This window comes from Haliotis cracherodii, unplaced genomic scaffold (genome assembly GCF_022045235.1).
Source record: "Haliotis cracherodii isolate W230 unplaced genomic scaffold, xgHalCrac1.p SCAF_2, whole genome shotgun sequence".
Classification (NCBI taxonomy): domain Eukaryota; kingdom Metazoa; phylum Mollusca; class Gastropoda; order Lepetellida; family Haliotidae; genus Haliotis; species Haliotis cracherodii.
In genome coordinates this window covers 50,432,770-50,504,858 of record NW_027266275.1, presented here as the reverse complement: position 1 = coordinate 50,504,858, position 72,089 = coordinate 50,432,770, and the positions used below count along the sequence as shown (strand labels likewise).

The window sequence follows — 72,089 nt, the reverse complement described above, 5'->3', positions numbered from 1 at the left end:
TGGTGTCACAGCAGCTCGGTACATTGATCACGTCGCCGCAACCACGAGTTTCAGCATGATAACACCCGTGTCCACACTGCAAGAGCAACAAGTGACTTCCTCCAGCAGAATGGCATCAGAACCATGCAGTGACCTGCCCTCAGTCCCGATTTAAATCCCACTGAGCACCCGTGGGACGAGATTCAAAGACGGCTGAATAACGTGTGACCAAGGCATTAACTGCAAATGAACTGCGTCAGGCGTTCCTCAGGTTGTGGGCTCAAGTTCCTATAGCCTTCATCAACCGCCACATCCATTCCATGCATCGACGTTGCACGGCAGTCATCAATGCACATGCGGACACACGAGATACTGACTTACGGTGCCATTTTCTCAGAGACTAGTGTTGTATTTCACTTTAAGAACATTTGACACTTTTATTTTTAACCTTGGTGATCAGTTTTGCCAAGTTTCATATATATGTCTCAAAATATGTTTACAGTGTTTGGACAAATAAGGTTTCTCATATATCTATCCATGGTGACGTTTCTTTTGCGGTTTATTGTAGTTTCTCGTCATCCACGCACAACTTTGATTCACCGTCACGTTGTTTCTCACACAGTCTCCCGTAATCCGCCTATAGGTTCTATTCATCCACATATGGTTTCTATGTTTCCGCACATAGTTTCTCGTTATCCATATATAGTTTCTTTTCACCACTACATAATTTCTCGTCATTACATATACTTTCCATTCATCCAAACATAGTTTCCATTTATACACACAGTTTCTATTCACAAGCAAATGAACACACACGCGCGAGGACGTGCACAAGCAAACATTTACACATGTCAATTTACAACCTATTCCTCGTTATCCTAATGACGTATTATCTGAATATTCTCTCCTGTCCCATCTTATGAAAATGATATGACATTTAGATTTGTAATTCATTCTTTCAAATTGTACAAAAATGTCACTTCCAATTAAAGCATAAGTTGTTTTAGTAAATGGGAATCCTTTGATCTTGGTCCAACACCTGTTACATCTGTTAATGTCATCTATATGTGATTCGGTGTTGGGTTATCTGACAATGACATTAGTTACAGTAGGCCATTAAATCAGAATTTAGCTTTTGTCCCTTAATTAATTCAAAGATATTATATCCGTAACATATGAATAAACTTGTTCCTCCTGTACTGCCTCCATGAAATGCCACAGTGATGTCCATACAACGTCTTTTCAAAAATAAATTCTGAAAACGAGATAAGGAAAGTAAATAATTGTCTGAAGTAGATTATTGTTCATATCAGGCAGTATGTTTGGTGCTCACTTCTTTGCTAGCAATGATGCTAATGATGCATTCGTTTTCATTCTATAAGATTTTAGCTGCGCCAATACACCTCTCCGTGCGGAATACGCCTCTTCAGAGGTCACCATCCCACTCTCACTTCCTGAGACAAACATATACACAACATGGTGACCGATAGAGTGAATTGTCAAATGTACCTACCGATTTCCCACCGCTATATGTGAAAGATGTAACATTAGCTATCAAAACCAAGCAGATGGGTTTTTAGTATTTTAGTGAGGAGTATTTTCATTCTATGTCCATGTTTTGTGGTGAGGATGACACCATCTTGCATAAAATTCTCTTTGGAAAAGCCAGTACAGTAGCGCACAAGTTTTTTTTTATCTTCCTTTATTACATCAATTGTAAAGTAGCTGTTTTGAACTTTTGAAAGTCCTCACACCTTTCCTAACATTCTTTCAGCTCCAAGTTGCATATTGCCAGAGCTCTCTTCAGGATTTCATTCTCAGCAATATAGGCAATAAGGTCCATTGGGTCAACCCCCGAAACCATAACAAATTAATATTGTTCATTACCATCAATACGTTTACAGATATTCCTGCTAACTTCATGTGTCAAAATTATTATATAATGTATTATATGCATTCTTTGTCATAAATTAAACCAGAGCCAGACAAGTCAGTGGGAACAAAATGTGGCGATCTGGTGTTTTCGCAGCCTGTCACAGTAACAATTTAGAGAAAAGAACCATGTGAATGAGATGACCCAGCAGCAATGTGTACAGACAGAGGAGACAGGAGATCAGGCTTACAGTGATATATGGGTCCAGGTGAGAAAAACATTTGGATCCATATTGAAAAGGAAAACAATCACTGACAAATTCCCGAAGAAGATCATCGTTCAACAGCCCTTGACATCAGTTCCAAACAACTTTGGTAAAAACAACGAGAAACGCGCCATCGACCGGTACAGCAGAAAGACTGGTATTGATGTTCATGATTATGATGATGTTGTTAACATAATAATATCCATTTCTTTGTGCTACAGCGATGGTGGGGTATGTGGGGATGGGACTTGTAGAGGTCAAGTGTTCTTATGCAGCAAGAGATATGACCATAAATAATAATGCCTGCACTCTTTTACCTAAATTCTGTTTGCAGAACTCAATTTCCATTCGAAAAAAAACCGCTGTCATGATCATTACTATCTTATTCAAGCCCAGCTGATGGTATCTGATGCTACACGTAGTGACGGTTGTTTTCACCAGACACGCGCTATTTATGAAAATAATTTTTCCAAAGGATGAATTTATACAAAATTTGTTTGATGACTTGAGTGTGTTTTACTTTCAGCATGTGAAACCAGAGCTCAAATGAACATGAACATGAACATGGTGCAAATTTGAAACTTGAAGCTTTAACTTGTGTGATTAATTTGCACCGGCCTTATGGGAAAGACCAAATATGTACATTTTAATTATTCAAAGAATGTATTGTTTTCTCTGACGCTGCATTCAAATCAACCATTAAAGAGTCATGAGTTCAATGTTTGTCTTTTATATAATAATATTTAGAAACATGTCGTTCATGCAGAATCCTGGCACAACAACTTATAGATTACTCAACAATATGCTTTCAAGTACAAAACACGTAATTATAGGTTCTTGTTATTGATGTTGTTACAAAGGATCAAGTGAAGTGATCAACAACGGATGTAAGTACTAATCTTCAAAAGTGAACATGGTATTTAATAAAATCCCTGTCAAACAGTGACGTTACCAGGTGTTCACGTAACTGGTTAGCATATACTGGCCCAACAATTGTTATATACACATAAAGTAAGTATACATACCTATGTGTTCCAGAATATGAAACCTTTCGTTTCATAGGGGGTTTCCTTATAGATGTAGAAGGCTTGCAAAAACGATCTGCACTTCACTTGGAAGATTTTGTATATTTTACTATATTCTGTACTATGTCCCCCATTCAGTCTTAGACCGCCTCCGTGGTCTATTGGTAGAGCGTCCGCCCGGAAAGAGGAAGGTCCGGGGTTTGATCCCCGAACACGTCATACCATAAGACGTTAAAAGATGGTACTTTTTCAGATGTTACCCTGTCTGGCGCTCGGCATTAAGGGGCTAAAACAAGGACTGGTCGGCTCGGATTCAGTATACTGTGTCTGAAGGGGGTATTCATGTTAAAAACTGCGGCATGGTATCTCAGTGAGTTAGCACTATAAATCGGCATCAGTCCGGACTAGTACAAGCAGCCACACAAACACACACGTACATGCACGTCGCTATATAAGTGTAATAATCTTGGACGCGAAGTTAAACCCCATTTCACTTCACCTGATTCAGTCTTGCTTGACAACGGTATAAAGATCTATACCGAAACGTCGCTTTTTACAATATCAAAGAAGTTGTTATCCATAAAATTGTGTCTACATTTTCACTTGGAAGAGTCTGGTTGATAAAATACTGTGCAAGATTGCAGATTTATGAAAAGTTACAAATTACCTAAGACTTTGGATTGATTCTTTAAATTCTACAAAAGTAACTACGATAATGGAGACATGAATTATGCACCTGAAGGTGAAAGAAATAATTAAGTATTTATATCAAAGTTGAGGCTTGAAGTTATATGAGCTGTAGCTAACACATTCACCACTTGCATGAAAAAATGTTTCTTTTTATTTCAGAGATGACGGTGCATGCATTCATATGGAGGTGTTACTATTTAGCATGGTCGGCGAGACATGCCCCGACAGGAATGCTGTCACCTGGGATGTTCCTCGGAAGGAATCTGTGACACATAAACTTGATGACATTAATATGTCTAAGAAAATAACCCACTTCAACACCGTCACTTTCCCAAGTTTTCGGTAAAGAATGTCGATCTATGTGAATTTGATAATATTGTAAATGAAAATGTTCCAAAATCAATTCGTCTCATTTTGATAAAGATTCAGCCTCAAATTTCAGTGAGCATGTTTCACTCAGATATTGATAAGAATATTTGTGATGTCAGCTGCTTTATTATGAGGAACACGACGTTTCGGAGCTGTATACTTACTCCTTCATCAGGTTTAAGTTTCAAAAAGGACGAATACCAGCATTTCGTTTGATCGCTGGTGTATTAAGATATACTGGTAATAGATCAGATAATAGTAGTGTCCTCCTTCCAAAGAGAAGTGGCCACTAGCATGTGAGCTTTAGAGAGACATATGGGAGGATCAACATACAGGCTTTGAAGTTAATATACCGGGTTTGATTGTACATCTTGGTGCTAATCCAACTGGTGTGCTAAAGGATTGCACATATACGCATATGAACGGTAGATTTCATGATACGTGTTCCTGACATTACCATAATTACAGAAACCATGATGGGGAAATTTATTGATAAACTACTCCCAAGTGGTATTAACAGAACCAGTTTCAGATGATGATGTATTTTGAAGATAAGGCCAACACATTGCTTGTGTTTGAGGTTGTGAAACTGGTGTAATATAAGATACTGTATGTGTTTTTGGGCCAAAGTTAATATGATTATGATTATAATTCCTGTATTTTGCAATTTCGTATCCTGCCATATCTTATGACCGAAATATACTAAAAAAGTGGAGGATCATAAAATATAAATGTTAATACCTAGTTATAGAACACAGATATGTGCTGACGACTAGCATCCTATGCAAGAACGTTTATATCTGTGAAACTTAACACCAAAGCACATTACATAAGTTTGCACGTTTCCCACTCCGTAGCGCCACACACATACGTAGGGTGTCATTCCTGATTTTGACACCTTCAAGGAAGATCGATTAATCTGTGTAGACCATTATTTCTGACAATCATCTTATTGATTCTGGGTATCATACAGTTGTACTTTACATCCTTCAATTAATTGTTTGTTTATAAACTAGCGATGCGGCGTCTGTAACACGTGGAGAGTTTACGGGTAATTGGCATGCTATTGGCATGCAGAAGTCAGCGTGCATTGTTCAATGTTTCACAATCTGTGATTAGCAGACTCTGGAACAGGTACCAACAAACCCAAAATGTTGACGATCGACCCCGTTGTCGGAGGTCAACGACAAGAGTTCAGGGTCGATTGATTTGGAACCAGGCTCTATGAAATCGGACTCATGCATCAGCCTACTGGAGTAGGAGTTACGGGTCAGAAGATTAGAAATCGTCTATATGCAGCTCACCTTCATACTCGAGGGTCACGTGCTGTGTCGCCCCTACAAATCGCCATATTGCCAACAGACGTCAATGGTGTGTATACAACGTCAAAACTGAGGTAATCGTCGGTGATCATCTGTCTGGCGACGTTGAAATGAACGTCAAGCCAATGTCAACCTGAGACCTCATGACAAATTTTGTGGGGGATCGGTTATAGTATCGTGTGACATCATCATGAATGAGGGAGCCCCACTCTATAATGTGTAAGAAAGACTCACTGGACTAGCGTCCACAGTACTAAGGGGACAACATACTCACACCCTTTGTTGTCCCTCTTTTGAAAGTCGTGTGGGTCAACATCTTTCAGGACGACAACGCCTGTGCTCACCGTGCACGAATCATCAATGCTCACCTCCAGCAGCACAACACCCATAGAATGCCACGGCCAACAATGAGCCCAGACCTTTCCCCCAATGAACACGTCTGGGACATGATAGGGAGACGTGTACGTCAGCATCATAGGCCGCCGACCACGTTGGCTGAACTTGGCCAGACGCTGCAAGAGGAGTTGGACAGCCTCCCTCAAATCGCCATTGGGAGACTTATATGCAAGATGACTTTTCTATTGAATTATTGTTTGACAAATCGGGGTGGCGTTAAGCACTACTGATCCTAAGTCGTCAACTTTGACATTTCCAATCTTACCCCAATCGGTCATAAGATCTACTGTCATACTTCACTACCGGTTGTAATGTGTTCCCAATGTGTTCATTACTATCATACCACTATTAATAGAAACTAATATTTTTTAAAAGTTATTTCCGATAATATCGCTATAATATAACTTGTTTTAAGAGTGCATCATGCCATGGCTAGTTAAGTACCATTGTTGCGTATCAACAATTTGAGCAACTTTTCACACATATAGTAGATATAACAAAAACAAACAAATATAAACTAATATTTACAGTTATCACATATTTGTACATACAGAATGAGTATGACATCAGAATGAAGGCGATATTGATTATTAGTACATAATGTATTAAGGCCATTTGAATTTTTTCTACTCATTCTTGCTATTCTGGGATGTGCATGTATACTACATTTCTGTATGTCACTGTGGACCGCCTTCGTGGTCTGATGGATAGAGGATCCGCTCGGAGTGCTAAAGGCCGGTGGTTTGAACCAAAGCCGCTTCATACCAAAAACGTTCAAATATGGTACATGATACTCTGCCTGGCGCTCGGCATTGAGGGGATCAAACAAGGACTGGTCGGCTCGGAATAAGTACACTGAGTCTCAGTTGTGCATGGTATCTCAGAGACCAAGCACTATAAAACCGTGTACTATTTCTTTTTCTACATGATATGCATTAATTCCTCAAACACTGTCTACCTTAAACCATATTACTGTTGATAATTTATTGTTTGTGATGAATCACTGAGTCTCTTAAATAGTTAAAATACTCAGCAGTTTTGCTCAGCAGTCTAAAGAATTTCAGTCTCTGAATAGCTCTTCCAACATGACTGTATTTTTCCTGTTCCAATATTTCTTTTAGAGACAATTACTCACTTATATTTACCCTTAGAACACCTACGAGTGATTGTGGGTATGGTGTTTGTAGCTTTCTCTTAAAAATTACGAATAGTAAATCCCTTCATACCCTTCTTCAAACAAATCTACAAATCGTGAATGTTCGCAGATGGCGCATGGTGCAGCCAAACAGTTGGCAGACATTATAGGCTTAAATGTAATCCAAGATGATACTAGGAAACACTACAAATTTCAGCTATACAAATCTGCAAATGTTTTTGTCGAGCAAGAGTGAGAATAGATTCATGATACACAGTGATACCTTTCGTGAGGGTCCTGGCTTTGTCCCTTTACTTCCATGAGATGTATTACCACTTTTGCCACTCCAGTAATTAAGATGAGATGAGGTGGAAGGTGGTTTAACTTGGTCCAAGATTGTTGCACTTATATAGCGACTTGCATGTACGTGTGTGTGTGTGTGTGTGTGTGTGTGTGTGTTTATAGTGCTAACCCACTGAGATACCATGCCGCAGTTTAACATGAATATCCCACTCAGACACAGTAAACTGACCAGTCCTTGTTTCATGCCGAGTGCCAGACAGGGTAAAAACAAGTACCATATTTTAACGTTTTTTGGAAAGATGCGGCCGGGGATCGAACCCCGTACCTTCAATCCTCCAGGCGGACGCTCTGCCATGAGATCACGGAGGTGGTCCAGTAATTACGAACTGAGCAATGTGAAAGTACCGAACTTTAAATTTTCATAAATTAAGTATTCTTTGTCATTCTTTTTCATCAAGTTTATGTTTCATTTAGTCATTGTCATACCCAGTATGGCTTAGATCTGTATTAGATATGTCTGTATGTGTAGGAGCACCAACTGTGATACATCCATTGATAATACCTGGTCTTGAATGGTGATGGTCTACTGTGGACTGGGCATGGATCTGTAGTGACAATAGAAAGTCGAAGAAATCAACTTCATGCACGGATATATGTTGGCAATGTAGTGACCCCGACTTGTCCATCTACATGTAGTCATTATTTGGCATAGGTTTTGTAATATTTTCATTTAGCCGGACCAATTTAAATTTCAATATAGAAATATCTAAAAGCTGAGGGGATAATTTTTGTAAGACACACTTTAGTTATAAATGTCCACACACCTTGCAGATGAACAATGGTGATGCCAGCCATATCAGCAATGAAAGGGATTATTTACAACACTCTGCGCCATTGTGGTGAAGAAAGAAGTGCATGGACTTTTTCGGTGTTGTCAGAGTTGACTGCCGCAATGGTATCCTCCCATCAGTCATACAGTCTATTTGTCATACAACTTATAACAACATAGGATATGCATGACTGGACCACTAATCCCCCGCCTTCTACCTATCAATATGGACTGTTCCACACAGATCATTAACTGTGTTTATGTTTAAGTTTGAATTATAGGGAACACCAGGATAATAATTATGAATGATCTTGTGCTGATTCATTTGTAGATTGTAAGAAAACAAATTGTAAAGCAGAAAAGTAATTAATAAATAGTATGGTTTATTCAACATAATATTATAAATATGAACATGTTTAACAAGAATTAATAACATAATTCAACATTGAAAGCATCATAATGGCGGATAATGGCTAGCCAAGCTTCAATAGGTGACCTGCAGCATCAAGGAACTGGATTGAAATTTTCCTTCCTTGGGTCAGTTGATCTTTCAGTCTCTGGAGTCTATTGTCAACCTCATGGTAATCCCGCTTTCTACTTGGTTCAGGTGCATCGAGGTTGATCTGCGCCAATTTAACCTTGTCAGCTTTGTCAATCATTCGGAAGACTTCTATCAGACAGTAGATGTTGGGGTGTTGGTGAGGAAGACTTCTATTCAGCTTGTTGTGGAAGCCTTCCAGGTTGTTGTTGGTCCTCGGGCAAGTGGTGTCGTTGTGATTCCATAGGAGAATCGGAAATCGAGCATCATAATCTACCCAAGTCAATACCATGTAGTCGTTGAAGGTCTCAACTTCAAAATCTGTCTTCAGGCGAGTGCGGGCAAGTTCTCTGTTCAGGGTGTCTGCAACATGGGTCTTCAAAAGGCTGAACAGTTTTCTGTACGTTGTACGTTGACAAAACGAACTAGGTTTGAAGTCTCTGGGTGGTCTGACACATTCCTCCTAAAATCACCAACAGTAGTGCACTTACCGGAGCAAGATTTAATTACACAACGCCAGTGTTGTGCTGTCTGTCTTGTTGCATTCTTGTTGAACAAGTATCCTTCAAAGAGAACCTGCAGGGTCCCATGGGCTGACGTAACGTATTCGGGGTATCATGAATTCGGATCTGAATCTTTGGTTTCAAACTTTCTGGGAGAGTAGATATTACATCATGATATACACTGTCTAACATATCTGAAACAGAAAAAAAAAAGAATTTCAGTCACTGAAATCGATTTTCAACGCTAACATTGACTGGGAAATAAACAAAAGCTCTTACTTCGTTGAGAAAGTCCAGAAACTTGCCGAACTTACCATTGAGGTACAACCAGCGTGCCGTTTGGCCTGTACTTGCACTTATTACCCATACTACTAAATCCGTACGTCACACGTGTGTCGTACAAGGTTGACCTTGTTTTATTCGTTATTGGATAACCGTGACCTCTGTCACACCGGGACTACCTTTTTTCATTCATAAAAAATCGCTTGACGTCATTCATTTTGCAACTACAATGAAGAACTGAAGAAATTAATGAGAACGAGAGATATTTACAAACACTTAATTAAACCATACCAAATAACCACACGCATCAAATTTGGTTTGTATTATATATAATTTATGCATAGAGCTTCTACAGACATTATATAATCGAGCTATATCCATTTACAATGGATCAATTATAGAGCGAGGGTCCCCATGAGCGTGACGCACGCGACCACTGTCGCAACTTTCAATTGATTTAACGTAAAAGGATAAGCGTGGTGAAACAAAGTCTGTTTAAAGTATCTGGACAGATATCTAGACTTACTTGGGATGTTTCGGTTGTGCCATCAGTGTCCCCATTCGAAGTGTATTTTGTGGCGCTCTTTCGGGAGGTGTTGTTCATGAATGAACGTACACGGCTGCACGACAAGATCACTAAGAGTAAACAGTTCTGATACAAAACATTCGAAAACTACGTGGACTTCAGATTTTGTGCCCCCAAACATCCCAAATGTGAACAATAACATTCCCTATCTCTAGCGTAAAACGCTGTGAGTAGATCACGGTTGTCTCTTCTTATTCCGGAGGTGACCTTGACCTTCGGGCGTTCGAAGCTGTCACTGACATGCAAGCAGACTTGAGTTTGTTGATTTTCACGTCTTCAGTATAAGGTGGTACAGTTAACATGCATGTGTTTGTCGAACACTCTGATATAGCTCTTCCAAAATGGTACGAACATGATATAAATTCAGCTGATAGATCTAGGAAACCGAACCATTTTGCTTGCCCAGACGGGACACCGGCAGTGCGAGTGACCGACTGTTACTCCGATATTCAAAGCGCGGCGCTAATGTGACTTTTCAAATTTTCTTGTATGTGTCCTTCGTACTTACAACATGGCGCTTGAATTACCATCAGCTGAAACATTTCTTCCAAAAGGATCTTGGGCGTCGGTGCTGTTGTATTTGCAAACACAACTCCATGCGCATGTTTTTTAATGCGGATGCATAGAAATGTCAACAATGCCCATATTTGGGCATATATCAATATTTATGCGCATCCAGATTTTGCAACCGGTTTCAGTTTGGTCTGTCAACTAACGAAAGTTGTTATGTATTTACACTTAAATATATATTTAACCTGGGAAATAAACAAAATACCACACTCATTCTAGTTAGATTTTTACGAAACTCGTGAACTTTCTGTGGTATCTGATCGAGCGAAAGCGAGGTCAGATACCATAGAAAGTCCACTCGTGTCGTGAAAATCGAACGAGAATGAGTGTAGTATTCTCTATATATACACCAGATACACTGGTGGTACTAACAAGTTCACCTCATTACTCCAATCTGTCTACATTCTCAGACTGAGAGTTCCGGTACATAGAATCGAAACAATTGATTTTTTATGGAAGTAAGAAGCAAAACGATCTATTGAATGTTGTCCCCATTTGACATCAAGTTCATGACAAACATACTCTGCAACCGCCGAGTCATCTCTATCAGTAAACCTGCTCAGAACATCTGCTTGATCATTTAGTTCTCGGGGAATCCAGTCTACTTCGAAACGTATGCAGCATCTCAAATACAACTTCCACATATTTAATGCAAGACTTTGTAAGTGTGGCTTCATGCTACCCTTTCAATAGTAGCACATTAACTGGTATTATCCGTAAACCACGTGAACCAAGAAAAGACAGCAGCCTTGCCAGTACCACAGATACAGCCTTCAACTCCCGCCATGTTGAACTTTGATTTCCTTCACCATTGGCATCGCTATAAACAACCTTGGTAGGAGAACGGTATGAACACAAAGATCTTGACTTAAAATGTTGATTACTGTCCCACCAGAATACTAACTGTTCCGTACTTTGAGCTGACAAAACGATCCAGTCATTCCAAGAGTCAGCCACCAGATAATCTATTCTGACTGACCTCGTCAATAGTTGATTAACTGAACCAATAACTGATTTCATAGCAATAATGTTGACAAACAAGTGAAGATACATCACGAACATAAACAGCCTTATTGTTACGGGATAAGACATATGTAATGCAAATAGAAAGCTTCTCTAACCTCCTTTCCGTTACAGCTAAAGTAAAATGTAAAGTGTCCACATGAAATCCTAGCCATTTTATACTTTGTGAATGTGTCCATAGAGATTTTTCAACTTTAGGTACAAATCAAGGACTTTTAGGTCATCTTTGACCTTACCTGATACAACAGCACAACGTGGCATGGAAATTTTTACAATAGTACCAACCTCAAGAAACCACACCGACAACGAATTAATAACACCTGGCCTTTCCTCACATTCCCCCGCAAACATTTTCCGGTCACGATCTGTAATAGCTTCACAAATAAAATCATAATGCTTCAACGCCGGCATGTTTTTTAATTCCATAGGTGTAGGAGAAGAGTAAAAAGAGGTATCTTGTATCCACTTACAATAACATCAAGCACAAACTGAGTAGAACCAATGTCACGCCAAAACTTGTTTTGTATACAAGAGTTTGCGTCGCTTAATATGATGTTCAGCAACAAATTATGCCTGCGATCTATCGTTTGTATCTATCTTGACATATCTTGAAATAAAATGGTAATGTCTGAAAAGATATAGGGTTTGAAGATGCAAAGAAACCTCAATTAATGATGGTTAATATAAAAATGGTATTCGTAGGTAACAGATATTGCACGCTTGCCTGTTTAAAAAAACATCTTGATGTCTAACTTTATCATAGTTAAAAGAGAACAAAATCCAAAGGTCTTATAATTTTTTCATTCAAATGCTTAGGACGTGTGAATAAACATGGTTTCACGCCGTAAATGCAGAATTTTCATTTAATTTGAAATACATCAGAAAATGTATCAATTTGCAGTCGATGGATGAAAAAACCCAAAACCGAATAATGAAAAAAAGAACAAATATATATACCAAATATATATGTCAACTGACCTTTGTATTCATTGACAAAAGTTATACATATTAACCGAAAAGAAACTATAACAAAGGTTACCATTATAGAACCAACACAGTTCTCTGAAGTATTCTCTCCACGCATACGGTTACACTCTGTTCTCTGCATTGGTCATACACTTCGTCAGCTTTCTGTGTACGGACAGGCCGTCTGCCATTGAGTTGTTTTGCAAAGGACACAGGCTCGGTCAACCACGCCTTCACTGCCCCCAACTTCCATTTAGACTTTGTGTTATTATCGTCCAAATTACCTGATTCCTCGACCCATACCCCTTACCAGGGGCCAGGTTATCTGCCAAAACATCGTCCTGAATTTACCCCATGAGTTGATACTTCACATGTGGCTGAGTGTTGAAACAGAGATGCGTGATATGTGGCAGAGGTTAGTGTTTAGTCAAAGCTGACTTCTGCAACGTTCGTGCTTATTGGCGCCTGAAACACATTTATTTCGGTGCGCTGCCACATGGGACATGACGATTACCCCCCACCCCCTCCCTCCCAAAAATGATGTAAATGAATTGATGATGGCATACATGTAGGCGAAAAAAACCACATATGCTGTAGCTCTCCCTCATCATCCCTGGAGTGCACTATCATTGGATGTAAAGAAATATGATTCTGGTCAAAGAGAACATCTGAATTTCATCCTGATATCCGTACTTCCACCAAGGGATTCTTTGTCTTCAGTATGCGTATCTGGGCATATTGCGTCTCAACAAGCTTGCAATGCTGCCTATGTTCCTATAACTCTTCCAGGAATGCCCTTTTAAAAGGGTGTTCTCATTCAGTAACACGTTTTGTTTTCTTGATGGGTCTCCCTGTGCTGGACAGTGACATCTGATGTTAATGCATCCAGTTTTGTGCGTATTTCATAATCAGTCATCGTGGAACCTCCCTGACCAGCCTGAGGTCAACCCTTTTTAGTATTTGATATAAGGTACATGTTTCAGCATTTTGGGTATTGGCCATTATTTGTCCATTTGACAAGTTTCATGTTGTTAGGTATTGATGCAAAGAAAGAGTTTTTTTTATATATGTATTTCCATATATTCCGTCCTGAACTGAGAATACAGATTTTGCATGGTGTCGTTCAATCCATACCTGCCCTTCCCTCTTATCTGGTCGTTTTCCCGGCAAGTTGTAAGCTGTTTAAGAACCCAACCACCAAAATCTTTGCTGAAGTTCACGCAACCATTCTTCTATTCATCAGCAGCTTTCGACGAAATATATACCTTCTTGAAATGTTTGTTACTTTGCTGATCTGCTTGGGGTGGAAGGGCTGAGGATGTTTCCGTTGACAGCTATTGTGGTGTTTCTCAGTGCCCTCATAATATCGGTGTAGAGTGTTACTTTCCTCAATGATTTTGTGGGTGTAACACCAACATCTGGCAACAGTTGGTGAGCCTCCCTGACTGGTGTATATGATAACTGTTCACACCCCTTTGCGCCCGAAGTCTGACGTTTCATTTTACCTTTTTGGCTCCGAGACTGTCTATTTGTGTCTTCTCAATCTTTCTAGTAAGAGAATGGCATATGTTCATGAATCTAGGCAAGGCAACTACCAGCTTTATTTTGTTAGTAGGAGGTAATTTTGGTATTATTGTCATAAAATCTTTTCACTCTACACATGCACGGTACTTTTGTATCACGTCAGTTTTGAGGCTTACTTAGATTTTTATTTGAACCAAATAATGACATGGGGACAGATATATACATGTATATTCTGTGTTCTTCTCGTTACCCACGAATGTGGGTTACATACAATACTATGAAACTCTGTCAGTGAAAAGCCACCCGGTGGACGTCGTGTTTGCAAAATGGTGTTAAAATACAGTCAGAGGCCTTGTTTACATGAATAAGACCCAAAACCCCACGAACATACGAGTTTGTTTGTAACATGGCAGACCACGTGCATCAGACGTATTAATCACATTGATTAATAAATATAAACATTCTCAAAGCAGGAAAAATGTACTTACGAATCCAAGATATGTACTTCAGTATCGACTTTGCAATCGCAAGGGATTCACATTATCAAAGCGTTAATCTGAAAGATCTTTTTTTCCCGCGTGAGCGGACGTCTTATTGTCAGCTATGCGAAAGAAATCGGTTTGTAGACTAAATTTTAAATATGTGTGTGAATAGTTAAATGCTTGTTTTTAAATTTTGTGTGATTCTATTATCTATTGACTTTATTGAAGACTCTGTCCAGGGGGTTAAAGTATCGTAAAATTAGTGTCTCCCTGTGTGACACGTAATCCTATCATAATCGATGTAAGTATCATCAACCAGGGATTTAAGTCAACTCATCTCCGAGTATGTTTTAATATTGGCTGGCATTGTTCACAACCACCAGTAGCTAAAGTGATGACGTAAATTCTGCTGGGGTATCATTCAGTAAGCCCTCATGATCCCCAGGGAGGTGGCCTAGCTGGAGGCCTATAGCCCGTGTTTTAGAACTGTATACATGATATTGTAAAGCTCAAATATGTTTCATAAATTGTTTTTAAGTATGACCTTGCATAAATTACTCAATTGTGAATAATTAACTTGGTCTCGTCGCTATATGGCTGAAACAATGCCGATGCGACGTTAAAGTTTAACTCACTCACTCACTACTCAGCCTCATGCATGAAGAGTTCCGAAAACGACACATGACAAATGTTCCCTCTCCGAAACAGTAGATGGCACAATTAAGCCATCTTCCTGCGAATAGTCCTCTGGTATTTAGGGCATCAAAACTTACCTACGAATACAGGTTAATACGTCGGTATCTCCGAATACATTACATTTTGAAGGCAATGCTGAGGTTTGTGCCTCTCCACTTGTCCATAGGATAGTCTTTCATTAAACTTTTGTATGTGGAAACGACAGCATTTTTAATGGTATTTGAACATCCCTGGAAGCTTTATTCAGCAACAACATTGCATATTGGCAATGTATTTAAGTAATTAACATATGAGAGCTTCCAAAAAACATCAAAGTTATATTTCGTTACTTATTTAACTGTTGCTTACGTGCTTTATTATGTTGATATACGTGACATACTCATATATTGTTGTCAAGCTGAGAAATATTGGCGCAAATTAGGCCTCATCCTAAACACTTGTTGATAAATTTGTGTAATAACTTGAGTTTAAAAAAAATAATTGTGTGATTGCTGATTGTGTGGTAGAACAGTTGAATGCAAGTGACCAAAATCAAACATATACGCTACCCAAATATCTATGTCAGTTTCGGATTGAACCGAAAGAATATTGTCGCTAATACTTATGTAACCAACGTGAGTTTCGTTTTTATGTATCGTTACTATTTCATTTATCGACCACAAATTACCACAAATGCATCGAATGTGTCACATGTACACATGACCTTGTGCTTTGCTATTTATAGCGCAACCCTTAATAAGCTCCGCCCACTGTGATTGGATTGACGCTCAAACACCACCAATTTGATTTTTTATGAGGAAACTACTGAAAAAGGATTGACTTATATCTAGTCATTTAAGTTGATACGAAGTTTGACGGACTTTGGTGATTTTGTTTGCGTACGGTTTTCAAAAAGCTTCTCTCGACACTTGGTTGTGTTTACGTAGCCAGTCATTGTTCGAAACTGAAACACCGCCCCCTTGTGGGCTATTTATAGTCAGGATGGGGCTTTAAGATATCACTGTTTTGTACTCGTATATCCCTATTGCACATTGTTATATAAAATTATGTGATGACGAAATCGTGCTTGGCAGCATTATACAAAAATGCATTTGTTTCAGTCAGGTTTTGTACCCCAGTTATTTCCTTGTATGGTGTACCACAGTGGCCCCGCCACATTCAAGTAAAGGCTGTTGTTTTAACAACGTTTTAGAAACACAATTAAAGAGTTCCCCGTTTAAAGCAAAATGTCGGTTCTTAACAATTAGAAACTGCGACAATCCACCTTGATACGCATGGAATGATTAGTTTCGCGCCAGCCTTCATTTTTCTCACATGAAGTTTGACATTAGGTTACGGATACTTGCTACTGAAATATATTTTCGTTTTCATTTGTGATAATGGTTAGAACTGAGTATTCATGGAATATTACCAAAAGTTACAAGGACATATCTTCCTTTTCACGAAGAATACAACACACTAATTGCTCTTCTGATTAGACAGAAAAAAATGCATTTCTGTTTTGTTATATCACTTTGATTTGAAAAGTACTCGAGCAGCGACATTGCACGGGTGACTAGTTTAATTATCTATATAACCAAAACTATGTCCACATACCTTGTCCAAACATTGACCAATGCCTGATGTCACATTATTCTATACTCAACAACAAAAGTTCCTGTAACACAAATATTTTAGTAATAAATATTTTATTTTATTTTTCAAAAAAGTAAAGTTTGGTTTTCAATATTATAGTACATGAATGGAATCAAGTCACAAAAACGTAACTGCTACAGAAAAGCATGCATTCCATGCAAAAGTTGACTTTAATGCAAGCCCCATGCATTTCACTACCCCAGAATGGGTATGAAAACATGTGCGTTAACGGGATTCCATATGCATTGTTTAGCATCGTGCTGACAACAACCACTCAGAAAAACAACACAATTACGCAATTATTCAACATTACGAAATGCCACGCCTGTCCGAAAATGAGCGTGTGCGAGCCATTGGTATGCTTGAAGCAGGATCGACTCAACGGGATGTTGCAAGACAATTTAACGTCCACAGAAACACCATTTGGTGTTTATGGCAACGTTGGCAACAGACGAATGCAGTCAGAGACCACCCTCGGAGTGGCAGGCCACGCGTAACCAATAATCGACAAGGAAACTCGATTCGAACAAAACACCTATGAAATCGATTCCAGCCAACAACAGTGACTGCAGGAAGCATCCCTGGCCTTCGACGAATATCTTCACAAACCGTACGTCGTCGCCTCAGATGTGCAGGGATTGTCGCCAGAAGACCCGCCAGACGTCCCGTTTTCCACCGTCCAGCACGTTTACAGTGGTGCAGACAGCGTCTTCGCGGGACGGCCATGCAGTGGGGACAAGTTCTATTCACTCACGAGTCCCGTTTTTACCTCAGCCGCCACAGCGATGGACGGATTCGAGTGTACCAACGTCGAGGTGAACATTACGTCAATCATTATGTCATTGAAGAAGATCGGTTCGGGGGCGGCAGCGTTATGGTATGGGGTGGGATTACAGCAAGACAGAGGACCCGTTTGATAGTGGTAGAGGGAAATCTCAATGGACAGCGCTACCTCGACGAGATCATCAGCCCTGTTGTTCTACCGTTTTTGCGTCGTCATGGCCAAGGCATTACCTTTCAACATGACAACGCCCGGCCTCATATTGCTCGACTTGTTCAGAATTCTCTTCAGCAAAACAACGAGAATGTCATCCTCTGGCCGACTTGCTCCCCTGATCTCTCATCAATCGAGCACATGTGGGATGAGATGGATCGGCGCCTTCGACGTCAACCACGAGTTACACAGACACTTCAGGAACTTCGAAACATGTTCCAGCAGATATGGACAGATATCCAGCAGGACTTTGTGCCACGCCTGGTTTATTACATGAGACGAAGATGTGTTGCTTGCATCGCAACCAGAGTTGGACACACACGCTACCGATTAGTAAAGTGACATTTTGGCATGTTCATGTTTTTTTTATGAAATCACACATTTCCTGAAGTCAGTATGGCAAATTAAACCATTTGAATACTTACAGGTGTCTTTTATCTGTTGCAAACCGTAATTGTTTCAGATTTGGTAAAAATCATAATTTAACTTAAATCTAATGACTAAGGTCATAGATTCTGATTTACACAAAAGAATACATTAAGATATCATCTGGTTTCGTTTGCTATGTACATGTTTTAAATCAGTTGCATGATTTGCCCATTGCCCGCGTTGCGTGGCGATAATCATAAAATAAGAACCTCTGCACACTTAATCTTTTTCTCATTCACACAGGTAATACACTATTGTTACATTCACCATATATTCACCGTACCGTACAGTTAATCCTTAATGGTAATTGTTTTTATATTTTTTACTTCGTTATTACTATCCCATCCACAGTGTAAAAGTGTCAATTGAAAGCATGATATGCGTGACATAAATGCATTGTCACGTACCGGACAAGTGTAACACATGTCAACGTAAGTTCCAGAACTATTTCATTCGACAACTTTCATAACATGTCCTTCTGGTTATTTGTATAGTGGGACGGTGCATGTTAACAACTGACTAGTTTTCTTGATATAAAATACAAACCAAAGAATACAAGCAGTCTAGATTATCAACCTGACGTAAAGGGTAATTTTTTATAGTCTCGACCCGAACATTTTTTATTTGACGCAGCATAAATAAATGCAACAGAGACTATGATGAAACTCTTCTATGCAATTAAACCAACTTGAAGTTATTGACAAGTCATATTAAGCAGCATGACATGTTCGTTAGCCAAGCGAATCGGTCAATATTAACTTGGTCAAAGGTCATTTGATAATGACTAAAACTGGTCCCGAACTGTTTTTCCGATGAAAACCAGTGGTTTCGAAAGGTATCTGCACTGTATATATAAGGTTGGCTGTACAATGATAAGAGGAGACGATGCCGATTCGAGGCTTTCTAATACCTTTCTTGCGAGATACCTATCTAAAAACACGGACGACCTGCCACAGCCTCTGATACTGTTTTCGGCTTCAAAGACTAAACACGTGCCTCCCTCAATACATTCAACAATGAGAAATTATGAACATTCGTGAGTGCACTGACATTTATTCTTAGGCCTATTATTTATTGCTGCCACCAAAAATTGGACCCATTGTATTGCCTCTTGTGACTGTGATCTTAAAAATACTTAAACATATGTCTTTCAATATAATGTGTTTATTGTTCATTTATCTTATGTGGTTATGTAATGATTTCACTCGTAAGATGCGACTAACGGCATTCAGTGGTCTGGCTTCCTGACTTGGTTGATGCAATTCATCGTATCTTAATTGCGTACATCGATGCTCATGATATCAATCATTGAATTATCTGGCCCAGACTCGTTTATTTACAGACCGCCGTCATATAGCTGGAAGATTGCGGCCTTGAACAGCAAACAAACAAACAAAAACAACTAATTTCACATTCAGTTTTGTTCGAGCCTATTTCTGGATTAACCTTGGATCCAACTTGGGAATCACCCCGTAACATGAAAAATTAACTCATAAAATCTGTCATAATTCAAATCACGCTTTAATGTAGATATGTTTCCCCACTAACTTACACTTTTATCCGGAATTCTATTTTAATCAATACATAGGTTTGTTCATTGCTTATACCAATCAGTGCTTACTTAACTCCTGGCTTCCACTTGTCCATCGTTAATCTCCAATCAGGGCTTATTAACTGTTGCTTTTCCATGATGAGTTCAACCTTTTTTTATCTTTTTACTTCCATTTTTTTACATGTACATCTGTATACTTTCTGCATCCTAGCATTCATTCACCCGATGAAGGAGTAAGCATATACGCCCGAACGTTGTGTTCCTCACAATAAAGAAGATGAATTCCAAAACTGTGATGGGTCTTTACATCTCCTAATATTATAGACCTACATTTCCAACCACGTGAGTACAGCAGCTGAAATCTTTAGATTACATGAAATGACGACCTCGAGTCAGTACATGAAGAATTTTGACCATGGTCCTTTCTCCTTAGATCCCGACATGAGCCAATAGAAGTAATTGTTGCCCATGTCACAATTAAGAATCAACTATTGTATTTAACTTACTCTTGTGCGAAGCTTTCGCACTAGTATGTATGAGTCGAGAATGGAGATAATTTTTGAGGGCGATACCGTTCCGTGTCCAACTGAAAATGAATACGATGCCCATTTTTATCACATAACTCACACCAGGAATGCGACGTAGTACCTTTTTTTGGAGACTACCTGTTACTGCAGTATTTTAAGTGGACATTCACTAGCATACACCTACAAACCTGTACATTCTAATATGTTTACTACAAAGCGATCGCAAAGCAAATATTGCATAGACTTTGGAGAACTATCCAGTATTCATAAAATATGAAAACTATGGAATAGTGATAAACAAAGGGACATTCAAAATAAGTGTCAAAATATATCATTTGTGCTACCTCAGCCAGTTTTAATTGTGTGGGTTCCCATGTGAAACTAATGATTCTGGCGTACTAACTGCACTCTGGCCTGGCCAGGCTCAGACATAAAAGACGTCCCTCGGGGACGTGGACAAATGGCGTCGGGAAAGTCGTTATATTCGGATTAAATACAGATGAAATCCTTTGAAATACGTCAAGTGCCCAGAAACCAACCAAAAGGAGGATGAGAAGGATCTACGATGTTGTTTACTAATGACACAGATGCAGATGAAAGGAAGGAGACATGAAAGCAAACGTTGATGGTTTCTCAAGAACGTTGTTATCCTCGCTTATGTAACAACAGTTGTCATTTGTTGAAAAAGGGAAAGAATGTGATATCATTAAATAAAAAACACACATTGGTATTTGATTGTTTTAATCAAGTGTAACAGAGTGTATAAGTACATGTTGCATAACAAGAAACATCGTTGCTCACTGTCCGCCTCCATGTGTTTCCTTTAATAATAGTGGAAAGTGACTTCAATGACGTTTTTCTCTGTTGAATTGTATATACTTCTTATGTTACTTAGTTGTCAATTATCATTTCTTCTTGCTAGTGCTGACTTCTTATTTCCGTGATAACAAGACACATGTAATAGGAAAACTTTGAAATTCCAAACAAAATTCAAACAATTTCATTTGTAAATGAGGCTAATTTAGTTCAGGCATGATGTAGTAGATCATGGTGATCTACAACCTATTCAACAGTTGTGAGCTCAAACAATGTGAAACGTTTTGTCTATAATTAATTCAATAAGTTTTTAATTTGAAGTTCACACAATATACGGCTTTTCCATTGGACGAGAAGGCGGTCACAGGACCGCAAAACTGACGTTCATAAACGTGCGAACGACACAATTTGACGTCCATACGTTTTTGACGAGACTGTATTCCTGAAATTACGGACCACTTCCACATTCCTGGGGAAACCCCTGGGAATTACCTTGCAAGAATACATACAAAAGCGTTGTTCCTGATCCTTTAGACCCTTTAATCTTGACCTCAGCGTTTTAGCATACATCGAGCAACGTGTTTGACGGATCATTCACGGATATCCTCGCTAAGACCCACTCTAGTGAACCAAAAGTAGAAATGCACATCCACTATGGTAGTATTGACTCGATCCGTGTCTAGATTGGCAGTTACAGTCTACGGTTATCTGTGCATTTACCTTAGTATCTATTCGACACATCTTTATAATCACTCTTCAATGATCGGCCAACTCATCAGAGATGATTAAGACATGTAGCATAACCGCCACAGGTTCATTAAATACTTCGAAAATCTCTCCTGTCACGTTTATCGTATAGATCTAGTGCTACATTACCCCGAGGTATAAAACAGTGAAAGTCAATTTGTTATAATCTGAAAACTTACTATTAATAAATAAGTAATAAATAAGTAATATCCTTGGGATATATATATTGTCATACATATTAATCGTGAGATGCTCCACGCTGTTTATGACAAGTGTTTAACTTTTCACCCGGCCAATTGTAACAGGTCGTTACAAGTATTTAACGTTGCACTGGAACAATATCAGCAGATCGTGACAAAGGATTACTGTGTCACGTGACTACTGCAGCAGTGGTTCACGTTGCACTTTGGCTATTGGGGCATAATGTGTCAAGTGTTGCTGAACGTTACAAAAAGGCCATACAGGAGAACAGGATAACTCTCTGTAGGACGTGTAAGTTGCAATGGGTTCACACCTCCCTAAATATTCCAGTCGTATCATCAGACGCTCACCACTTTATTAGAACCCACGAACACGGGTATGGTGCTGACAAACCAGAATCATTATCAAGGCAAATTTAGGTATTCTGGCACGCATGAAGGACACAACCCTGCGCAGCGAATCGCGATACCTTGACTGGGTAAGGCGTCTCCCCCCACAAGACACATGTATATGCTCAGACCCAGTAATGGTACGCAAGTTTGTAGGCTCTAGTGGGGTAATGCCACGCGGAAAACATTGCCTAAACGTATTCTAAATCAAGATGAATCCACATGCTCGGTTCTTTAATAGGAACTGACAGCACATGAATACTTCACGTTATTTTCGTTCCTCCTTCACTGCTCCTGGCAATCGTCGATGTCGTGTTTAAACAGTCAGCTGCAAGACATGTGGATAGCCACGTATGTAGTCAGGGCACTCTTTGCAACCATAGTTACTCACAGAACTGATGTCAATTAATTTACCCGTCGGGGCATACGTACATGTATCTGTAAAACATATGAACCTTCCCGTGGGTACAGTTTTGGGATGGCCCCATTTTCCGTAGTTAATGCTCAAACAAGATTCACAGCTGAAAGCACATTAAGATGGATTACCGTCATTTTGAAGCTACCTAAAGACGAATGAGTAATAGCTGTAGTGTAAACAAAACCCAGCCTCGATAGAAGAGTTAATCGTTTACGTGCACGTGCCACGCAATTTCCAGTGCTTCCGATTTTAATTGAATACTTAACTTTTAAATGTTTCATTAACCTTGTTCTTTCATGCTTGGATTTGAGAAATATCTTCAGTTTAAAAACTCTTTGAAGGCGCGTTTTAGATAAATTCGATCATTTTGGAGAGGTTGATTTATTACATACACGGTAAATGTACTTAGACATATCGGGCTACACATACCCGGCTCGTTAAATGCCACATGCATACAAACAAACCTCCGTGTGGAGCGACAATGTCATGCAATCGAAACCGAACTGATGAACATTCCCGAATATGGGTTATTTGAACGGGGTCTTATGCCATTGAAACTGACTTATAAACGTTAGTTAACCGTACATGTATCTGGACAAACAAACAGATTTTTCTGTTGAGTTCCCAGAAAATGATATCCTACTTTAGTACAATATTGTATATTTGTTTGTTTGTTGTACTCGGCTTTATGCAAACCATAAGCCGACAGCCTGTAAAAATTAGCCTGGACCAGACATAGCATATTATGAGCAATGTGCCAGACAGTGGCATCAAATCAACCACGTAACCGAGTCTGACCACCCGATACTTTTAGTCACATATTACGACACGCAAATTATGCTTTGTCTTTATTAACCAAATAGTCAAGGTACGCACCGATTCAATGTAGCATTAACACTGGAACAGGTGGATCACAGTGCCTCGCTGTATTTCAAGGGATCTATTCTAAAATTCTAAAACTCTAGAGGGAAAGGCTTTACCCCCACTGGAGTTGACGTGTCCCCTTTCATACTTTTATACTCATGCCTATCAAAGACGAGAAGAGGAGGCTGTCCTTATTGCATTCACGTGTTGGGTGTTTAAATAATGTTTATTCTATCGCACAGTATAATATATAAACTAAGATGACAGTATATATTTCAGATAATTCAGGTATTTTTATTGAATGGTGCGATATTTTATAAATAGATTGCATCCAGATCTTATATTAATCTTGCCGGGCAAGAGAAAGTATACACCCATGTTTGATGGTGGCTAAAACGAAACAAACAAGAAATGTATATATATTCTACGTTGATGTATTTGATACGGGTATAATAGTTATGGGTTTTTTTGTGCTTACGTTTGAAGTATTTCGACAACTGTTTTCAGGGTAGTAACTTTTCGATAACGTTTTTAATTTTGTGATCAAATCCAATTTTTAAGTGTATAAGTTCTTTTGCCATGCACGTGAAAAAGATTTTAATATATCTTAGCATGCTATACCGACTCTAAGTGGACAGTTTGTGTAGGACATAAACGATTGTGATTTAGACGAGTCCGTCTTACATGAATATTAATGTATTGCTTCAAATATAAACCCCCAACAGTTTTATAGCAGCCGTATTTGCAGTGCGAACACTGGATATGTAGCCATTAATGCTTGTGTCAATGAACTCGTCACTGCGAACGACAAGTTGTATTAATCTAAATCGCCCTCACAGAAGTAATTATACGAGATTTTATGTTTCCATACAACCGGACGCTACAGCTGAGTATTATTAATCGATGCCTTAGTGTCTGAAGGAAATACTGCTGTGTGTTGTACATTTGCCACCGACCGGGTTTGATAAACAGCTATATATCCTGAGGCCAGTGTTTCAACATTTCGGCAGCCTTGCGGACATGTTGGTCATAGTTAATGATGTAGAGAATAGGCCGTGACCGCTACCATACCTCAGGACCACGGTCTTAGTACGCCAGTGCGAAGAACCTTTCCTCATCTCGATCTAAGATTAGGGCTTAACTTGAAGCCGCTGTTGGGCAAATTGTCTCAATGAAATGAAGCACGATATTGCGCGAGGTCTTCCCAGTAGATGACATGGAAATAAAAAGGAATTCCTTTCGCACCATAAAATTAGAGCGTAATTATGGCCGCTGCCGAACATGGAGAAGTTAACTGGGGCTGTTGGTGTTCCATCACTTCCTTAGAATGTCATTATGACTTGCAAAAAATGTGTTTGAGTTGCGCAGAACTAAAGAGAATATTGCCGTATGAAGAGTTTACAAATGGATTATTGCACCATGTCTCTCGAGTTCAGGACAAGAGCAAATAGAATGACGTCCCCAATTTCATAAGAACATCTTGCCACGACATTATTAAGGCACTCCTACAAAGACCTATTTCTATGGAGATTGTCTCTGCGAAAGTGTAGGAAGGTGGTAGAACGGAAACAATTTCGGAAAAACAACATTTTTATCATTGTCAGTATCAGCAATTATTATCCCACACTAATAACGTGACAGACAGAATAGCCTTTGACCTTTAGAACTCCGTACGGGTTTTGAAGGGACGTTATTAAATTTTAAACCACTGAAATTTCAAAGGGGATCAGACACCCAGATATATGTCTCAGTTTATCGCTGGTTCGGGAAAGTGTTCTATGAACGTCATTTGATACGTGTTTCCAAGCCATAGAGCACTGTCTTGCCCTGCGAACATCGATCCTTCCTTGCAGGCACCATGGCCTATTGTAGCATAGTCGATATGTACATGAGAGCCATGATTCCTTCAGAAACATGAATATGTTTTCATCTTGTCAAAGGGGCGGTCGGGTAGCCTAGTGGTTAAAGCGTTCGCTCGTCACGCCGAAGACCCGGGTTCGAATCCCGACATGGGTACAATGTGTGAAGCCCATTTCTGGTGTCCCCCCCCCCCCCGGTGATATTGCTGGAATATTGCTAAAAGCGGCGTAAAACCATACTCACTCACTCACTCATCTTGTCAAATTACACGTGTAATTGTATCCTTTACAACATAAACAAATGGTTTGATCTTAAAGGTTAACTGCCATGTTTCTGCTTATTTTTTGTTAAGTGTTCAGTCCGCCTGTACAGTAGACCAGTATGGACTCCCTAAATAGCTCATGTCAAGTAGTGGCTTGACATGGAAGACATTGTAATACGCCACCCTATATTTATCATTTATTATTTTTATGATTTGATTATTTTCATGTAAATTGCTCCAAGCTATTATGTAGTTTACTTCAAATATTATAATTGTTGGCTGTAACATGCTCGCATTCTGTTTTCACTCCATCAGATTGATCTCAGGTTTTCTGACTAAATTAAGACCGCTTTAATTTATGTTTTCACTTTCGTTTCATGACGGAGTCACATACACGAGTAACCTAAAGCGTCTTCTCTAATGACTTCTTATTGAGATGTTATTAATTTAAGGTGTAAATTCGTGATATTATCCATCTATCCATTTGTGGAGCCTTAATCGATAAATCATAAACAATATGAAACTTAGAACAGACACAAGCTTAGGTCGAACGTGTTGGTGATGTATATAGGCTAAGTCGTGCCCCCTTTTGTGAACCAGGATGACTTTTTATTTTTCTGCAAAGTAAAATCAAACCGTAACTAGTCCTGATAATATATAACGATACTTTTAGGTTATTTGTCTGTGAATCTATACTCAAATACAAAACAGTATGACATAAGTGTTCTAATCAATGTTGCTCTTGGTTTATTTTCTACCATGCATTGTATGTGTATTTCTACGAACAATGCATACCAGGTTATCTGATTGAGAAATTTGTGTCCAAAGCAATAGTCAGCTTTATTCTCGTGCAAACATCTTTCAAGAGTTACTGTGCAGTTGTCTGGAAGGATTTATTTAATGATTGATTTTTAGCCCCGTGAAATTATGGATAATTTTGACGAATGAATTATTCATGAAGGAATGGAAGGATGTGTTATCGCATGTTGTACAAGCTATCCTTATCAATGCCCAGCAATACAATTCATCGACCCACTAATGCATGAATGTGAACAATGAACTCTGATGAATATATAGTTCCATTAATTCAATATTTCTTGCAGTGGTTTCATTCCTCGACGGTCTGTCATCAGACATCACGTCGTAATTCCCCCTTTCAATAGATAATTCATCTACGAATACACGATCAAAGCCACAGTGTGAAGTGTATTCTTCAAGCGACCGTTGAACAGAAACCAAGTGTAAAGTCAACATTCGTTTCCTATGGAGGCAGATTTGGAGAAGGGGAAGACGAGGTGGTGCGTAAATACCGTGAGCGTTTAGTACGCCAGACATTTTAGTTTAGTTTTCCACAGCAGGCGGTCCAGACGTCAGTAATCATGGTGGTCCAGTACCCAGTGTCTTAATGTCCCAAAGGCGGCGATCCAGCGATGGCAAAATGTGCAGAAGATGCGCCAACGCACTCCAGACCTCAAACCATCAACTTGATCTATTAAATTCAAGACCGACTCCGTTATAAAATAGGATGTCTTGGCGAGGTTCTTGTAGAAATATCAGTTCTCTACATGTATGTATTCCCCATGTGACCGATGAGTGACACTTGAGAAGAATGCTGTATATAGTGACTCGTTGTGGATTGTGTTCTCGGACAAACGGTACCAATGGTATTGAGAGCCACCCAACTAGTTGTATAAAGCAATTGGTGCCAATTATCAGTTGCACTGTAGTGGAAAGTGTGTTCTGGAATCAGCATTCAGTGATAGCGTAACTGATCATCTCATTTGCAATTACATGTACATTTCGAATTTATATCACTCAATTCTAACAATTTCAATATAAGTCTAGAGCTCAACATTTTCTCAAATATGAGTTACTTAGCAAATCATGAAGCAAACCTTTAAGTTAGAATCTATCTGATGCCACATATATGGAGGTTTCGTTCTTTGAAAAAACATAAGATGACAGAAATATTATGTCAAACAGAAAATGTTTTCAAGGCAATGATATTACGATATAATGTACAACTCTCTGAAATGTGTTGATCAATTCACTCACAATCAATTTTTAATGTACAACATGCTATAAACGACTTCGTGTTGTCGTACAAGTGACGAATCTTGAAGCAAAGTTCCACTTATTGCATTTTGTTTTAGTTTTTGTCTTACCTACAAAAATGTAGGTCTTGTGGGTTTCTTTATTAACTGTTTTCCCAGTGCTTTATCTTCATTCGTCTCACAAAATGTCATTGATGTTCAGTCGACAAAATTATTTATGGTCCTGAGTAAAACGCTAGGGACAGACGCGCGGCAGACAGTGTGGGAGACCAGCAGATGTGGGGAAATACTGTAGCCTAGATTAAATCCTCATACAATGCTTCGGTGACGCACATGATTGTCACAGTGTGATTTCCCATTCGACGTATCCTATTTTTATGAGTGTTTTCAAGCTACAGATAAACACCTTAGTTATATTTCATCCTTTCCAACAAGGACGAATATTGGAGACAGTAAAGATCACAGTCTAGTGCCGATATTCTAGCATTTAGTGTCAACTACTGAGAAACTCACTTCATCAAGAACACTTGGCAGTACATTTTTCTTTTACAATACGTTTTGACAGCAACAAACGCTTACCAAACAATCACTGACAATAACGTTATTCTGCTCTGACAAATGCATATCAGTTGATATTAGTCAGTATCTCCTCACAGAAATGCAATCTTTCTTAGACAGCAGATAAATGACATCAACGAACTAGAATACTTTTTTTTCTCATTTTTCATCATTACTGCCTATTTGCAGAGTTTGCATGGCATCTCTGCGAAAGGATCTCATCTAGCAATAGGCCAGCAGCACTGTTATCACCTTTTCCACCTTCTCTTTTATCAACTTATAACAGAAATTGTATTTCTCATAAAATGCTTCCTAAAGATTATATTTTATTTCACCTAACGACAAAATAATGCGTTAGCAAAGTATGTAAGTGCTGAGAAAGAGATGATCCTTGTTCAGCTGAGAATATGTATTTATGCTGTGATGTGAAAGAAGAACAATGCATCCAGCTGTTTCGTATTTTTGACATCAATAAAATATTGAATAGTTTTATAACAGTTACTTCTCGAATAGATAACTCATTTGACTCATTAACAGAAACATCATCACGATGTGTGCATGCGTCCCCGAGTCCAGACTATAATATACGCTGTATGCAACAAATTAGCACAAAAAACACATTTTGACGAAGGTGTAGTAGATGCAGAAGTTCAATTTCTTACAAAGTTACAAGAAGATAAACTTTGAGCTTGATTCTTTCACAAACTGGCGGTTTACGATGTGTTCGCTTCAATACACGAAAAGCCGTTACACTGTATCTATGTATACATCATGTCCATATACAATTACAGCTGAAACATTGCTGAGTGCGCCGTTAAACAACAAATAAACATATTAATTTTTTTCGTATATTATCACATAATCACATCTGAATTTCATTCTGATCACAAGTTCAATCTTGTCTTTGGCCAGTTTCCATGCAATCAAAGCAATAATAGCAAGTTGATTTTTCACACAAGCCTAAATCATACAGACTTCGAGGTATTGACGTTCATATTTTATGATAATCTGCAATACAACTCATGTACAATTTCTGAAATAGCACAAACTATATTTGTGTCTTATAATTCATACCATCTTTGGATAATGATTATGAACCAACATTGCAGATGCAACGAATAACAGATGCTACACGATTTGTAGCTAGGTCATAACTAAAGAGTCGTCAATTGTCAAGTTAATAGTTGAATAAACATTCGTTACGCCCAAATAGTGCATTTAATACATCTGCTTCTGTGTAGGAGAAGCGGGAGAAAATACATTAAGTAACACGTGGTACGTCAACGTCGCATATTTATAGAGGAGAAACAGCACGTGGTCCTTTAACGTCGCACATATATAGAACGCAACACGCGGTATTTAACGTCGTACATTGCCAAGGAAGAAAGCTGTGGTATGTTTGGTATTCACTGCGCAACACTAACTGTCGTTAAGGATAGGTCATTAATTATCAAACGAAAAATGACGTAATTCCTATGTTTCGAAAGGTCACTTATTGCTTAATTCAACGTAAATGAGAGTAGCGACACGTGCTTTTTTAAACAATGACGTAATTGCATTGTAACCTGGTTTGATGACGTCATAACACGTGAAGACAGAGATAACATGAATTCAATTCACCAAAAAATATCACAACTACTAGGGGAAGGGCGAATGGCATGAAATATTGACACAGATCAATATTTTAATGTATATAAATATAAATTCTAATATAATTTAGGAGACAAGTGATTTCAAAAAGGAAAAATAAATAATGTGCCTGAACACAATATGACACTGGCTAAAGGATGCATGCTGTATAATTTCAAAGATTTATAGGACAATGTAAAAACAAATTATACACATATATAGCTGAAAATTACATACGTTCTGATTAATTCCTGTGTATAAGCATATTGAATGGTTTCCCAGTAGTTTATCATTAATTCGGATGCTGCTTTTTTATGTTTCAGGTTATACAATAATACTATTTCATATTAACGATGAATTTTGAAGCATATTATGTTGTTAGTCGACACCCTTTGAAATCAAATCTACGCTATACAGATAGTTTATGTATGAAATTATTTTGCTGGAAATACAATCATATTGGACCACATTTTGCTACTGCTACATTTTGTACATAATCGTGTTGTGACTATTCATCCCACCAAGGTATATTTCATGCAGTGCAAGTGCAAAAGCATTGAATGACATTTCTTGTATTTTCATTTTCAAGTCTTTGAGTAAGCATATACATATACTCCGAAACGTTGCGTTCCTCATAATAAAGAAGTTGACATCCATAAAATTCTCTTCCTTACATCATAACAAATTTCAAAAACGCTGCATTTAAGGGAATCCCGATGAGCGAAAGAATGAATGAATTAGTTGAATAGTGTTTTATGTTTATTTGTATTACTGATATAAACGATTGATACAATTTTCGTCGGATGGCGTAACCCTGTATTTGGTGAATTAGTTTTTGTGTGAGTATATAGTCATCTCATGTAGCATTCATATGTCATTTACACACTTGCAAAATTGAGTTCGCCAGAAACGCAAATTTTAAAAAAAAATAAACATCACACTACTTAGTCAATATTATGTAAGGTATCTTGAACGATTTTCCGAAAGGAAGTGAATCATTACGCTGTACTTGTTTGTTATTTGATTATGATCACGTATCCAAGGAATGGAGAACATGACTGAAAACATTATGATGTGTGGAAACTTTCATTGATCATTGAAAAGCTTGCTCCGGTTACAAAATCGTATCAACCCAACGCATACTTGACAATACAATCTTGACTTCTTGGCTGGAGAAGTTCTGTGGACAACGGATACCAACAGCTTGCCTCGTCAAGTTATACAATAGCCTAACGCATCTTCAGATAAAAATATTTGCGTCAAATTGCAAGTGAACTTTGGAAATGTCAGATAAATTGCTTAATAATCATGCATCATAATCACATGGACAAACACTTTGTCATTATTATCCGTGATAACCCTGAAACTGGTGGCCCATCACGGTCACAACATGCATTATAGAAGCCCACGAGTGCGGTATTCACGTGGGATCGAGTCAAGTCAAACACAGATCAGATCGTTGAACTGTTTTAACTGTGAAAATCAACTTTGTTATGAAACGAATATCTAAAAATGAGCGGATGCGTGCAGTTGGAATCCTTGAAACCGGAATTGCACAAAACGTTGTTACTTGTACCAGGTATCGGTGTTTCACTCTGGGATCGGTACCAACAAATTGGCAACGCCAGGGACCGGCCACGTTCTGAACGTCCACGAGTATAGCTTGACGTCGACAGGATAATCATATCCGTCTGGTTCGCCTGCGAAATCGGTTTCAGACTGCAACTCTGACAGCTCGGAGCATCCCTGGCTTACGTCCGATTAGTCCAAGGACTGTGAGGAATCGATTACGAGAGCATAACATTCAACCACGACGTCCATTTGTACATTATGTTGTGCAGACTCTTGATCGAAATGCACACCTTGCATGATCAAAACAACGTTTGAGGTTTCGTATTCAGGACTGGAGGTTAGTTTTCTTCACAGATGAGTCCAGGTTTTATATTGACAGCAGTGATAGACGTCAGCGTGTGTATGGACGTCGGTTTGAGCGTTACGCTGAAGCATTTGTTGTTCAACATTCTGCAGTCGGTGGTGGGAGCGTAATGATGTGGGGGCCATCAATACTGCACTTCACAGGATCTCTCTTGTGATCATCGATGGCAGTTTGACAGGTGTTAGGCACCATGTCTTGTGTTCCTTCAGACCCATGGACGTCAAATCGCTTTTACAACAGGCCATGCACGCCCTCACGTGATGACAAACTTCATTGGACTGTCTTGGCCTGCTGTGTGGGGTGAAATGAAACGTCGTTTACGCCGACTTCCAAAACAAGATGTGACGTTGGTCCACCTTGTTCAGATTGTGTCACAGCTGATGGTGGTCCTACCCAATGATAAATCTGTGAACTGACAATTGACCGCAGCCACATGCAGACTGAGATAACGTTTACAGATGACATGTGTTGACACTGTCATTAGCTGTTGAAACTTACAATTATGTCACTCCTTTGTGCTGTGGCTTGTTGACACATTTCACTGATAAATTAGTTCACGATGGATGTCATAAAATGCCTGAGTAAAAAAATGTAAAAAAGGTTGTTGACAGATATTCTTATTGGGTTGTCCACCATTTAAAAAAATGGCTTTTTAACTATTCTGCGGGTTTTGTCTTTATTCACGAATGCGTAATATTAGGACATATAAAAAGTCAGAGTTTCATCTCAACCCTCTGTCAACAACGACATGTCCCCAACCGGTAGCACCCGCTACTCACACAATTTGCATTAAAAAAATAAGTATTTGTTTGATGCCTAAAGCCGCACAGCAGTACTCCTGCCATACGACGACGTTAAAACAAGATAATAACTTTCAAAGACCAACATGACATTAATATGACAGAAAATCTTATCTTGGGGCTCGAATGGATGTGAACTAAATGATGTTTATTGCTCGGTCAAAATTGATTGACAGCTATCAAAATGGAAAAAAACGGACATCAAAGAAGGAAGACGGCTCTTCGGTAATCAAATTAACTTGGAGTTAAATAGACGGCAAAACAACGTTAACTGATAATTTGTTCATTCGCATTTAGTATATGGTTATAGTTTTGCTTCAGTAGGACAACATTGTTATTACAACACGTTTACCGACAATGGTCACCATGTGTATTGTAGGCACTACCGTGTAGATACTTACTGTCATGTGTTTGTGACTACAACACTGTTTGACAGGAACAAGATTGTGTTGTTCAAGTGAAACATGCGTGGACACAATACTGAATGGTCGTGAACTAATTCCAAACTACAAACAATTCGTTTATGTAAAATTGAAGAGTAAACTCATTATCTTACTCATGACATATTCGTACTAATGTGCTTCTTTTCATACAGCAGATGTGTTTATGTCAGAAGAAAGCAAACTAGAATGTACCTTGAATAGTTACCCATCTTAAGCGACAGCCGTGACAAGCGTGATATATATTCAAGAAGAAAAGTCATGATCTTGGATGATTATCGCCGGTATTTTGTCTTTGCCATAGGACAGATTTCAGCTGCGACGTTTGACAAGCACAATATTTCCACATATAGAAAAAGTCAGATTTAGAATGTTGAGTTCGGAAGGTCAACACACTCATTTAACTGAATTTCAAACATGATAGACATAATATGCAGTTGACATCACAACCTCATTAACAAAGCGCTTTATTTATATTTCGTCAAATTCTAGATTCATGCATTGTTAAATCTCTAAACATCTGCACATCTATTCTACGTAATAACACACACACTAAAGCAGCTCAGGCTCCGTCTATTTCCATTTTGTATACATGGATGTTCAAAGGCCTGATGCATTTCCTTTGTTCGGCCATTCTTTTCCATTTTATCAGACAACAGGCGATTCTACACCAAGACGTATTTGCACATATCCAGATCCATGTATGTATCTTCGTAAGAGCACGGTGTATACACACTTGAATCAGTGAATAAACCTATTAAATAATGTATCCATTATTGTTTACATTTTACATTTCATTAGTGAATGATCGAATGAATGAATCAACCAATCAAAAGTAGTACCAGATGGTCAAAAGTTTGCGTATCAAGCAAACAAATTCCATGCAAGTGTTATGATACACATATTTCATAAAAAAGTTGCAATGTTACCTGTTTATGGTATTAAATAAAGATAAATATCCGACTTCTCGCATAATACAATTTGTATCCCGAATATATAAAATAGAAAATGTTCACTTTCTGTTTGTAGTTGCTGATAACATATATGTTTGTAATGATTACACTCACAATATTTGGGGAATTTCGGAGTGTGATAAATACAGATTAACTGCGGAACTTGCATAATACAATTTTTATGCCTAATATATAATATTTTTGATAGCACACCGCAGTAATAATACGTTGATCATATACTGTGATTCTTGGAACAATAGATAATCTTAAGTTACTTTAGAAACCGCGTATGAATACAATGCTTCAGTAAACAGCCATGTTACCAAGTGCCAAATGACACGAAGCCATGTTTGTACACGGAACCATCCACGGATCTGCGAATTGAGAATATAGCATAATTAACAAAGAAAATATCTCTTTCAATAAATACATAACGACGAAGATAATGAAATATAAAGTTCACTGACAAATATATTCTTTGGGTATCAATATTGTTTATTTTATGATCTATCATACTATAGGTTCTCGGATAAAGATTTAATATGCAGTAGTGCATTTAAACATTATGCAACCACAAATTTATTTTATCAGCAATATTGTGTGAAACTGAGTTATTGTGTAAATCAATGATGTAAATGAACCCAATTTTAGCTTTCAGATGGAAAATATGAAGACATAAGGCACTTTTAAAGTGATTGTGGTAGAGTTCAAGTTAACACTAAATACGCCCAAATGTATTTCTATTGCCACTTTACTTACACAATGCCAAAAGTTTTAATTGCATAACTGTTTGGAAAATAATAAGGTTTACGCACGCCACATCATGACATTATAGATGTGTACTTTTAAGATATCATTTTTTAAGAGTCGCTGTTTCTTCAGTCACATGCTACATGATTTACTCTAGATTACTAGTGCGATATATAAGTTCCCCCTCTTTCACTTCCTCCTAGGACTTTACAAAACGTCACTCTTAGAGTTTGTATGCATACGTCATTACGTAATGATATTAACTATGAAATATTAGGTGTCAACGGTTAGAACACGCTATACTGGTATTGTGAATTCAACCTGAGGTTGGTGCTCAGCGAGCATATAACATGAAGTCCTTGTTTGTGAAATATGTTCAACCTTGATAATCGATATCTTATGGCGGGGTCACATACAAGAATATGAACTACTCAAGATTAAAAATGTTTTCCCGAAAAGTCAATAAAAACCCATACCCATTATCATTTCAGAGTTCAAATCAAAAAAGTATTACATTTTGAAACCTGAAATCGGCTAAAAGCTCCTTCCGCAAATTATTATCTTTAACAATTTATCTGCTCTTGGGAAATTCCGTGCAGTAAATGATGTTTCAAAACTCCCTTTAGATTTTAATGTTGCATGTAAAACACCACATATAATTCTATACAGATATCTTGAGCCATGGGGAATTTGTGCCAAGTAATTAATAACCTTTATGCAACTATCAAATTTAAAATATACGCTGCAGTTTGGAACCCACAATTGTTACAGTAAGTCCTCTTTGCAATGTCTGTTTATTCGTGAATACCAGGCGTCACAAAACACAATCACATATTTATTTATTTATTTTATTTTTTGGGTGGGGGTGGGTGTGTATACACAGTGAAAGCCTGAAACCTGATTACAATGTAAACAAGTGTTCGGCACCGCCATACCTTGTTAGGCACGTGTGGGAGACTCGAGGGAGGGGATCGCATTTTTCTGACAGCTGACATACAGAGAACGAAGCAAGAAGCATTAATCCTATCAGAAACACTCAATACCACCATGATGCGCTCAGATCGATATGTCGGTATTGATCTAATGTCCAGAACGGCACTAAGTGTCCATGTCTAACCTTCTAAGAATGTACAGTGAAATATCAGCAGCGTTGGTATACATTACTGCATGCCCAAACCGTTATAGTCTCCATGTACTGCAGGCAAAATAATGTGTAGGATCCCTGGGTAAATTTAAGGACTGTCTTGTGTTTCTACATTTTGTATTCCTATTATCTTCAAATAATATTTGTAGGAAGGACTGAGTGGGTTGGGTATGGATCTTTAAACGGTAGTTCAGTAATATGACAGCTTATGTGTGTGATGACACCAATGAGTACTGTTATGGTGCAGACTAGGCTAGAACAAACGATCAGCGGTACCTGGTACAACTAGGGGAAGTAACTCGCCGCATTGTGCCAGCGTAGACCACTTGAGCATCCGTGCTTAAGGAAAATAAACCTACCTTACAAGTGTCCGACATATTTAGTGTAGTATGTACATCATCTACATTGGAGCTAGGGAATTGTCCAGTGGTTATTGCGCCCGTCCGTTAGACAGAATCTCGGTTTGATGCATTGATATAAGACGTGATATGTAGCTGTAATATTTCCTGACTATGATGAATGAATTGAGCGTTAGGTACTGGTCGCACTCACTCATTCAACCATTGCTAAGTTGTATTTATTCTATATACGTAAATATGCTAGTGAACGTGTACATATATATTTGATTACCACCGTCACATGACATCAGTGAAACACATGAACTCTTATGGACATAGTGTATAAACGATATTATGTGATAACAGTCGAAATGAATGACACGCTTACCACAACCTCTCTCTCCTCTTTGTTCAAAGACAGCTATGTTCTTGAAATTTGAATCTTGATTTTTGGAAAACTCTTTGAGAGGACATTTGTAAAATGTAATGTGAATAATATTTTAGAATCAATATGGTTCTATGACGTATATGTCAATTTCAAATAGGACAAATCGGTCAATTTAAACTTATCTTCCATGTAATCAATTTACACATACTTTTTTGGTTTTTGGCAAAATGAGGTTAGGTGTTTGATCAACTTATCTGTTGATAATTCATGTATGTCATGTAGAACTTAATGTCAAATCACTAACCCTGGCAAAAGGACAATATAAATTTCAACTCAAACAAAAACAAATTGTAATCTTTTTTCAGGTGAAATAACTGAGTTAACACCTCACTCACTCAGTCTTCTGTGGGATCTCTCCCACCTTTTGTCACGGCCATATGTATCACACAGAACCTCCTGGAATCCAGGAATTGAGTTCAAACATTCAAACCCATCTGTCCACCAGTAAACATATAGTATTTGCAAATGTTAACAGTGCATCAAAAATGATTTGTATCATGAAATAGTATGAGATTCTAAAGTTCCTTGGAAATAGTTTTTTCGATATTTTTTATATTACTTGAACCTTCACAGAAATATGATTTAAAATAGAAATTTAATAAATGCGTAGGTTTCCTGATATAAAGAATATAATGTATCAGAACCACAGGGAGGGACATTCATCTGGTTAATATATTCCGTGTTTAAGGTATACACCCAATCATGTAGTTGGTACCGTGTAGCCAGCAGGATATGGTAACAATCACCTGGTGACGACGATGAAAACACTGGTTAATATATCGATGTCCGGAGTGCATGACGCCTCGCGTGACAATGCATCTTCAGGTTTTGGTTAGATATATATGAATTACCAAAAACTTTTTTTGCAAAGTTTGAATATCATCTGCGCATCCCCAATTGGTCACAATAGCACATTAGTAAACCGTCATAGTATAAAACAGTTTAAAAGGTGTATGATGAACATGCTTTATCAAAAATATTATTTTCGTATTATGCAACAGTGTTTTGTTTTAGATGTGAGGTGAAATTGGGTTTAACGTCGAGTCCAAGATTATTGCACTTATATAGCGACGTACATGCACGTGTGTGTGGCTGATGCTTATTTATAGTGCTAGCACACTGAGATACCATGCCGCAGTTTAACATGAATACCCCACTCAGACACAGTACACTGACTCCGAGCAATCCAGTCCTTGTTTTAGCCCCTTAATGCCGAGTGCAAGACAGGGTAACAACAAGTACCATCTATTAACGTTTATTGGTATGACGCGGCCGGGGATTGAACCCTGGACCTTCCGCTAGACAACGGAGGCGGTCCTGTTTTGTTTTAGAGGTAGATATTAAGCAGAGATGAAAGTCATTATGACTACTCTTTACATGTATATGCAAATCAGTTTGAAGATAACTAAAATGAATTTCGTCTGTTACATTTTTTTTCTGCGAAAAACCATCAAAAGACCAACGCATTCTAATATTCACCCCATTTATGCATAGAAGTAACACATGATAACATCCATCTGAAGAACACAACAAAGCCAATGCAAAACAATAACATAATGATAATACATAGTTTCAGAGTAGACAAAACAACAATCATTTATTCGCTATTGTAGAAACGTCATGCAGAAACACGAACAAGGTAGCAACCACCGCGGCATCATAGCATGACGTGAATTGAAGAATATATATATTACACACAATTTCAATACTTGTTCAATAATTATCTATACTGATATTACTGACGCACATTAAAAACGAGGTTGTAATGACTATACAGGCATACATTGCCGGGAATAAGACAAGTTGCAGGGATCCTTTACGGTATTCTACCTATTTACCCATCAGACAAGCGCCACCAAGCTATCTAGACTCCATTAAGGCTTCTTTCTGGACAATTACCTGTTTTGATAGTATGACTCTAAAGGCCAAATTTGATCAGTGTCTTACGTACACCGACGTATTCTAGCGCTCAACAGTTATCTGTCACCTTTCATAAGCGTCTATTGATCGGGCTTTCTCTCTTCTGAGCGCCCACTGACGCTACTGGATAGACCTTTGGCGGCGTGAAATAGTTCCACACGTTGTTGACAATGTCAACTCACTGATCGGAAAACTCAACAGGCATGTACACAATAAGGTTTACGTCTGCTTGCCCTAATAAAAACAGTGTTGACATAGGTCTGAGTAGGTCGGCAGTAAGACCACCACAATTAACGCCACAAGGTGAAACACGCCTCTGGTTTAATTCCACGTAAACATTGACGGAGAGTAATATGATCGCACAAAGGGTATACGAGAACAAAATGTACATGGTCTCAGAGTGCAACTGGCTTTAAACATCCTTTTTCGTCTTGAAGTGATTGATCATTTGGTTCGCATACAACGTGACTTGTACAGTTTTGTTGTGATTCAAATGTTGACAATTCCATTCTTTCATCAATGGTAGTATTCATTGCTACACTCTTGGCATAGCTCTGGCTGGTCCTCGGAAACATGCTATTCTCTCCGCAGAGGGACTTGTTGATCTCCGATGGAGATGTGCACTTAAACGCCTTCATGAAACTCTTCCGAAAATTGTCACTAAGAAATGCATACAGGAAAGGGTTAAGCATGCTGTTTGCAAACGTCAAGACTGTTAGCGCGTTAAATAATACAATCTTCCAAGCAGTTAATGTTTGTGGTCCAGTTTTGAAGGTAATCTCCACCTGAAATACCCAGTAAGGGAGCCAGCAGACAACATAAACTGACATTACTGTCAGCACCATCCGCGTCACTCTACGATGGGATCGTTTCTTTTCTTTTGACTTCTTTGCCGGTCCAACTGTGCGGAGTCTGAGCACGACCAGGATATAGAAAACAGATATCAATGATATGGGTATCGAGAAGCCCAAGATGAAGGTATACCAGATGAAGGCTTTGTCCGCTGGAATGGGCTGACCTTCGGGCCAAGAGATCGTACATGTCTGTCTGTCCTTGTATCGTTGATGGGGAACGGTTGTAGAATACAGAATAATCGGCAGCATTACAAGGAAGGATACGGACCATATACACAGGCACACAATGAGTGCGATTCTTGGGGTGCGATAGCGGACAGATCTAACAGGGTGGCAAACCGCCAGGTAGCGGTCAGCGCTCATCACAGTTAGTGTGAATACACTGGTGAATAAGTTGATGGAGAAGAGCACAAAGTAGATCTTACACATGGCAAAGCCAAACACCCAATATCCTAAAAGCGTTGTCGTAGTTAAAAATGGCAAGCTGACTAGGAACAAGACATCCGAGATGGCTAAATGAAGAATGTACATATTCGTAACAGTTTTCATTTTGGCGAAGCGAACGACGACATAGATTACGAGCCCGTTGCCTAACCAACCGACCAGGCAGATTATCACGTAACATATGGCAAGAATGACGGGTATGACTTTCATGTAATAGGGAATTCGTTCCAGTTGAGTTGAATTGCCAATCGGTCCAGTTCCATTGCCAATTGTTCCAGTTTCATTGCCATAGTGGTCGCAGAGTGGTAGAGATGACTCGTCCAGAGGCGACATCGAACTGATGAGGTATGAAACGTTTTTCATCTTGCTTGTTCAAGTCGTCTTCCAAAGTAGAGAAAATGAGATCTTATCCAGATGTAGTATTTTTCTCTTTTTAGAGCCAAAGAAGATTCCTTTTGTATTTCAGTCAAGTTTTCGTCTTATGTGGCATATGGCGCAGTGCACAGCTCTCCGGTTTTACATTGTATCGCCGCTACAGCAGACTCCGTCAGCTTGCGTCCTGCCTTACAAAGCACAGAGGCGAACAACTCATAGAGGGATCGATTCCAGATTTCTGAATGTATGAGTCTCCATCGCCCTCTCTTATGGCAACCTCAGCCAATTGAACTGATGCTATACCATCCTCCAGCTTCTCACAAACGTTGGCGTCTCAAAACTAACCGGATCACCAGAACCCTGAAAAACAATGTTTGAAGTCATAATATAACCATAAAACATATCAATAATACTCGAAAGCAGGCCGTGACAACCTTCGCGTTGTAACAAAGCGAAGGGATTATAATCATTTTGGGAAGGAACAGGTGCCACTCATCTAGTCAGGCATTATAATATATTTATCGAGCCTATCATGATAAATCCAGTACACCGTGAGACATTAGGGCCCATAAAACGTCACACAGGTCCATATAGAGGTTAGTAAAACTCTGTAATTTACAGGTTACACTATTGATTGTTTTTCTCATATCACCAGAAATGTAGCTGGCACGTTCTCGGTCACACTCTAGAGGGTTATTTACTCTCTGAATATTTGCTTTTCATGTAATAATCCAGAGCCTTATCAACATGAGATGTGATATTAGTAAACCTGATATTTACACAAAACCAGAGAGCAACTCTACCAAGTGACAACGTTTAAAGACAGCTGAAAAATGGCCTATCCATACTTGTATTTATATTTGATTGAATAAGTATGTTGTTTGGAATACACATGGATAGAGATAGAGATATGTATTACAACATTTGGTTCTAAATTCGTTCGGGCTACTAATAAGACACAAACCGTGTCCTTTACAATGGATCATTATGCACATTAATTCATAAAGAGGATTGTATACTTGTCCTAATCATATACTGGTGAACCTAGAACATATGTATGGCCTGGGTGTTCCATTACATCTACGTACTTGACGTCTATTCCTTAATATACGTATATTTGTAGGAAGGGTTTGCCGAAGGTCAGTGAAAACTTAATTCTAAGGTATACCGTAAAAAAAGAAATTGCATTTGTATTTTGAAAGTTGTTATCGTGATGGCCGTTTTTTATCATATGTCCATCAGCTGCAAATATTTACCAATTGTAATTTGACAGAAGCTTTGTGTCTGTTTTGCGCAGCGGGTACAAACCGCGCAAACTACATCTCCTATGCTCACAAACGATTTAAAGTTGTTCACAGTTTCGTAATAAACATTCTTCAATAAATCATGTCAATAGTAAAATGGGACAAAATAGACAGCAATAGGAAGACAAAAAAATGTCATTGAATTACGCTCGTTTCTCAAATATACGGTATGTACAAGCACCAGAACTATATCAACGAAAGGGCATTTTGTCAATATATCAAAAGCTGCCAGAATGTCTACTTAACCACTTCTTGAAACCTATCATTTCAACTGCAAGATCTTTGCATACTGTTTGAGTTGACAATATTTACATGTAAATGTTTGTATACCGTTTGTGTTGACTCTATTTACATGTTGTATACCGTTTGTGTTGACTTGATTTACGTGTTTGCATACGAAATCAAATCAAATAACGTGACATTTCGAGTAGATTGAGATATGATAAGATCTTGATGCCCAAACGGGCGATGAAGTGCGGATAAGGAAATGTGAAATGCAAAACCAACATGACAGTGTAAATATACAATTCCATCCTTTCACTGGATGAATTATTGCTTGGAAGAGGGTCACCAAATGCTTACGTTCGTTTGACATCTCACCCAAGGTTCAAGACAGGTCCCACGTGTGATAGTTACAGAGTATCCTGTTTAAGAGCTGCACGCAATTACAGATTACCTGTCGCCGTAGAATCAATGCTGGTGAGACCAGCAGGAATTTTTGGCCTTGAACAAACTACATAGATTCACGAGGGGGACATAATCGATAATTATACGTTCGGCACTTCTAGTTGTTAGCCTGTGAAACCAATACGATAGTATACTAAAAGATGACTCTAGATGAAAAACGTAACTTTCGGATAACCTTGACTCAAATCGTGACTTTGACATATGTGCGAATCCAGTGGGTGACGTCATCGTTCTCGCACGCTACACATCGTTGTACACGGTATGACTTATTTTATCTTGAAGTTCTTGTTTTCAAAACAAACAAATGAAACAGATTCCAGAAAGGATGTAGCCAGAAAAGGACATTTTTCCTTATCTTTGACTGCCTCGCAAAGCATCATATTTTTGTGGGTTTTGAATTCCTTTAAATTAGCGCTCAACTAAAAGGAAGTTTGAATGTTGACTAACTCCCCCGCTTGAATAACCCTGGAAAGATAATTTAAGGAACTTCCGTTGCATAAAACGATTCCTGCTGTATTCAAGTTTTATGAATACTCGAAGAAGGTAAATAACTCTGCCGTTTCCTGTCATTTAAACCCTACTACTCATTTAACGTCTTTAAAACTCTCAACGCCGATACCGTAACCATTTCAATTGTATGTATTCGCAACTAAAAGTAATACAGGTTTTGAACCCCCCCCCCCCCCCCATATATATTCACCCCCTGGAGATGAGAAACACACATTTTAATACCGTTTGATCAATAGACATCACACATGTAAACACCACACAACAGCATTGTTCAATACCGTTTGTTCATTTGTGGACAGTGTATAACTGTACAGTAGTATTTACTTCACGAAGGTAGGGAGAGGGATAGTTGTGGGGGAGTTATGTAGCTTGGCTGTTAAAGAGTTCGCTCATTACGCTGAAGAGCGGGTTCGATTCCTCACATGGTACAATGTGCTTGTATATTGCACAACGCGGCGTAAAACTAAACTCATTCACTAAATGAACATATGGAATCACTTTCAAATGATTTCCAACAACTGCTGCTCCCAAAGATCGTTTCTGCACATATTGTGCTCTCTTTTTAGCTATCATGTATATGGCTAAATGCGTTGCAAGATAGATTATTCGTCGATACCACAAGGTGTTCAACATTTCCTGATATGCAAACTATATTTACATTAGTTAAACGTTTTTTAAAACTACTTACGACTACATTGCACTCAATTCAAAGTATTTAACTACTATAAAATCTAAGACAACAGGCGTAATGAATTCATTTTCAATTGCAGAATGTGACACCAGCGCCCACACACTATTCTGCTGAGCGCTGCAGGCAGGTGCTGAAAGTAAGGCAGTAATGGCTTCTTGAAAAATAAAATCGCTATCAATGTCCCTTTCCTCTACCTGCAAACATCTTCCGGCCACACCGGACAAGAGGCGCACATGTGGTTTACAGACGTAGGAGTTTAAAACACTTTTATTCAGAATAACCTAAAATGAAATACGTACCAACTAAGTAACAGTACGAAATCCACAGTTAGTTCTCAGTTAATAAGTCGGCGAAGTCAACTTTGACATTTTTCCTTCAGTCAATGAATGCAATGATCAAACTTACCTATTGCACTACTGTGGTCATTTTGCAAGATGTAATAAGTTATAAATGTGAATCTTTCACAGAGTGAAATTCGGTAACTTGAGGGCATCGGTTTACAGATCAACGTGTGTGTATGGTTAAAGTAATTTGATGTATAATCCAATCCAAACTTTTATAATATTAAGGCACGTACGTAAGGAAGAAAGTGACACATAACAACGCAGTAGTTTGGAGAGCTCATCAGATATATCGCCTGTCCTCAATACACTTCATGAGATGAACCACACTGACTTCCTACAGATCACAACACAAGTGCTGAAGCCTGCGTCAAGGCGTGTCTGTAAAGACGGTCATCTGGTCGCTTGTCGACTACATGGAGACATGTTCCATTACGTAAGCGTATTATTACTATAATGTCAGACCATTATGAGAGTCTTTGAACTCATAACAATCTTGTTCTTTGGGTTTTTTTCTATTTTGCAGACGATTTGGGAATTTGATAGTAATACTGTTTTGGTGGTAAGGACAGGAGCATTTGCTAATCTCTTTGATCAATAGATATGAACATATTTGCCATGAGTTTCAGTTAGCTCGACGCGAGGTCGGCCTTCAAGACAACTATAAATTGTGTATTTCATTTCTGCACTCGTTACAGTGGGACATTTAAGGCAAAGTTTCATTTTAGCAGCCTGATGGGAATTTGTCTGCATCATAGATATGTATATGTTTAATAATGTGTTTAATGTAATGACGTTTTTGGATTTAATTCGTAGTGCTACATGAATCCTTCGGTGGGAAACCGTCTATCATTTTACATGAAATATATGTAGTTTATCTGTGTCTGTGTTTAGGTGCAGGTGCGTTCGTGTTCGCGAAAAACTTTCGTCAATTGAACATTAACTACTACACGAGTTCAAAATATCTCTGACTCAGGGGATTATCTCTGTGAGCATTCAACATTTTTTTGTGCCTGTTGGATGCTCACAGAAGGTTTACAACAAATAACAGACACTCACTTAAAGGTTGAACTTAATTCAATATAAAGATAAGAGTAAATACGTGAATAGACTGTCGTGACTAATTATCATATATTCCACAAGAAAGTGTCTGATTTGATGCAATATCAGTGAAAAATTTGTGCATTTCTTCCTTCTATTATTTATTTCTGGATTTCATCTATTTTCTGGCGTCTGATGCTGTATACACGTAGTTAATCTCAACTGGCACATCGACCCTAGCTTTGTCTCTGGTTCAACGCAGTTAGTTGCCGCCGGGGTGATTTCTGACTTCCATCGAAGAAAAAAACCCATTTCCATAGCAACGAGAGATCTAGATTTATGACAACTGGCAAAAACAAGCTATGTTTGTGCATACATTTAAGTACGGCTTCGTTCATTAGTCAAGTATGTTCACTGAAACAAATCAACTCACAAAGTCTGGTTAAAGCGCGTTTGTGGCCTTTCATCGAAATATTGAATTAAACAGCCCATTCCTCCAGAACCATGTATAACGGATGTTACTTATAGGTTGTATCAACGACATGACCAGTATTCATGTACTGTTTATATGCATAATGTTGTTCCATGGATTATTGAAAAAGATTCAGAGCACCGGATATTTTGTATTCTGTGAAAATAATATATTTTATACACACATATAAAAATATGTCCGTGGTGTTGAATATATATATATATATATATATATATATATATATATATATATATATATATATATATATATATATATGTGTGGGACGTAACATGAGTAAGTGGACTTTCTGTTCATTGTATTTGATTATTGCTTCATATTTCTATATTACATATGCCCTTTACTTAAATTATCATTTTAACACGCCTGTATTGATATTTCATCGCGGCTGTAGGTCATAGACATTGTTACAGTACGTATTTGCTGACGCAGCTTAAATCACTGTACGTTGGTGAGCAACATGATCACGTGTAAAGGTTGACAGATTACACTGTTTCAATCAGGATGTATTTACCTATGATTCGAATGAAGACGAAAATGAAGCTACTCAAGACCTCGAGGCACTATGAAGGATAACGTGACACACAACATTGCAACAAATTGAAACTAAATGTCTTTAACGAAATAAAAATAGTACTGTATAGATGAGAGTATAGCATAAAATGTCGCAAACAATGTCTACGGTTTCTTTTTGACGTTTTAAATTTGCAGCAGAATCATAGGTTATTGCATTCTATTAATAGTCTTCCATTAACATAATAATTAATATTGATACCATGCCTAACATGTACACGTATTCATTTTGTGTGCGAACATTTTGTGCGGTCGCTAATGGAAATGATTGACTGCTCTTGCCAGAATCGATAAGCTTGTGTTAAAACCAACCCTCTTTACTTGTAACATACTCCCAAGGAAACATTGCATGTACACATGAATCGTTCGTTTCATCTGCATACACGAATAGGCGTAACAACCGCACTTAAACTGGCGTTTGTATTATAAAAAGGTTGTAAGTTTAGTTAGAATCAACTAAACCACTATTTCGAACAACAACTGCAACATGAACAAATTATACGGGACGTCGAATAAGCTGAATGTTTGAGCTGGGGACTTTATAGACAGATTAATCAGTGTTGTAAAGTTTACATCATTATATGCTGCGGTTGCCTGGACGTGCAATCAATCACTTGTCAAACCTGCTTCAAAGCAATGATGTAATATGAGACGACCATTATTAATTAGGAAGGTGGGGAAATCTTACACTAGGATGATCAATAACTGGACTGGAAAGAACTATGCCTTCGCGCAGTGTGATTGCTGTGTCTGATAGAATGAAAGAAAGCCGGAATCGATACAAATTAAGAACGTTGGAAAACAAGTTCCTAACTATTTGTTATTGGTATCTTTCAAAATTTGACATTAAGTGAACACCAGAGTCGTCGAAATGTATAGCGTGTTTCTCTTCCCCCGAGATAAGGATTACTGTCTAGATACTACCGAGATAATGATTAAATAAAGTTTGACGTGGTACAGAGAAGCTCTCTCTGGTAAGGTATCCACAGGCATTTTGCCGCTTTAGAATCTGTTGCACGGCCGCACCGCGTCTGCAGGTAGTCACTGTCTAGTTGTGTAATTCAGTGGATTGGTCTCAAATTCTCTACATTTTACTTGTATCTTGTTTAGGCTGAAACACATACTGGTTGCTCCCACTGAAAACGTAGGTGAACATTTGGATAATTGATCTCGGGATTCCGTTTTTAACATGGACGAAATCGGATCATTGTGAAAGTGTTGGGATTAACAGACAAGGTTATGTCGCTGGTGTAAGGAAGAATGTAGCAATACCCAACGCCTTTAACGCATACGGAAACTGTTTCAAAGCCGATTATATGTTCCCAATAGTATTCTATGTGAATCCTTTTTGAGTCATTTGTACCTATACGAATTCACGGCATAGGTGTATACCCTGTCCAGTCTATGTATCATATAAACACTGACTTTCTTATAAAATGGAATATATATTTCACCATTTGGGCATCTTTTAGAAATCTCAAGTTTCAATTCCAAACGACGAACATAACACGGACGAAGAATAGCTCGGAAAATGTGTAAATAAATCAGAAAGTACACACAAGCCGAAAATATGAACATAGAGTGCTGTGGAGGTCACTTCTATCATTGCCGCGAGCAATCGGAAATGTGCATTCTAGAATTATTATCCAAGCTCAATATATTAATTCCCATAGTTTTTGAGAAACAAATGAAATAAATCAGGTGTAATAATAATTTCTGTTGATAGAGACAAACATACACATGACAATGTCGATAATAAGCCCCCCACCCCGCCACCCCCTAGTTTATCCATTCTTATTTCGGAATTAACTTTGCGAAATGGGGTTAAATGCGTTAGGTAGTTAACAAAGTTACTTGTATTGCATATAGAATTAGATAACATATTTTCACAAGATTTCTTGTCGACACATGGAACATGTATTGCGCACATATCCCACGGTGGATACTGTCTTTATGTAGCATTTATCATTCAAATAATGAACACGAAAGATATGCATACGTTTTACATTTAAACATTTACACACAACAACGTCTCATATAGATTAAACAAAGAATATGTATATATAAATTTATACATTTCAACTGAGATACAATCAAATTATGACATACATTGAAATATCTTGGCTTAATTTCCTTAAATTTCAACATAAAATATTTAAAGTAGATGATACGACTTTCTGCATTATAGTTAATAAGCAAAATGTGTCTGTACCTGTTGACAATCATATTTTGATGTAAGATCCGCCCTGTCTGTGGCTGGCGTCGGAGAACTACTGAGCGACTGGCGAGCGACTGTGGCAGCAAAGCGCTACTTCCACCGGGCAGGCAAAAGTGATCGACCCAAGATACAACGGCCTTCCTTAACCACCGTGGCTTGTTACGTCCAACGTCATAGCATTTGAGGGCGACTGACGTCATCAACCGGAGGATAGCCTCCCCTGTCGGTGTTGGCGATAAACACAGATGCACAGCAGGCAGCCAAGGCGAGGTCTTCCCGCTCCTTGAGCCAGGCTTTACAGCGTGTTACAACTACAGCTAGAGGACCGAATTGATTTGTATAGTGTTGTGTTATTTATTCCCTACGTCGCTGATAGACAATAAAAAAGATTTCAGAAGGGAAATCTGCCTTTAGGCCACATTCTCCGTGAATTACACTCCGGAGAAATGCGAGAAAAATAATAAGCACACGAATCAATAAAGATCATATATGAGTAATATTGGAACAATACATATTTCTGATTATGATGTAGAACAAGCCCGGGAGATATTCTTTTGTTCTTAGAGAACAATTTCCCTATTTTGTCCCAGTCAGTTGTTTTCATATGTTTTAAGGGCTTGGACAGACATTGTTGAATAAAGGTGGAGTCAGGCTTAAATCACATCGGACGATTCTCTTTTCTCTTTCACACTTGAAATCTTTTCGAAACATTGCCCATATGTCATTTTACTGAAATGTTGCTGATAGTTTATGTAATGTGAGCGTCTATGGAAACCATGCATTCCTTTTAAATGCATATTTTGACGTCTATGTTATTCATAGCGCGACTATGTTGTTAAAAGTAGGGTACATTTTCTAAGCCGTTTATAGCAATGTAAAAGCATAGAAATATCTGATTTTCCGCGACCTACAAAAATCTATATTTAGGCAAAAGTTGTGTTTTTTGTTTCTTTGACATTGCGTTAGAGATTAGAGACACCATCCGTGCCATTAACATCATCTTTAGACATTATAATTAGAACATAACTTTAAAACTCATTTTCGAATTGTTCTTTGTGTACACAGTGTGAAAATATTGCAATGTATATTTCCAACATGAAATCTCGTTTTCACACGTACAAGTACAAGCACTACCGTGAACGCCCTGGAAACATGTGATGTACAGAGACGAGCGAAGTCTCATTTAACATCCATACACTAATCTCGTCCCCTGGATGTAGAAAATACTCTGGTAAGTTCAATATATCACTCTAACTGCACATAATAATTAAATAGTGTGCTTGATCAGAATATGTAACCAGGCAGGACGTGACTGTGCGGGATGACTGCGGCTTGACAGATTATCATTCCCATAGTTACAAAGAATGGCTGGAAGGGATCGTCGACTGTTCTAAAGATGTTAGTCAAAAGTAATGAATGTAAGTTCATCTGCCGTGTTGCTTCTAGACGGCAAATGAAAGATTTTTTAATACAAATCAGCTGAACAGTGATATTGTTGGACGCCGTGCTAAAGGTAACAAGTTGAAGACATAATATACTTGGAGGTGTCACGTAATAGTTGGTCCTGCATTTGAGTTTTTAGGCTCGGTAGTTAACATATTTAGCATTAGGGAGACCTTGTAACGAGTGGAATTGCTTCCGATGATATGTCCTGTACACGTATTATATGCCTGTCATGTGTAGATATGCATGTACTTGTCCTTTGGATAACGTGAGCGTGTCATAAAGAAATAGGTGGGATGAGTATGTGCTGAAATTTGCATAAATAAGAGCTGAAAGCTCATCTTTTACTTTTTACTTTTACCTGGGGAATTCTAGTGGTTAAAGTATTCGCTTGTCACGTCAAATATCAGAATTATTTTTTTCCCCTGTCGTGATGTTGCTGAAATACTGCTTAAAGCGATATAAACCCAACCCAACCCACCAGAAGACATCACAGCTGGGGGATCAAAATCAGTGCCTGGTGTGGCCATCACGGGCGTTGACTACAGCCACACATCTCCTGTACATGGAGTGGACTAGCCTGTTGATGAAGGCCATTGGGATATGGGCCCATATCCTCAGGAACGCTACACGTAGTTCTGATGCAGTTGTCGGCCTTGGGCGTACGTCGTTGAGTCGGCGTTGAACAAGTGTTCAATGGGATTCAAATCCGGACTGAGGGCAGGCCAAGGCATGATTTGGATGTTGTGCTGCTGGAGGAAGTCCCTTGAGACTCTGGCAGTCTGGGGACTCCTTCGCCAGACCCTGACTCTGTCATCCACCGTTGAAACACGGCAGCGACTTTCTTATCAGTGAAGATGATTCTTCTCCATTGCTGTTGAGGCCTATTTTGATGCTGCCTGGCCCACTGCAGTCGGGCCTGTCGTTGACGATCTCTCAGGATGGATACACGAGCAGGACGGTGGCACGAGATGTTGTTGTCAGTTAGGCGACGTCGGACTGTACGATCACTGATGGCACGCTGGTGGTTGCCGATGGTTTGCCGAGCTGTTTCAGTGGCCATTGGGAATCGGTTCTGCAGATGTTGGCGTATCATGAACCGAACTTGTCTGGGAGTAGTGACTCTAGGACGACCACTACGCGGTCGGTCGTCGGTGGTGTTGGTGGTGTTGTGGCGATGTTTCAAACGATATATCATTCAGGCGTTGACATTGAATGCATTTGCAACGACCTGTGCACTCTGGCCTGCTTGCAGGTTTCCGATCGCTTGTTGTCTCTCATTTCCTGATATTCTTGGCATAGCTGATGAATCGAAATAACGAAAGCCAGTTTAACAGTTGTGTGTGTCTTATACCTATACCATCAACGATATTCACGTGCATCATGTTTTTGACAAGACTTTTCCGCAACTGAGTCCCTTTGCACTTTTGTAGGCTGCATATGGGTAAAGCACTCCATTTTAAACTCTATTGTTAAATGGACTTTAAGGCAACAAAAAGAAGCAGTAGAACTATAAATGAGTTTATTGACCACAGAACATGTATATGCCAGTGTCTGTTAAGTTGTATCAGTATTTTCAGAAGTGACGTTTCTTTTGCCTTTCAGTGTAGTTTCGTCACTGTTGTTGGTCAGGCACAGCGACGGTGCATGGTTTGATACACAAAAAATAGATCAACCCTTTTATCTCGACCTACAACAATCAAAACAAGAACCTGACCAGACACGTTATTAGAAAAATAAGTTTCTCTGCAGGGTTGTCTGGTAATGTTATCTGAACTATTCATGTAGTAAGCAGTTCAGACTGGCAAATAAGGCTGGCAAATAAGAGCAGTTAATGTTTTAGTATTTTTCTCTCCGGTATGTGATATAGCTTAGTGTCAGACGCAACTCTACCACGGGGGTTAGCACTGATTGAATTCCTCTTGCACAGACTTCTTTCTAAAGCAATTTCCTCTCAACATGGTCCGACCAATTCCATCTCATCCATTTCCATATGGAAACTTCAGTGATGGTGACATAATGTTTTATTTGTGCTCAAGGTCTTGCTCAAAGGAACACCAATGGCAGAATGTTGCTATTTGCTTTTTCAAGAAATTATGTTGAAATGTATTAACTTAAATATACTATAACAAATCTCATAGTTCTTACATTTGCACACAATTTGACCATATTCTTGTTCTAAGTTGAAAACAATGAAATATCGTATTCACATCGTATTTGCGTGCGCCTGCTAACGCCTGTATCAAATATACTTGTGATGTCAAGTTACAATTCAAAAAGATTCCCTGAGGAATAAAAAAACAATCTTTGGTCATATTGCAAACTACTACATGTCTCTCGCGATTGTACATGTGTCCTGCCAATGTCCTTATCAGTAGACCAAGTCGACCAAGAGTTACAAATCCCGAGCGTCCACCCTCATCGATTAGGTATATCGTTTTGCCCTTCTGGAAAACTACTTTTGGATTCTGCAGTTTTGCGCGTCATCAGGTATACAAAATCGATATAGTCAGTCATATTCTTCCAAGTTCAGATGAAACTGTGACACAAAAGCTCATACACTTTCTTCACGTTTATTCGGAACAACCATATTGATAGTTCAAGGAAGATTACTTGCGAAGTAGGTAAATATATTCGTCAGTGTGAGAATACAAGAGGTATACACCGAGTTGGATTAACACCGCTTTGATCAGTATTTCATATGTATCAAATCGCGTCAGTTTAACGAGGGATGAAATCCCGAAGTAGTGCAGATCTTAGAGGTTTACCACGTGCAAGCCGAACTCCCGGTATGCTGCTGACACAATCAAGGTCACGATCATCGAATACTGGCATGTCTAAGGGCCACAACTCTACACTTATCCTAAAAGAGGAACAAATAACACGAAAGTTTTGGATAATGCAAAATATGAGGCTGCGTAACGAATTATCCCGTTATTATAACGTACAAAAATGGGCTGATGACATGAATATATGTCATCAGCATCGCATGATTTCAGACACAACTACGTCTTATACCTTTCATCGTGGATGTTCCTGGCGGATCGTCTGTTCCCTTCAGCCACAACCAAATTAAACAGAGTCTTAAGCAAAATTTACACAGTGTCTATTTCTGGGTCCAAATTGTAAACTCCAGAGAGATCCATCACTGGGTGCGTGTGTGTATGCCATATGGTTGATGTACAGAAAACCGATCACCATATGAGAAAGACGTGTCGGCGTTTCGTAGATAGCACAAGCTTACGTTAAATAATGACTATAATCTGTATATATATATATATATATATATATATATATATATATATATATATATATATATATATATATATATATATATATATATATATATGTGTGTGTGTGTGTGTGTGTGTGTGTGTTTTACTTGGAATTAATTCTCTTTTGTATCGCTCATCTATCCTTTGTTGTGTTTTTTCATTTCTATTTTGATATAAATATCCTGGGCGATTATTCTTCCACGTACTGAAATGACATGTTAAATGTTAGGGGTGACTTATATTTGTTGATATCATTAGGAATATTTATCATAAACAATTACCGATACATATGTTCAGATAGATAGATATGACACGTTTGCCCTTTAGAAGTATACACAACTGACAGAGGAGTAATAACGTTATCAACTACGAAGGGAGTTTTGAAGCGTTTCAAAGAAAGATGCAAAATAATAACCTTTTGTATTCTTCAGTGTTTCTGAACATAATTTACGCCTCAATAAGCTATTCGTTGCCCATTTCGTGATATGCTGTACAACACAGCATATATTGACATGAACTGTGTCCGTGTGCTCTACATATACTAGCCTTCTGTCCATTGCAACAATGCCGATCGATGACTTCACAAAACAAGGCTTCGTCCTCCCGATATTAAAACAAGCCACTCCGTGGACACAAGGTTGCCCAATTGTCCCCTCCGCATGTACCTTGACGCCTACATTCGGATCTCTTCCCGTCGTTCTGCCTTCCCAGCAACTAGAATATAACTATTGATAGGGCCGCGGCTTCAGTGGCTTCCAGTCGACAAGGAGTCGGTGATTAATCAACAGCAGGGTTATCTTAGTCGGTCAAGGAACATGTCGGTTATGAGAAGCGAGTCATTATTCTTTATTTACAAATTTGATGGTGTGCGTCATAGTGACATTACTTTTTTTTACAAAGCGTTATATTGGAATGTATTTGATTACATATATATACATATATATCCAAACATATCTGCACAGTTGTGTAGCTTGTCAACGTGCAGTCTGTCAATGGAAATGCATTCAGGTGGAAGATTTATGTTGCGGAGTCCATTACACTCTTTCAACCCTTTTTTCTGAGCGCATAGATGCGTTTTCATGGTCAACACGATTTGTACGCTCAGTGAATGAGCATTGTACGAGAGTGCAAAACAGCATAAATATGCCTGAACTCTCCATACATAACACTTATTTCCATTATTCCTTTACTACATTCATTGTAATTATAAGTAATAATCAGTAACGGTTACCTTTAAAGCTTATACATTACCGTTGGTCGATGTAAGATATTTTCTTCTTGGCGAAAAGTCATATCTGACGAATGTATATTTTCATGAAGATAATTAGAACAATAAACTGATACATTGTGAAAGTATAACAAGATAAATAAAACCTTGCGAGAATGTATCTTACAGACACGTTTTTGGACGTGAACATACAGACTTATGTGGCATGATATTTGTTGCTAGGTTCGTTACACTGCTCTCGGCATGAAAGCAATTAACACCAAAGCTTGTTAGATGCAAAATACGATGTTCTGCCATTTAACCGAAATTCAACGCGTCTCATTCAATGGGCATTGTGTAGACAGCCAACCCGCAATTGCCGTGATTCGTTAGGCTGAAACGAACACCTGGTATTCAATTAAGGATACTATTTGTATATTCTGCTCGTTATTGGGTTTATTGAGACGTCTTGTTTTCCCAGTACAACGCAAATACATATACAGGTTTGATTAGGAAGGAGGGATCTAACATATACTTTCCAAAAAAGAAGGGGCTATTAGAAGAAAAAACACAACAGAAATTTAAAGGGGTATGAATAGATAAAAAGAAGGAAGGTTCGGATGTAACATGTAAGGGGGCAAACAAGCCAGATAGACGACAGGGGTTTGTAGACAAAAGACAACGATTGGACAAACATTCGGTGATACATCGCATGGTCCAGATTACTCTCTCAATGACAGTTTAAGGCGTCCACCCCTCTTGCATCTCCCGGTCCAGTTCGGCTAACGTAGCGGGTGGCCACTGGTGTCGGCGTGCTCGTCTCCCGAACATGTCCCAGACGTGCTCTATAAGGAAAGGTCGAGGTTCATGGCTGGCCATTGGATTCATGTGATGTTGTCCTGCTGGAGGTAGTCAGTAATGAGTCAATTGCACAATGGGGACGTGCGTTATGGTCTTGTAAGACAAAACGAGAACATGGCGCGCAAACGGCACATCTGTTGGCGCCAGTATGTCGCCTCGGCAGTAGTGTCAAGTGACTCCTCCATGGACTATATGCAGTAACAGTAATAGTGATCGCTCCCATATCATTACAGACCCACCCCCAAATATGTAATGTTGCCTTGCGTTGACATGATGTTCGTCAGGACGCCTCCAGATACATCCACGCGACCATCTGCGCTCTACCAGCCGTTGACGTGTGGCAAGAATGTGTTGATTTATTAACAGTCGAACAACACATGGTAGTCGACCATGGAGGTTAACTGCATGAAAGCGATTTCTAATCGTCTAGTCAGTAACTTGAACTCCGGTGGCCTGGCGCATGTAAACAACGATTAGATTGTGTATTTGGGCTCGTTTTCTCAAAGCTTCGGTTCTTATTAATCGATCCTGGACATGTGTTGTTGACCTAGGGCACCTTGTGCGTGGCCATCATTTAACATTTTGTTTCTGCAGAAACCTGTTCCAAAGTCTGCAAATCACAGCCTGAGACACAATGAACATATTAGCTACCTCTTACTGAGATGTACCAGTTTGAAGCATGCCAAAAGCCCTAGGCGTTCACAACCTTGTTGAAGTCTCATTCCCAGTCTGATCACAAATACTGCAAGAGTAGAGAGCTTACGTGCTACTGATAATAACAAATCGACCACACTTATGGCTTTAACGACCTATCACTGGAGTGTCAAAATTAAGAATGGCCCCTTACCCACGTGCACGGAGGAATTGCATTGTTCACGTGCAATGTTTCCGGTGTGTTTGGGCGTTAGGTTTTGGTTCAGAAACGATCTGTCTCTCGCAGTTATTTATCAAAACTGAAATTTCTTCTGACGACTGACCATAACCAGAGTCCATCACAGTCATCAAATACAGTGACAACGACATGCTTTAGGGCACCAACAAATCTCAGTTGTAATGTTAACAATGTTAAGAAATACATAAGTGTAAATATGTATTGTGAAATATATCTTTTGCATGGGAAAAAAAGGCGACAACGATGACTACAGTGAACACGTTTCTGCTCGCTTCCGAACAGGTTGCGCAGTACAAGCCGTAGCACTGATGGTTTCGCGCATAGGCTAGAGGGCCGTCCCTCTATTATATGGTCTCTGCCATGGAGTCAAAATCTGGAGTTTTGCATCCGCCCTAAATTTGTTAATGGCACTAAACCAAGTTTTAACATATCTCCTTTTTATACACCTGAGTAACCAAGGACTTTAGAGGCCGTTATTGAAAATCAAAATCTGCACTTTTGCCGATTTAAATGTGCGCCATTTTGTTCTCTCCGACAAAGACAAAGCGTGATCACAGTCATCAAATACAGTGACAACGACATGCTTTAGGGCACCAACAAATCTCAGTTGTAATGTTTACAATATTAAGAAATACATGAGTGTAAATATGTATTGTGAAATATATCTTTTGCATGGGAAAAAAAAGGCGACAACGATGACTGCAGTGAACGCGTTTCTGCGCGCTTCCGGAGAGGTTGCGCAGTACAAGCCGTAGCACTGATGACTCATATATGCTAAAGGGCCGTCCCTCTATTATATGGTCTCTGCCATAACATATACGAGAGTATGTTTTTTTCATTGCTGGGCATGATGTTATTATATGTGTTATCGATATATTGTATTGGTATTTATTAAGTCATTTTGGGTTGGTACAAGATCCTCACTCATATGAATACACATCGGTGTTGATGGATGACATTTGCCATTATGTTAGTGAGACGTCGTCCTCGAGTTAATATCAATATGCATGCACGTTTAAGATAATACATGAATTAATCAGAGAGTCTCATAAGGAGCTGTTACAGTATATACGTATTGATCTTTTTAATATCCAATATTTCATTTTGTGTTTTTATACTACTTATAGCATCAATGTGCACAGCAAATATCCACTCAAACTATGCTTGCTACGTAACGGTCTGTTTCCTCCGATTGAAAGTCACAGCAGTGATTATTACTCTGTTTGCATTCACAACTCATTTAGCTATTTATATGTTGTCTTTGGCAGTTTTGACTCACAAAAATATATAAATTATCGAATCGAGTTTGGACCCGAAAAAACAGAGACTGAAATCATGATGGCGATCATCCCTATAAGAGCTGAACCAGCCGATTTCTGAAATGATACAATACAGAAGATAGTAAGGAAACAACATTATATTTATACAGAAAGACAATCCACATGCCAGTATGAAACTTCACATGGCAGTGAGATACTTTACATTGCACGATGATAATACACATAACATTAAAACAATCGACATGACAGTAAGACAATACACATGTCATTGAGACCCACATGGCAGTAAAACAATACACATTATATAATACGACAACACACACGATAATAAGAGAATGCACATGATAATATGACAATACGCTCGTTCACATAGTAGTAAAATAATACTGAAGATCGTAAGAGAATACACATGATTTGTAGACTCTGAGACAACACACATGATAAACAATATAAACTACATATGACAGTAAGACAATACACACAATAAGAAAATACACATGCTTAGACGACAATGCACAAGCTAGTAAGACAATTAACGTGAGATTAAGATTTTAAAACAATGCACATGCTAGTCAGACAATACACATGCTCAGACGACGATGCAAATGCTAGTCAGACAATACACATGCTCAGACGACGATGCAAATGCTAGTCAGACAATACACATGCTCAGACGACAATGCACATGCTAGTTAGGCAATACACATGGTATTTAGATAATAAAACAGTGCACATGCTAGTTAGGCAATACACATGGTATTTAGATAATAAAACAATACACATGCTGGTAAGACAATACACATGGTATTTAGATAATAAAACAATACACATGCTAGTTAGACAATACACATGGTATTTAGATAATAAAACAATACACATTCTGGTAAGACAATGTCTATGGTAGTAAGACAATACACATGTTAGTAATACGAGAAACACCAATACGCATTTGATAGTGAAACACGCCAGTTAGAGAATACAGAATATGGTAGAACAACATTGCACCTTGTGAAATTTAGTCCAGCTTAGTTCTCGAGAATCTAAGGATTGAAATGCATGTTGATTGTAACACCACGCAGATGATGATTGTTGAGCAATGTACATTATGACACATAGGTTATTACTTTACGAATAAATTGATTGATGGTAGAAAACGTAGTGTTAACTTATGGTGATGAAACACGAAAACAAATTCGATGAACCTTTTATGTGACATTTCACTTTCATCTATTTTTACATTCAAACAATCATGACACGAGCTACGTAATAATTTTGTTCTCAATTGATCATGCCATCAGTCACTCCGAATGGCAAGTGAAATTTAATCTTATTTGTGTTTAAAACAACTGCTTACTTGAATCTTGTAGAAACTGTTTACCATTTAGAGTTTGCTCACATCTACGTCTCCGCTGCTAGTTGTCATAAAGCACGGAACGCTCTGACGTACGAGTCAAGTGACGATAGCTGTTGTTAAGGATTTAAAACTAAATACGCCTGAATAATATCTGAAGATAACCCAGCATGCATCAAACGTTTATTACATCGCAAATGTTCCGTCTTGCATGATCGAAAAAAACTGTTATGTTGGTTTGATAGCCTGTGGAATAGGACTCATTTTACATTTCTGAATCAAAATTAGAAAATATTTGGCACTTTGTTCATCACGATTACTACGGGATCTCTTGTTACAGTTTCTATGATACAGTATTAATGTTGCCAAATATGTCAGTTATTGAAACATCCAGAGTCAGATAATACAATCCCATAAGTAACAGCTCACTGGCCACCAGATACCGATTCAAACACCAAGAATCACCATCCATAATGCTTGTCGTTATAATCAGTAGCATTCATTGTCACCCATCAGGCACTGAAACGTCAAACTATCCCAATTTCAATTAGTTTTCGTCAGGGAACATTTGATCTAGTAGGAAGGGAAGAACCCATAGTCAGGAATCACCTTATTTATTATACTTTAGGGGGCCATTGACACTGCACTTTATTATTGGGGTCTCTGTTACATCAGATAACTCCTGCGCCCAGTACTAACTGTCTCTCGGGATACAGCAGGGCCCCATTTGACCATTGCATCGATGAGCTATAACACTACTTAACTGTATGACATTCTCCATAGAAAGCCAAATTGTGCTGCGACGTAAAGATGAGAGTTACAAATATCATCGATTAACCTGACTAAAATACATACATGGCAGAATCTTTTAAATGAATATTGGCTACTAGCACAAACACACTCATGTGGAGATTCCTCACTAATTGAGTTTAGGTGAAGACGGCATTGCTGAAAAGAATTCGATATTACAGCAGGACGTTGGTGACTATGATGATCATGTATGAAACATGTCGGAGGAAGTAGTCAGCATTGTGTTTTGTTTTAGATTTGAGACGTACGCAGACGAACTTCTGATACGTTTGATGCATACGTTGACGTGTCTACTATATCCATAATTAAATTGGCGGTCAGGAGTTAAAGCGTTGGCCCCGGTGTACAATGCCATGGACACAATGTAATACAAAAGCAGTGTAAGTTCCTACTTATTCACACTCGATAGAATTGAAACGCCAACGCCTCTGCGGTACCAATACCCTTTTTGTAGAAGACTCTACTATATCAAAAACTGAAACATCGACGTCTCTGCAATAATAATAATGGAAACATCGACATATTTTCTGGAATCGGCAAAATAACAAACTTTGGGTTTTGATAAGTAACAGTAACAAAGAAAGAATAATACTGCGTGTGCGAAAGATTGCGCTAGACAAGGTGCACCCAGGTTGTGTGCTGGTAAGACCATATATGTTTTTTTGCAATTTGGGCACTACTGACAACAAAACGTACATGTAGATAGTAACCAGAACAGCCTAAAAAACATTTGTCTGCGTCATGAAGATGTCATATCTATCTTTTCCGGATCCGGTCCTATCCCATGTTCTGAAACCACATGCACTACATAGCAGATATTCATTTGACGAAATGATGTGTTTCAAACAACCCTAGGGCTCTGGAAGAGCTTTCGAATAAGCGACGATGTCATCAGTGTTTGCCAGACAAATCGACAAATGTGAATATAAAACGTCAATGCAAGAGATTAACCAGTCGTAATTGTCCGGAATAACATATACATTTGATTTACAAGTATCTCTATCCATAGACTTTTGAGAAGTACCCGACTTGATTACTTTAACTGTGACAGGTTGCATTTCAGAAAGAATAGATTTAGGTAGAATTCCAATGGTCCTGGTAGTGACATTCTACTTTACGAGTATCTTGTTACTCACAGTGGTACATGAAGATGGTTGGTTCCAAATCAGAGGGTATAGCAAATCTAGGTGTGTATTCAATCAAAGCACAAGTCTGAGGACAACTCAAACGCTTGTCAACATATCCACCTACAAGTAGGCTGCTGTTGGGGGATCAACATTAGACTTGGATGCGGCAATCTTGACTCGCCCTAATCTATAATCGTGCTGAAGATGTTCCTTTACTCTGAGAAATATTGTCCGGTATGTTAAGTACCATGGCATCTCAATCTTGCCCTTTTGTTAGAAATCTTGATCCCTTCCCACAACGACATCTTTCGATCAATCGTTTAAACTCATTAATACCAAGCAAAATGACTATTCTGAGTAGTTACGTTATGTGGCATATATTTGATATCTGCTATAAGCAAGACTTTCCGGAATTGCCAAATTTACACACAAAAATTGTCAATCTTGTGTGCCCTGTTTAGGTATACTTATGCAAACAAACCATGACTTACCGCTTGGGAATCTTGTCCTTCCGCACAAGCAGTATAATCGTTTCTTTTTTACTGTGACTTATTGAAAATTATACTGGTTTGTTATATATGCGTATAGCTATCAATTTAAGTAAATTAAATACTGTTCCTTCCAGACTTGTTAGAAGTCATATGACATTGATAGATACATAAGTTCTTGAGTACCATATACTGACGCTTTCGTGTTTTTCTTGTTTTAATGTATAAAAATGTTTAAAAAATAGTTTAATTCATTAACATAACCCTTATAATCGCTTCATCATGCTAAAATTGCACACAAAAATGTCTTATATGTGTATGTGCCATGTCTAGTACAAAAGTTAGACATGGCCATGTCGATCACAAATTTTCGTCGAAAATCCAATAAGGCCACCAATGGACAGTATGGGACAATATTTCCCCTTGGGAACATCAAAATTAATTTATTAGACAATATGAGGATTATAAATAGGTAAGTTAAAAATATATCTTTCGGGTACATTGGGACCCTATTTTCCTACTCGATTATGAATACCGATATGGAGCTGACAAACCAAGAATCGTAATCATGGCGTTTCCTTGAAGTTATACCATACATTGCTGGAGGCTGGCTATAGTACACATTCGGCACATGCAAAATAGGGCACTCAATGAAATTTCCACTACAGTTGAAAGAGTGTACATTCTAAACTACAACCATCGATATCAAATAGCTACATTGGGGTTGACAATGTCATCAACTAAATCTTGAACTGGAGTGAACAAAACTTACCTTATGCAAAATACCAATAGGCCTGCACAATACTGACTACAGTAGAGAATCTCCATACCAAGGATTATGTCATTAAACCTCACCTTAGAAACCATGTGGATTATAAGCACGTCTATGATTAGATTGCTCCCGTAAAGTGGCATTACCAGGATATATATTCAAGTCAGTATTAAAATCAGTATCATGACAAGGAGACGGATCGCAGGATAGTTAACGCCGAAGAAGAAGAGAGGCCGCAGTGACAACATCTCTAGGGTTAGATTAAGCATGGCCTTCCTATGGCCAGAACGCAATTATTACGGTATGAAAGTTCCCATGGACCTATGTAAATGACTGAATGTTCAGCGTTAAGTGAGTCATTTTATCAGATTGGAGAATAATTTAGCAAAGAGAAATGTTTGAGAGAAAGTTATCAGTAATTATTAGTATTCACCGTTGATGAAAGAAGAGACTTTCTGAACTTTACAACAATTAAAAACGCAAGCTTTACTAACAATATATTTTTCATCAGAACCTGTTTATTAGCAAAGTGCGATATATTTTGTCCACTCCGTCAAATGGGATGTTATGCAAATGTTCGCAAAATCAATAAAGAGATGGCAATAATGATACGATATGTATGGAGACATCATGTTGACTGACTAACAAGAATTAATCATATTGATAATACCATTGTCTATCGAAAATGTATGACTCTGAGGAGGATCATATTGTTTTCTGTAAATCCCCATCACTCGTTTCTTAAATAAAATTGATAATTAAACGTATATGATTATTTATCAATGAAATTAATCTAGTAGAAAAACATTGTGATATGTTCACAGCTCATTGGCTGCAAAATGCTGTCTCTTATGCCGTGAAATATCGGAATGTGTTCTTTTTTCACTCATCAACTGAAAATTATCAAATCAAATTTAGAAACAAACATTTTTAACTGAGACGAGTAAATCCAAAGTTAAATCCTGTTCAAAATTAACCAGGTACGTAATTGTTTGAAAGTTGAAAACTTGATGTTGAAATGCGTGTTTTTTTCAATCTGTGTTTACATTTTGATAGAAACGTTTACGTTTTTCAAGGCTTACGACGTTTCCATGCAATACCAGCCCCAGAATTAGATTCACAAAACTAATATCAGTGGTACAAGTTGGTCTGTAACAGATTAATGAATCATGCCTACTATGTCAATGTTGTAGTATCGAGATGGATAAGTTTAATCCAGTAGCTTCATTTTAAAGCTTTGGTCAGGTATATAATTTGTGAAGGTGTTCTGGCACATTCTCTAATGGCACCACTATTTGGACTGTTCAGGAATTTCATGAAGTTTTTACCTATAGCATGTGTTTGCTGTTTCTAGGAAGTTGCAGTGACGGGCACTGTCGCATCATCATTTAACTTGAAGAGGAGTAAAGCAAATGTATTGTGGATATATGTAAATTTGAACATATTCTAACATAGCAACAAGACTATCTATGACTATAATAAATCCATTTGGCGTCTTTAAATTCAGCCCTGAGTGTTAATCGTAGTTCGGGTGAAATAGGCAGGGATGTTTCATTTATAAGAATCCACCAAAATATTTATATGAAATGAATTTGACATTTGACCTTTGACCTTTGAAAAAGGTATAAAAAGGTATAATTGCAAGATTAAAAACGTGATATAACACCTGCATTATGTTTTTCTTCTTTGGCATGTTGTAAAATATCTTCATAACAAATATTCGCCCAGGACGATACAACTTTTCCACACATTTTAAGTTTTGATATTCAAGTCTTGCTATAAAGGATCCCCATGACAACATATGGGTGAACATGTATCTGTTTCCCATACATAATCATCCCCATATGTCTTCTTCATCGACCGTAGGGTAATTACTTTCACCCTTAAACAGATCTGGATATTGCAATTGGACACGTTTAACATCATTCAATACCACAATGTCATGTCGACTTCTATCACTTCTTTATAATCACGTACAGAAATAATCACGTACAGACTCGAGCATATTTACTTGAGTGGTGTGATGTACATCCTCAAAGGGGAACCTGCAAATGCATATGGACAAATCAGCAGATATGTCCCCCATATATATGGGAGTTATTACTGGAGGCGAAACCGAAACACAGGCCAAAAGGCCAGACAGACTTCCTCCACCGTCAACATGACATGTTGCTAAAAGGGAGCAATAGCCACTGATTACAGGCTTGTTACATGTCGGGAACTAGTAGGTGTCCCGCTAGACCTTGTCAAAGTTTGATTTAATACCATCAAGAGTAATTATTCTGTTAAAATCGAACTCAATCACATCACAATATTTCTATTTGCTAAATATGTTGATGACTAGTCATAATTTCGACTTTTCTTCTTTGTTAGCTTCATCATGATAAATGTCAAACATGTCAGAAGAAGGCTTCGGGAGGTTAAAAGGTATACAACACATGGGTACCTGTAACTCAACCAAGTGAGTGAGTGAGTATGGTTTTACGCCGCTTTTAGCAATTTTCCAGCAATATCACGGCGGGGGACACCAGAAATGGGCTTAACACATTGTACCCATGTCGGGAATCGAACCTAGGTCTTCGGCGTGACGAGCGAACGCTTTAACCACTAGGCTACCCGACCGCCCCTAACTCAACCAAGGTTCCACCCTACCAAATAAGATGCAACAATACTGCACATTGATTGCACATTTTGCCCAGATACAAGAGAAAGATTTCTAAACAAAAACGGTACTGTTTACAACACTATATATCTATCGAATATTGTTTTGGTTTGGCGTGTTTTGAGAAAGTTTGAACTCCGATGTCGATATCAGTTGTTTGTTGAAATGACGTGGACAACACAGGAATAAAGCTACCAGCTACGTGTTCATGACACCTGGCCATAATACACTATAAAGCAATCGACCAATAAAACATCACATTATTTGAAAGTGTAATAATTTTAGTCTGCCTAAGTGATCCCCTCCAGATGCCATTAAGCCCTGTCTACAGGGACAAATTGTCTATTCGAGTGTGTATGCGCTTCGTGTCGTACTTTACGAGAAATGCGATCAAGTCCCAAGATGCGTGTACCTACAGACCCTTCAACAACATATATCCTGCGTGTTGGGAGTGTGTGGCCCACACTGAGTAGTATTAGCGTTCAATATTTGTCTCGAAAGACATTTCTTCTGCCCCAAAGGGATCCTATCAATCCCTGCCTTCTACTGGAATTACCTTGAACATTAGCCAGAGTGGCTGTGACACAGTTTTTTTCAGAAATACTCTTGCTTCACGTAACTCCGTGTTCACGGGTGTCGCGTTTTCATGACATCAAGTATGAGCAGTTGTTTTAGGTCAACAAATTGCGGGATTTAAACAATAAAAGTAAACAAAAGGGAATCTGCCACTGATTAGTATCCTTAAGTACTGATTAGGGACTGGGCTGAAGAATATGTGTAACCATATCATAGATATGAAAATATTAAGCACTTTTTTATATATAGTTCACTCTCATATTACGATGAGATCTACTCTTCATTTGACTACATCCCAATATGGCTCAATTCCTACTGAATGCGATAGGCAGCCACCATTATACTTACAGAACCCTAGAAGATTATCGTGGTGCAATGTAAGCGTGTTTAATTTGAAATTTGAAGATTTCAGTCTGGTGGCGATGAAGAGTGTCGTGTTTATTGTTGACATATGAATTTGAATACAATAACCGGCAGTCATAAATCTGTACGATTTATCTCTCTGAAGTTTCCTAAAAACAATATGCAACGTGATGTATAGATTACCTCATAAAAACATCGGTATGAAATGTCAGGTTAGGATATTTAGGCAAGAAGTAGGCTGAATTTATTTTCAGATTGGAAAGATAGAAACGAGGTACTTTGGACAAGAAGTCTAACTTAAGCTTCAGGTATATCGATGATCTGATATCGTTCATTAACGATGGAATAGCCAATTCCCTCCCACTGATTTACCCATATGAACTTGAAATAAACCGCCTCATCTGATTCATATTTAGATATCTTCATAACGATTTAGAGGGACAAAGGGATAACTTCAATTTCCACATCTATTTGCCCTTTACGTCAAGTGGATTCTGTTTCGGATGAAAATCTAGGTTGGTTATTATCTTGCATGGGCAATATATACGACTTTGCAATAGTCAACTTTCCCTTTATATCCAGCAATATTCAAGCTGTTCCAGCCTTTGGTGCCTACATTTCCTAGATTTTGGGAGTACAATCGAGTATGATATTTTCATGAGGATTTTACAGTGTTACAACATATAATGCTTCTCTTTACCGCTCGAGAGGTTTTATGGTGAAGGACATTTCCAAATTTGACGCATCGGTGACAAAAAATAATGTCAGAGGCAATACCCTATTTTGTCTCGCGCCATATCATCTAATGCTGTCCTTTCAGGCGAGCGGATTGACTTGCCTTTGCCTGTGTTTGTGACGGGTGCCACTGGTGGGGAAGGATATCTTTTCGCGAACACCTTGAAACATCAATATTTTTGTTATAGTTATTCATAAACACATACTCATGACATAGTCGGTATCGAAAAATGGTTTTCTTATGATTATAGAAATGGTTTTGTCGCTTTTATTCAAAGTGTGTGGAAGTCGTCTAAGAAACCGGAATATTTGCGAGTGGTGAAACAGGGCTCACATTTGAGTTATTTCAATGTAAATCCGGTGCATATTCCAATTTAGGACTGTATTTGATCAAAGCCCAAGGTCCCAAATTATCATTTCGAAATCACATTGTTTACATTATTTAGTACGCACGTTAATGTTCCCACACTACTGCTTGATAAATAATGTCACTAATAGAAAACGTTTCATTGCTTGCATTAACCTCAAGGTTTAGCTCTAATCATTGATTTTTAATATGGCCACCACAACAACTATGGCCACCACAACGACTATATTGAAAAACCTATGTATGGCCACTGCTAAATGTTGAGGGTTTTAGTCTGTTATGTAAAACTGGTGTCACATTATGATAATTCTCCTTCATAAAAGTTATATAAGGCTCAAAGCTGAAGTAACTTTATTTTAACTGTTGTACATGTAAATTGTAAAAATGTTATACAATAGTAAATTCAAGCTTGCAGATTTAGCAACATTTTGGAAATTGAGTTACTTCTTGTATTATCCGTGTCTGTACGTTTGTCCTCAGTATCAATGCCAACAGCAACCTTTATTGAGATGTTGACGCTTTAATCTGTTAAATATATATCCGGATGGGCGGTAGTGCCGTGGCACCATTTAACAGCAGCTTAATTTCTGAATGTTATACAATTCCGTTAAATCCTTACACATAAATTGACAATTGTTTCTTTCTTCATGTATGTGTACGGTCATACGGTGTTATAATGTCAGTTTGTTGTATTGTTGCAAAAGCCTAATTTGATGTGTTGGCAGTTTTCTTAAATCCATATTATACTCTTTTGTAGAGGAGACGTTCTTTATGTATATATGATCTTCTAGTCTCGATGTTTTTAGGTGATATTGCCTTCGTAGTATTTTGATTTAAATGTTATATACGCACTTAACTACATATTATACAAAGAAAATCCCCGAAATGAAAAATCAATATACGTCTTTTCCCCATTCGGGAAACAAAGCGGTACAAACGCATATAATGTCAACATATTTCTGGTTAGACAAATTGATAAAAATAAGTGTTTTGAACTCTCTTTGATGATGCATTTATTACAAAACTGTTGAGACCAGTAACCAGTTCGTGTGCTTTTAATTTGAAACTTAGTGCTTCGAGTTATCGTACAACTGGTGTGGTGTTTGAGACATTTGCTCCAAACAACCTTCAGTAACCAAATTGACAATTCAGATAAAATCAAGTATCACTGTGTTGTACATGTAAGTGAAGATGTTTCCAGATGATGAATAATCTCAATTTAAAAAATCGTAATTAAAAATAATACATTATTGTCGATGTCTGTTTACACATTGAAGTAATAATAATAGTATTAATTTTACACATTTGATGACCCATATGAATTTAATCTCTTAAGTGTCGATGCCTGCGCATGGAATTCACTACATCCCTAAATACATGTACGATAGACATGCTTGCTCTGGTGACCAAATTGCTTGCAACGCGATGATTTGGTAATTACGTATCCATAACTTCTGTCTCATATGAAGAAGGGACGGTCAACCTTTCGGGGGCTCACCCGAGCTGCGAAACGGGAAAACGCTCAAGTCTGTTTTGACATCAAGTGCATGGTGTTATGTTACTATTTTCGTCATGCATTTCGGAGCCATTTCTATTTCATAACTTTTGTAAATTTAGATGGGCTAAGCGTATCAAAAGGGCATACATGTATATTAGATGTATTCGGTACATGTACAAAGAAGCTATTTGTTCAATACCTGAAAGTTTACTTATCTCTACATGTGAAGTCTTGAATGAATATTTTGAATGAAAATTGTTGAAGTGACATTTTATGAAACACTGTGGCTCAGTATCGCTGAGATATAACAATGACCGCAACCGTTTTCCGGCAATATTCCAGAAAAAAGTAGGAGCGAAGGCATCTCCATCATTTATAGCTAATAAGATATAGGCAGTATGAATAATCTGCAAACAATCATTAATCACAACGAGTGCAAATTTCTGGATTACCAACGGAACATCACATAACATGGTATACCACTAATATAATGGGGATATGTCGCAACAACGGCAAGTGATATAAAGCTCGCAGGATCTTTTTTCACGTGGCAAGATGAATTTCACGGGTTAGTTATGACTTCAGTGATTAGCTATTCAACGCCTTGGACGATAGTTCTACAGGTCGTTGTAAAGAAAAAAATATTCTTTAAGGCTTGTAATCCGCGAAAGCTGGTCTTGATTGCACGCCATGCAATAGTAGAAACCTACTAATAAATAATCACACGGAAAACCACAACATTACGCAAGAAAACTCAACATAACATTGCCAATGGAGACAACTCGACATAACATTACCAATGAAGACAATTCGACATAACATTACCAATCGAGACAATTCGACATAACATTACCAATCGAGACAATCGGACAATCGCCTTACAGGGATGTGTGTAGGGGAAAGCGTTTCAGAAATGCACTTGGTACAAAACGTTTCTTAACTTAAGTGTAAGTAAAGTGAAACTAATTGCGATTTTGTTGTGAATATCAACAAGATGTTCCCAAATACAGTCAATTCCCGAGAGTAAATAACTTCGTACAGTGAAAGTGCTGAAATCAGGCGCTCCCGAATCCGATTCCCAAACAAAATTATTTGGGGGCGTTGCCTAAAGCTATCGGTGCAATGGCGCAGCGGTGCGTGGCTATTGTTTTCATTGGCTGTGATGTAGACTTTTTGCAGCAAAATCTACTATATAATCTTTATCGTGATGCACAGCAACTATAGGATACCGATGCTGAATTTAAGACAGATTAACTGAAATTTAATCTAATTTAATCTCCTTATTTTACTTTGGATTAGTACGCAGTTTACACAATATCCTGGGATCAATATGCTGGTAACAATTGTCAAAACATTATGTTCCATTTCTTAAGAAATAAAAAGTAAAACAGATCAGAAGACAAATAGTTACTTAGTTTAATAACAGTTTGCACTGTCCTGACACAGTCTCATAATCTCCTCATCAAAGGAAATAACCTCATAGTTAATTAGTCAAATAATAGCTACCAGTGACCTGAAACAGTCTCATCATAAGAGCAAATAACCTGATTAGAGGCCAGATAAGTACAATAGTTACATGTAAAAAAATAGGTGACTTTTTTCAGGCAATATGTATATTGACTGAATATTTCAGTCAATATGTACATTGTCAGAGTGATTCTGTCAATATACACATTGACATTTTTAGTCATAATACATATTGCCTGATAATAGACATTGACTATACCATGTACAGTCTCTGATTCTGTTGTAGTTTTGTTTCAGTCTTTGAAATTAATAGACATGACTAAAATTCAAAATTTTAATGCACCTTATTTCCGCTGCGCTCCGAATACGATATATGCATTGACGATGTTACGATCTATCCAATTTAGCAAAATTGTACCTTTGCAGTTTTTACTTGTGTGAGTGCACATTTTCTATCAATGGGAATATCTCACTTAATTCTTAATCCCGCAACTACCCTTGCCTACTCACGAAGTTTAACTGCCATTCCCTCCATCTGCACTATATGAACATACTGACAAAGTCCAAACAAGGAAATATATAATTTCCAGTAAAACAGTAGATTGGTTGCAATCTATAAAAAAAATATTGCTAGGAAACCCCATTCAATTCAATTTCTTTTTTTGAATTATATATAAATAAAGTGTCGGTTACGTCAGAATTATGTGTTGTTTGCTTCTTGATTAGTAATATATACTGAACAACAAAAGTTCCTGTGACACTGAATAAGATTTAATGCAAAGTTATGTTTTTTACTAAACCTGCAACGATTTCGGTTTGCAACAGATAAAAGACTCCTGTAAGTGTTCAAATGGTTTAATTTGCCATACTGACTTCAGAAAATGCATGATTTCATAAAAAAACATGAACATGCCAAAATGCTAATTTACAAATCAGTAGCGTGTGTGTCCACCTCTGGTTGCGATGCAAGCAACACATCTTCGTCTCATGGAATGGACCAGGCGTCGCACAAAGTCCTGTGGGATAACTGTCCATATCTGCTGGAGCATGTTTCGAAGTTCCTGGATTGTCTGTGGAACACGTGGTTGACGTCGAAGGCGCCGATCCATCTCATCCCACATGTGCTCGATTGGTGAGAGATCAGGGGAGCGAGCCAATCAGGGATGACATTCACGTTGGTTTTTTTTAAGAGAATCCTGAACAAGTCGAGCAATATGAGGCCGGGCGTTGTCATGTTGAAAGGTAATGCCTGGGCCATGATGACGTAAAAATGGCAGAACAACAGGGCTGATGATCTCGTCGCGGTAGCGCTGTCCATTTAGATTTATCTCTACCACTATGAAATGAGTCCCCTGTCTTGCTGTATCCCACCCCATACCATAACGCTGCCGCCCCGAACCGATCTTCTTCCGTGACACAATGATTGACGTAACGTTCACCTCGACGTCGGTACACTCGAATCCGTCAATCGCTGTGACTGAGGTGAAATCGAGACTCGTCAGTGAATAGAACTTGTCCCCACTGCATGGCTGTCCATCGTGGACGGTGTCTGCACCACTGTAGGCGTGCTGGACGGTGGTTCCCTGTCAAAATGGGACGTCTGGCGGGTCTTCTGGCGACAATCCCTGCACATCTGATCATGAGGCGACGACGTACGGTTTGTGAAGATATTCGTCGAAGGCCAGGGATGCTTCTTGCAGTCACTGTTGCTGGCTGGAATCGATTTCGTAGGTGTGTTGTTCGAATCCAGTTGTCTTGTCGATTATTGGTTACGTGTGGCCTGTCACTCTGAGAAGGCCTCTGACCGCATTCGTCTGTTGCCAACGTTGCCATAAACACCAAATGGTGTTTCTGTGGACGCTAAATTGTCTTGCAACATCCCGTTGAGTCGATCCTGCTTCAAGCATACCAATGGCTCGCAGACGCTCATTTCGGACAGGCGTGGCATTTCGTAATGTTGAATAATTGCGTAATTTTGTTGTTTTTCTGAGTGGTTGTTGTCAGCACGATGCTAGACAATGCATATGGAATCCCGTTAACGCACATGTTTTTATACCCCTTCTTGGGTAGTGAAATGCATGGGGCTTGCATAAAAGTCAACTTTTGCACGGAATGCATGCTTTTCTGTAGCAGTTGCGTTTTTGTGACTTGATTCCATAGATGTACTACAATATTGAAAAACAAATTTTACTTTTTTGAAAAGTTCATTAAAATATTGGTGTCACAGGAACTTTCGTTGTTAAGTATATGACGGTGGTCTGCAAATAATCGAGTCTGACCCCCTGACCCGTTTGGCCGCCCCTTGGTCACAATTTTGCTGGGGACTGATTCTAACACCGAATCCCCAAGCATGTAGACACAAGTTAT

General features: G+C 38.4%; 1 protein-coding gene across 1 annotated transcript; it reads right to left on the bottom strand.

The window, feature by feature from the left end:
- Positions 1–38,584: 38,584 nt before the first annotated feature.
- Positions 38,585–48,644, bottom strand: LOC139469216 (somatostatin receptor type 2-like). The gene is made up of 2 exons (XM_071251354.1): positions 48,543–48,644; positions 38,585–41,053 (listed from the first exon to the last, which is right to left on the bottom strand). The coding sequence occupies exon 2, from the start codon at positions 40,679–40,681 to the stop codon at positions 39,416–39,418; it is 1,266 nt and encodes a 421-aa protein (XP_071107455.1). The 5' UTR covers positions 40,682–41,053; positions 48,543–48,644; the 3' UTR covers positions 38,585–39,415.
- Between the last annotated feature and the right edge of the window lie 23,445 nt (positions 48,645–72,089).

Excerpts from the sequence above, each read along its gene's own strand:
- LOC139469216 (XM_071251354.1), bottom strand. The coding sequence starts at position 40,681 with ATGAAAAACGTTTCATACCTCATCAGTTCGATGTCGCCTCTGGACGAG.